The sequence below is a fragment of the Neltuma alba genome, unplaced genomic scaffold (genome assembly GCF_004799145.2).
Source record: "Neltuma alba isolate B1F8T4 unplaced genomic scaffold, ASM479914v2 tig00011576_pilon, whole genome shotgun sequence".
Taxonomy (NCBI): domain Eukaryota; kingdom Viridiplantae; phylum Streptophyta; class Magnoliopsida; order Fabales; family Fabaceae; genus Neltuma; species Neltuma alba.
Window position 1 is genome coordinate 62,152 of NW_021636230.1, and position 72,089 is coordinate 134,240.

General features: G+C 32.2%; 6 protein-coding genes and 1 pseudogene across 8 annotated transcripts in view; 3 read left to right on the top strand and 4 right to left on the bottom strand.

The window, feature by feature from the left end:
* Positions 1 to 1,849, top strand: part of LOC114715158 (nodulin-26-like) — a 2,590-nt gene extending 741 nt beyond the window's left edge. The window contains exons 3-5 of the mRNA XM_028899952.1: positions 41 to 238; positions 509 to 570; positions 1,406 to 1,849. Coding sequence (XP_028755785.1) covers positions 41 to 238; positions 509 to 570; positions 1,406 to 1,628 — 483 coding nt within the window. The 3' untranslated portion in view covers positions 1,629 to 1,849. The remainder of the gene's footprint in view (positions 1 to 40; positions 239 to 508; positions 571 to 1,405) is intronic.
* A 2,840-nt stretch (positions 1,850 to 4,689) lies between these two features.
* LOC114715159 (nodulin-26-like) lies at positions 4,690 to 7,440 on the top strand. Its single transcript, XM_028899953.1, has 5 exons — positions 4,690 to 4,797; positions 4,899 to 5,123; positions 5,218 to 5,415; positions 5,678 to 5,739; positions 7,051 to 7,440. Exons 1-5 carry the CDS (start codon positions 4,690 to 4,692, stop codon positions 7,271 to 7,273), a joined length of 816 nt encoding a protein of 271 aa, XP_028755786.1. The 3' UTR covers positions 7,274 to 7,440.
* A 2,555-nt stretch (positions 7,441 to 9,995) lies between these two features.
* Positions 9,996 to 14,021, bottom strand: LOC114715128 (seipin-2-like). Of its 3 annotated transcripts, none has more exons than XM_028899920.1 (3): positions 12,737 to 14,021; positions 10,740 to 11,231; positions 9,996 to 10,072 (listed from the first exon to the last, which is right to left on the bottom strand). In XM_028899920.1, exons 1-2 carry the CDS (start codon positions 13,961 to 13,963, stop codon positions 10,740 to 10,742), a joined length of 1,719 nt encoding a protein of 572 aa, XP_028755753.1. In that variant the 5' UTR covers positions 13,964 to 14,021; the 3' UTR covers positions 9,996 to 10,072. The 3 variants fall into 3 exon arrangements, with proteins under 3 accessions (XP_028755753.1, XP_028755751.1, XP_028755750.1); XM_028899918.1 differs by lacking the exon at positions 9,996 to 10,072 and adding an exon at positions 10,223 to 10,345; XM_028899917.1 differs by lacking the exon at positions 9,996 to 10,072 and adding an exon at positions 10,408 to 10,667.
* A 13,813-nt stretch (positions 14,022 to 27,834) lies between these two features.
* On the top strand, positions 27,835 to 38,513 carry LOC114715127 (probable LRR receptor-like serine/threonine-protein kinase RFK1). Its single transcript, XM_028899916.1, is given in 24 exon segments — positions 27,835 to 28,005; positions 28,192 to 28,263; positions 28,434 to 28,502; positions 28,589 to 28,660; positions 28,932 to 29,003; positions 29,116 to 29,187; positions 29,277 to 29,348; positions 29,469 to 29,540; positions 29,652 to 29,723; positions 29,809 to 29,880; positions 30,525 to 30,593; positions 31,885 to 31,950; positions 33,425 to 33,484; positions 33,583 to 33,630; positions 33,739 to 33,782; positions 34,615 to 35,003; positions 35,078 to 35,276; positions 35,691 to 35,843; positions 36,268 to 36,386; positions 36,479 to 36,689; positions 36,860 to 37,057; positions 37,060 to 37,093; positions 37,185 to 37,335; positions 37,819 to 38,513. Coding segments are annotated over 24 exon segments (2,901 nt in total). The 5' UTR covers positions 27,835 to 27,859; the 3' UTR covers positions 38,188 to 38,513.
* A 1,675-nt stretch (positions 38,514 to 40,188) lies between these two features.
* LOC114715129 (dynamin-related protein 4C-like) lies at positions 40,189 to 42,231 on the bottom strand (annotated as a pseudogene).
* A 3,883-nt stretch (positions 42,232 to 46,114) lies between these two features.
* Positions 46,115 to 48,372, bottom strand: LOC114715153 (dynamin-related protein 4C-like). Its single transcript, XM_028899947.1, has one exon. The coding sequence runs from the start codon at positions 48,257 to 48,259 to the stop codon at positions 46,238 to 46,240; it is 2,022 nt and encodes a 673-aa protein (XP_028755780.1). The 5' UTR covers positions 48,260 to 48,372; the 3' UTR covers positions 46,115 to 46,237.
* Positions 48,373 to 58,072: 9,700 nt separating this feature from the next.
* On the bottom strand, positions 58,073 to 60,308 carry LOC114715152 (dynamin-related protein 4C-like). Its single transcript, XM_028899946.1, has one exon. It carries the CDS (start codon positions 60,279 to 60,281, stop codon positions 58,173 to 58,175), a length of 2,109 nt encoding a protein of 702 aa, XP_028755779.1. The 5' UTR covers positions 60,282 to 60,308; the 3' UTR covers positions 58,073 to 58,172.
* Between the last annotated feature and the right edge of the window lie 11,781 nt (positions 60,309 to 72,089).

Below are 72,089 nucleotides of genomic sequence, written 5' to 3' on the forward strand. Positions count from 1 at the left end.
TTGTCTGATTCATGTAGTACATATGATTTTGATGTTGCAGGTGCCAGCTTATGTATCAGTTCAGGTTCTGGCAGCGACCCTTGCGAGTGGGACTCTGAGACTTATATTTGAAGGAAGCCGCGACCACTTCGCAGGAACATTGGTTTCTGGGACGTATCTTCAAGGTTTTGTGGTCGAGTTCATCATCACCTTCTACCTCATGTTTGTCATATCTGGTGTGGCCACAGATAACAGAGCGGTAATCTCCGAATTCTTGTTTCTTTTTCTGGTTCGTTAACTTCCCTGATAAAAGAGGTTGGCAATCTGCTTTGTCTTTGATGAAATATTAAAGAATGGAACCGAAGTTGACTAAATGTGGTTAAGTATAACGTTGCTGCTTTGAAGTAATCGCTTGGTGGTATGCTTGAAGGTTACATCAGAAGCGTATCAAATATGTTTTTGAATAATGTTCTATTTTCTTTTTAAAGGTTTTTTTATATGTTCTGTTCTGTGATTATGAATTGTGCAGATTGGTGAGCTGGCTGGTCTCGCGGTGGGGGCAACCGTGTTGCTTAATGTCATGTTTGCTGGGTATTATAATCTTACCCCCTTTCTTTTTTCCTTATAATCCACACAATCATCTTTTTTATTTATTTTCTTCAAATAATTGAGATCTCATTGCAATAGTTGAACGCAGAGAGATTCATGAAAAAGCCTCCTTTTTCTTTTTAGCGACCACCTATCTATTAAAACAAGATGTGGGGTAGCTATTTGAAAAAGCTCGCATAGCATTTATGATATGATTTATGGAAGGTTTTGAATATCTGTTGCAATGCTCTGAAATGAAATGAGAAACTACGAGTGAGGCGGTGGGTGATGAGTCCTACTGCATAGTGGGTACTACCAGACCTTCTAGGTTTTTGTCTCTCTCGCAATACAAATTATCTTCGATTTTTAATATAAAACTTATAATGTAAATTATATTATAAAATAAGTTATCTGGAGAATATATATGGAGTGATTTACCCTTCATCTTTGGAGAAAAAAATATTACTTTTATTTAAGTTTTATAAGTGTGATCAAAGTCAGACGTTTGACCAGACATAAAAGGTCTATTTTTTCTTGAACTTTCATTTCTCAACTTTTGTTTATTTATAAGTGTGCTCTAACTTCTGACCCCCCCCCAAAATCATACCTAATTATATATTTAATTTGATTTTAGATATAAAATCTCAATCACTTTATCTCTTATAACTATTTATTTTTTCTCAAAATAGTCCATAGTCATCACATATGTTAAGTGTTTCTATTTTAGTGCACATGAATAATTAGATTATTTTATTACAAATACAACCCATGGTTAAAATTGCACTAATTCTCTGTTTCGTCATGTTGATCCTAGTACGTGTATTTTCTTGTGTGATAGGCCGGTGACCGGAGCGTCAATGAACCCCGCCAGGAGCTTGGGGCCGGCAATAGTGTGGCACGAATACAAAGGAATATGGGTGTACATGATAGCGCCGGTGACTGGAGCAATTTCAGGGGCATGGATTTATAACATCATAAGATACACAGACAAGCCAATAAGGGAGATCACAAAGAGTGCTTCTTTCCTCAAAGCTTCCAACCGTTGTGTTTCCTCCAAGTGATTCTGGTTATTCTGATGACAATAAATCTCTAAATCACTGTCTTTGTTGTTTTAATTTCTTAGGTTTCAAGGGGAAATACTGTAGTCTTCTAATGTTCCTGTAGTTTTAAAAGGAGAGGAAAGGAAGGGAAAGGAGATGATGAGTCACATGTGGACTCGTTAGAGCATGTAATGTATACAAAATTATTGGACAATAATTAAGAAACTTTTTGGAAAATCTTATCCTTCCTGATTAGCATATTAAAAAATTGATAAATGCATGAACACCTTGTGACGAATAATTCTTACATTTTAGTCAAAGGTATTGATGAATATAATCATCTTGTTTTATTCATTTTCTTCTCCGTGGAATTAAAGTTCGCAACTTCACGTGTGATTTAATAATTAATAGATTGATATTCAATAAAGACTAAAAATTAAAAATTAATTATATTCATTTTCTCATAAATAAGATGGAAGTCACATGGAATTTTTTAAAAAATTAAGAAACGTTCTCCTCTTTAGTGAAGTGTTCAATTTTTTAAGTCTTTTTGTTAAATTTAATTTAATAAAAATGAAACTAGAATCGAAAACCAGGGGAAACCAATGAAAAAAGTAATGGAGCATAATCCATTAAAAACAATCAAGTTCCGATCTCTGTCTTTTTAAGTGAAGTTTAGAGATAGCATGTGCATCCATTTGCTTCATTCTATTACAAAAAGACGATACATTAAAATTTTACATGTTGATACAAATTTTGACAAAATTAAGTTTAATTAAGATTGAGTTTAATTTTTAAAAATAAGACACAAAAATAATCACTTTGAGACTAATGAAATTAAGAGATGAAATTGTATTTTATTTATAATCTTTTCGTGTGTGTAATTTCCTGTAGCAAATAACTTTTAAATCCATGCATTGGTGTGAAAAGAGTTACGTTGAATGTGAATGCATTTAAATTGGAAATGGATAGGCTTTTTCGCCCATTTGCTTTTCACGTAAAAAGAGGAATTGAACATTAAAAAAAGAGGAATAGGCAGCTCGAACGGGATAAGATCATATAAATCAAAATTTGATGATATGTAATTAGTTTGATCAAATACCACTTTGAATATTATTATAACTTACCTTCAACTAATTCTCACAATTTAAGGAGTTGAAGTTAAGTCTGTTGAAAAAAAATAGGAGTGACAAGTCATTATATATATGGTTAAATTTTTTTGTCGAAATATATATGTTTAAATTGATAAAATTTTCAAACTTGCCCTTATTAAAAACTATGCATTAAAAATTATGCTATACATTTTTTTTGCTGTTTCTTTTAATGTGAGTAAAATTAAAAATTAGTCATTAATAACTCCTTAAATGATTTATTCTTGAGACCAAATTTTTTTTCTATAAACAATTTATAATAAAAACTAGAGAGATAAGTTGGAGAGAATAATTTTGGATCCAACTATGACTACGCAATAATGTTAATAAAAATGATATTAATCAAACGTGCCCTTGAATCAATCAAGTCAAAGTATCAACAAACCAAAAACATAGAATGATAAAAAGAATTCTGATCCTCTTAAGTCTTCATCATAAAAGTACTTAATCATGAGAAATAAAAAAGAAAAAGAAGGACATGAATATAGTATTGGATCTCACTTCTAAACACATAAATATTACTCCATCCGTTCCTTATTATAAGAGACATTTGATGCTTATGGCATGTTCCCATATATAAGAGACACTTAAAAGTTGTCTCTATTTTTTTGTATTGATTTCCTATTTTACCTCTATTTATTTTGTGTCCAACTTATACTCTCTCTCCCTTCCACTTCTCTTTCTTTTAATAATTTAATTATTTTCTCTCATACTCTCTCTCCTTATTAATGGGGGCATTGTTGAAAAAAATATTATACTTTTTACACATTAATTGTCCTCAACTAACTTTAACTGTTTTTTTATCAACGTAATTTAGTTATTTGTCTCTTATAATAAGGAACGGAGGGAGTATGCTCGAGGAGCTAATTGGAAAGTTAGTTTTAAACTTAAATGTAAAAATCTTAATTCATTTTATCATTTCATATTTATAATGTTTTCAAACTTTCTAATTTATAGATTAATATAATATATATAATTTAATATTACATGAATATATTTTGAGGAGATCATGCTAATTTTTTTAAAAATTGAGGACTAGAGGAGTATTAAAGTGAGATTTATTAATTTTTTTTATCTCTCTACTTATATTAGTAAGTATTTTACGGTTACCCATTGATGACGAGAGGATTTAAATCCACGAAAAGCTTGCAAAAAATCTCATTAAAAAAGTGCATTAATAGTTTGTTTGGATGAGGACAAAATTGAGAAAAAATAATGAAATAAACTGAATGGATAATGTTATCAATCCTCATATTTGAATCGAGGAGAGGAAAGAAGAAAAATATGGAGAATAAAAGTGGTCAAACGTGACAATGATAAATTGAAAGGGAAAAAAAAAAGCAAATGATATATGTTTAAAATTATTTTCCCATATTCGTATATGTTTAAAAATAAATTGAAAAAAAAATATTTTTCATACTTGTAAAACTGACTCGGTAGGATTGGCCGATTGGGTGGGGGGTGAATCGCTCCCTTAAAAAACGGCGAGGTGTAGGGGTAAAAGTGGAAGAAGAATTCCCCCGGCCCCCAACCCAAAAAAGAATTAAAAAAAAAAATCTCTCTACATTTGTGTAGAAAAGTTCGGAGAAAGGTTATGGGTTTGAGCCCCCATTTTCCCGCTCTTCTTCCTTCTTTTTACTTTTCTTTCCTCGTCCAAACATCGGATTCTCACATCTTTTCCCCTTCTTTTAATTTCTTTTCAATTTACACGGTAAATGGAGTGATCGTTCAGGTGTTATTTGGAACAGTCAGAGTGAAAAACATTCAAACGCTGGAGTCAGTCATCTCCATCTCCATAGCCTTTGGGATTCCTCCCTCCCTATAAATTGGCCTCTCGTCCTCCCTCCTTTCTCTCACACTCATACCCACCACCCCAAAACCCCCCCTCTCTCTCTGGAAGTTATCTTCGTCGTCGTCTGTAATAGTCGGTGATGGCGGAGGCGTCCGCAGCCAATGGGACCCACGACGTTGTTCTGAACGTCAATGACAAGTCCAATGAAGACTCCGGCATCTCCATCTCGGTCCCTTTCTTGCAGAAGGTCCATACTCCTTCTCTCTCTCTCTCTCAAAAGTCTTAAACGTGAATCTCCCCAAAACGCTGGCTACCCTATCTGAGGTTGTGGGATTTGATTATTTACAGTTGGTGGCGGAATTCGCGGGGACATACTTTCTGATATTTGCCGGCCAAGCAGCGGTGATGGTGAACAAGGGCTACGACAACCAAATAACGCAACCGGGGATTTCCATAGTTTGGGGTCTTGTTGTTATGGTTCTTGTCTATTCCCTTGGTCACATTTCCGGTGCTCATTTCAATTCTTCTGTCACTATCGCTTTTGCTTCCACCAAACGTTTTCCCCTCAAACAGGTTAATCATCGTACCTCACCTTAATTCATCGATTTCCTCTGTGAAATGAAGTTGAGTTGTTGTCTGATTCATATATATGATTTTGATGTTGCAGGTACCAGCCTATGTATCAGTTCATGTTCTGGCATCGACCCTTGCGAGTGGGACTCTAAGACTTATATTTGAAGGAAGCCGCGACCACTTCCCAGGAACATCAGTTTCTGGGACGTATCTTCAAGGTTTTGTGGTCGAGTTCATCATCACCTTCTACCTCATGTTTATCATATCTGGTGTGGCCACAGATAACAGAGCGGTAATCTCAGAGTTCTTTGTCTGATATATAGATGCCTAGCAAATGAGGTTGAGAATCTGCTTTGTCTGTGATGAAATATTAAAGAATGGAACTGAAATTGACTAAATATGGTTTAATATACTGTTTGCTTTGAATCACTTGGCGGCATGCTTGATGAAGCTTACATCAGAAACGTATTAAAAATTGCTTTTGAATGATATTCTGTTTTGCATTCTATTTAGAGATTTTAATATGTTTTGTGTGGTGATTCTGAATTGTCCAGATTGGTGAGCTGGCTGGTATCGCCATAGGGGCAACCGTGTTGCTGAATGTTATGTTTGCCGGGTATTATATTCTTATCCCATTCCCTAATATTCCAAGCAATCATGTTTTTTCCTTCAAATTGATATCGCATTACGTATTTGACCACAAAGAGATTCATGAGAAAAAGCTTCGTTTTTTCTGATGATGATTCATGAAAGGTTTTGGATTATCTGTTGCAATCCTTTGATGCAACAAGAAAAGACGAGGGAGACCCCCCGGGGGGGCGGGGGCCTGTGGGTCCCACCCACCCTTGTCGCTCTCTCTCTCTCTCGAGTCTTGACTACAAATTTGTATGTGCGTGCGTAAGGACTGATTTGCCCTTGCTCAGTTTTTTTACCTTGTGTCCTATAAATAGCCTTTAAATTTGTTAATTTTATAAGCTTTATTTTGGATTTTTCTAGCCATTTAATGTATTTTTTAAAAATTTGTCCCTAATTAATTTATTCTCCCTTCTCTGCTACTCTTATTAATTTTTTTTTCATACATTCTTTTTCATCTTTTTTCTTATTTGTTACGAGGATTGTTTAAAAATAAAAGTATATTTGTTCCTTATTTATTGTTTTTAACTGATTTCTTATCATACACAAATTGTTTATTTAAAGTTTATAATAGGGACAGAAGGAAGTAAGGTTTCTTAGTTTGACCAGAGTCATACATTTGGCCACAAATTATTTGTTTAGGGTCTAAAATCATGCCACCTCGATATTTAATATAAAAGTTAGTTTGATATTTAATTAAATCCTAAATATAAGATCTCAATTCATGTTGTCTATCATATTTATATATTTTTAAAATAGTTGCACATATTAAATGTTTTATCGAATGGTAGTTCTAGCTAATATACATGATTAGTAAGGATATTCTATAAAGGATAATACATATTTGTTACAAATAACTAACTTAACAAACTTTCTTAATATATTCAAATTAGTGAATTAGATTTTATATTAAGAACATAAATTAGTACTCCTCCGGTCCTTAATATAGGACTCAATTGGTGAGTTGGTTTTGGTCCTAAATATAAGACCTATTTCTCATATTTATCAATTTTCTCTAAATTACCCTTATGGATACTCCTTCAACTATAATCAAGTATAAGAAGAAGATGAGGTATTAAGAAAGATGATTATGGTATTTTAGGAAAAACGTGTCACATTTTTTATAATTAACTAACTTACCTAACTCCCTTAATCTAATCAAATTAGTTAAATGGGTCTTATATTAAGGACCGGAGGAGTATAATGTAGATTTATAAATTCTTAACACGCACATCGAACGATCCTCTATGTAATGGGCATGGTATTCATTTTACTATGTCTTTTTGATTGACAGGCCGGTGACCGGAGCATCAATGAACCCGGCAAGAAGCTTAGGGCCGGCGATAGTGTGGCACCAATACAAAGGAATATGGGTGTACATGACGGCGCCGGTGGCCGGAGCAGTGGCGGGTGCATGGGTGTACAACATGATAAGGTACACCGACAAGCCAATAGGAGAGATCACAAAGATGGCCTCTTTTGTCAAAGCCTCAAACCGTTGTGGTTCCTCAAAGTGATCTTAATCATTCGGTTCATGACAGATCCTCAAATCACTGTCTTATTGTTAGTAGTCTTGTAATTAAAAGTTGTACGTAGATGCTAGATTATTAGAAAATAATTAGGAAACTTTTGGAGAAAATCTTATCCTTCCTTATTTTACTCTCCTCCGTTCTATTTATAAGACAAAAAAAAGTTTTTGGTCCTATTTATACAATAGAGAAATAAATTTTTTATATAAATATATAATTTCATCCTTCATGTTGACATTATTCTTATAGGATATAATGTATTATATATATTATATGGAAATAAAGTTAAAAAAATTATTGAATTTTAAAAGAGAATTAAGTTGAGTGCATTTTAAAGGAGGCGTGGATAAGCTTGTTTGCCCATTCGTTTTTCACGTAAAAAGAGGAATTGAACACCCAAAAAGTGGAATTGGTAGCTCAAAATGAATAAGATCATATAATAATGCGCAGTGGATAAAATTTTTTTTCCCGTTTTTACTTTTTGTCTAAATTAAAATTTAATGATCTGTTAGTTTGATCAATTAACTTGAGATGGAATGTTTGATCCAACGAGGGCTCTACAATGTTAATGAAAATTATACTTATCAATCAAACATTCAAACCTTCCCTTGAATCAATCAAATCAAAGAATCAACAGACTTGAAAAAAAAAAAAAAGATAGAATGATAAAAATAAGGGAAAATCCCAGAAAAAACCCTTGAAATATACCAAATCTCAGATTGGGTTAAATTTCAAAAATGACAGAATGGGTCATTGACCCAATCTGTCAGTTGTGAAATTCAGGCGAATTGACATTTTTGCCCCTGAGTAAAAGTGAGTAGTTATTCTCTAAACAAATCTAGGTAACGCTTACACTGTTCTAGTGATTACAAGATTCGTTGTAGTTAATAATAAGGTACCTCACAATAATAAGATACCTGACTATGAAAAAATGAATAGTTATTCTCTACACAAATATAGGTAATGCTTACATTGTTCTAGTGATTACAGAATTAGTTGTAGTTAATAACAAGACACCTGACTATAAAAAAAAATGAGTAGTTATTCGCTACATGAATCTAGATAACACCTAAATTCTTATAGTGATTCCTTGAATCATTGTAGTGAATGAATAAATGAGGGGAAAATTGTCAATTCGTCTGAATTTCACAAATGACAGATTGGGTCAATGACCCATTCTGTCATTTTCGAAATTTAAGGACCTAATCTAGCATTTTCCATATTCCAAGGACCTTTTTTGGGATTTTCCCTAAAAATAACTTAGATCCTCTAATGCTTTCATCATAGAAGTACTTAATCATGATGAAATAAATAAGAAAAATAAGGGATAGACATTGTCATCCTCTAATGCTTTCATCATAGAAATACTTAGTCATGATGAAATAAATAAGAAAAAGAAGGGATAGGAATTATCATTGTGTTGAAAATAAAACCGGACTGATAAAGTAGAATAAGAAACCAAGCTGGTCCAATCAAATACTTGTGAACTGAGAAATTTTAACCTAGGTTGATCTGGAGTAACCCGCAATATTTCAAGAGCAACCTAGTTAACCTGACTAGTTTGATTTGTTAAGCTTGTTGCTGTTCTTTGTTATTATTATTATTTTAAAAAAAAGATGTTTTGGTGGAAAAGAAATAACTTCATTCTCAATGTTTTTTTTTAAGCTATTGATAATTATTAGTTTAATAATTAAGTGATTGTGAATAGGAATATTTGTTATCATATATTTATTTTGATATTTCGTTAGGATAAATATTTCGTGATTTTGGTAATATAATACATTAATACTATGACATCAATTTGTTAAAAAAATTGTAAGGTAGAAAGAAATTATAAGTATATGATTACTTTTTAATGAATTGATATTTAGTCATTGGATAGCATGATAAAAATTTAAATTATTTTTAAAATTTTTTATTTATCATCAGGTTGACTCTCAAACTAACTCTAACCTGATCCACTAACCCTTATTCTATTACCGTGACCACCAGGTGAGAGGTGGGTCTGGCTTTTGCATTTTAGTACATTGCAAATAATAAAAGTCATATTTATTAAGTTTTCTATCTCTCTGTTGGTTAATATTAGGAAGTACTAGTATTCATGGATACGAATTAGTGATGAGAGGATTCAAGTCTTGCAAAAAAATCACTGAAGGCTGTGCACTAAATGCATAACCGTGAGAGTAAAATTCAAACACGGCGTGAGTCATGTGAATTTGTGGGGATGGACGAACTTGTATTAAATGATGAATACTATTTTGCTTTTAACAATTGATGAGTTGAGAGTTGACTAATTCAAGTCAGAGTTTAACCCCGTAACTTTAGATGATGAAAAGGGAAGGATCCGTGTCATAGACGAAAAGGATGTTGATGGCGGCAGCTTAATTAAAACGCGTCAGCTTCAAATAAAGCACATAAAGTAGGAAAAGATACACGTCACGGGCTGCAGTTCTATGTTTGTGCCGTTTCACTTTGTCTCTGATATTTACTCATTTTTTTTCAAAGTAGTCCTTATAATAGTAATAGTAATTCTAATCAATACACATGATTAACAAAGATATTTTAGGAAAAACAACACATATTTATTCCAAATAATTAACATAACTAATTTTCTTAATCTACTCAAATTAATCAACTAGTTTTTATATTAAAGACCAGAGGTAGTATACTAGTCAGGTCAAATTTTAACATTTCAGATTTATTTATGTTATAATAGCTTCATACTGTTTTCTGGGGATTACATTCAGCAAGTAGAATTGCTTTATGCAAGCCTCAGAAACTAACAATCTGCAACAAAAGAGAGAGAACAAGTGAACCCATATCATTCAAAATAATTGCTTTATACTTTGCCGTTCAGTTTTTGATTCAAAAGCAAGGACAAGATGAGGAGTTAAAATGAAAGGAAGGAGTGAGGAAAGAATTCAAATACATTGGAAACAAACGAAAATCATTTGTATCAGCAAGGAACTATGTTTGCTATACGCCAGTAACTTAAGAAAGTGATCCAAAAATATCTAACACCAAAAACGTCTTCAGTAACACACCACTCGTTTCCAAACGCTACACGGTACATAACATGCAAACATTTTTCATCAAAATATACTTTTCAAGTAAAAATTTTGTAATTGATCAATTTTTATGTCTAAACAGCTTTATTAGCACATGACCGCATAAGTTAAAAATTCCATAATAGTTTCTACACGACATTAAAGAATGAAAAGAAGGTTCCATTTCTGACATTTATACATTACATGACCAAAAAATTCTTGTGTGGTGTGGTGTACATACATGCATATGTCTAGATTTGATTTGAACGTGCGACTCGTGGATAGATCATATTGAAACTTGTCATGTATGTACACTAGAATTTATTATACATAACCTGCAGTACACATGTACAGATTGATTGGAAAAGAATTTAATGAAAAAATGGGCAAGAGAAAGCAGGTAGTACCTATCCACTTCCTGCCGGAGGATTGTTTTGGGCAGTTGTTCTAGGAGGAGAACCACCCCTTCGTCTTATTCTGGGAAAAATTATAGGCCTACAGCACAATAAAAGCAAGACTACCTCAAAAATGAATGCTACCATTGTGATCCATATGAATATGCTCATCTTCCACTGCCACATAATCCTCTTCAGAAAGGGAAGTTCTGACTCCAGAATTAGATATGCATCATATAGTTCAGGAATGCCGGCACCAGGTCGATATTCTGCTCGATGCTCCAGAGTCACTTTTAAGCAAGAAGTAGGCAAATCATTCTTTTCAATGAAACCTCTTATCTTCACATTCAGACTCTGAGTTTCTGATATGCGCCCAGTAAGAACAGGAGCCATCTTGAGAAAAGTCAACACTAGGCGGACAGGCTCACTTTTGAATCTTAACATGGCTGGCTGGCTTGAGCTAGAAATGGTTTTCCCATTCAAAGATAGAAAATCTACCCTCACCTTTAAAAGAACAGAAATCAAATAAGACAGTTAAAAGCAAGCACAATGAAGCAACGAACTATAATCATCCAACTATGATATAAATTATGAATAAACAGCAAGCTTTTAGTCAGCACAAAGTTACTGCAGAAAAAATAAATTTATTTCTAAGAGATTTGAACAGTAGCACAAAGTCAAAATTGGAAACATATAGATTCTGACAAAAGTCGATTCAGGTGTTGTTCGTTTGATAAATACACCAATCACCAACACCTCACCAACATAGAGTCAACCATAGGAGACAAAACAGACAGGGTGAAACATCCAAGAGCTTGAAAGGATGTAAACAAACGCCCATATGAACTGTTGTAATCTATAACTAGCACAATCTTCATGGAAGAGTATAAAGCTTCGAACATGGAAGAGATATCCTATGAAGAACCCACCTCTCTATTTGAATTTAATAACTAGACAAGGGCACTTCAAATTGCCTCTAAACCACTTAACTCCTTTCAAATGAGTTCAATGGCTATACTGAGCCGTGATTATATGGAAACTTTGAGCTCCATACAAATTAAAGTATAGGACTCAGTCAAAAAATATTTTAAGACCATATAAAATTTGTCTATTAACAACACGGAATCATGGATAGAGATCGAAATAATTCAGAGTTAAAATCCAGAATGCAGACCAGAATCCCTTGGAGCTTCCACACAAGTGGCTACAAATAGCATATGAGCCACATCATAGCTCCCCATTACTCCACATCACTGTAAAATGTCTCTTTGAAATTAATCATCATTTTCGGTAGTTATTTACCAACTATAAAGCCATTCATTCCCTATCAAATAAGATGTCTTTCCAAAGGTTATCCTCATTGCTTATGATCACCAATTATGCGATTTTCAATGTTGAGCATGTCGCCACCCCGGTTCTCCCTTCTCACCCCCCATCCTCAACTAGAATATGCCTTTTCTAGAACAGGAGGACTTTGCTATCATTTTACTAAACCAAAGACTTTCCTTGAATTAGCCTATAGATCCAAAAGGAGAAGCAAACTCATTATCTGCTATTAAAAAAGACACACACACATTGTCCAATAATATACAGCCTGAAGACATGATCAGAATTGAAACCCTAGCACCCCTTGTCCAGCAATGCTATTTGTAACTTCAGTGATGAACGCACAGGCTATAAGGACAAACAGACACATTACTTACTGTTTTAGCTTAGCACAATAACACTGCTGTTCCCCTTCCACAACAAATTTTCCCCTTCGGTTCTTAACTATGTTCCATAATAAATTAACTAGTTTACTACGGGTAAGAAGCCGAACATTATCACTATTTAAAAAAAAAAAAAGGTTTTTCAAAAGAAGTCTAAGTAGAAATTAGCCCCTTTCTCCGTCCCTCCTCCAGATTAGAACCAGTAAATCTTAAGAATGGCGAGGTAAAATTATGGGGAAAATTGCAGAAAAGTTCAGCGTGAACCACATTTTGTTATACTGAATTAAATAAGACAGTTACCTGGAATATCCCAAGATTTCTGTTGTATTCAGACTCTGGCACTACTAATGAAACAGTGACCTGTACTTTGTGTCTAGGAGGTATAACTCGTGCCTCCATCCGGTTACCAGCTTCAACGTTATTCTCAGAGTCTACACCACTGCCAATGCCGGTGCATGACATTAATGGCACATAAGCAACAGGAGTCTGCTTTGTATAGTCGAAATTCAAAATTTCTTTCTTATGAATTGGCTTCTCCAAAAAGAACTTCATCATAAACCCACTAGTTACAAGAGATGAAACCAGCAGACTGACCAAAACGATACAAACATAGATTGACCACAAGAGGCCCCACCCATACCGTAAGGCAAGGTTCCCAATTGGCTTGCCATTCCCAATAACTCCATGAATTGGTGGAGCAACCCAACCCCTAAAACCATCCGACGCTCTGGTCAAAATCCTCATTAAAAGTCCCTTGGCCATTCTTATTGTTCGGAATGGATTGATAAAAAGCATACAAGAATGATATAGAAACAACAAAGGATAAGTTGTAAACATAACGAACAAATGGATTTGAAACCCAACAGCCTTAATCACTAATCCTGCTAAAAATTCGAGAAAATTCGGTGACGAGATACCCGCTTCATCGTCCGACTCATCTGTATCATCAACTGCATGACAAACCGGTGACGATATGCTCGCTTCCGCCCCCAAGGCAGTGTCATCACCGACTGGACAACAATTCGGTGACGAGATGCCCGCTTCTGCACCTGAGCCAGCTGTAGCATTAACTGTATCATCATTTTCAGGAGCAGCTGTTAGGGTTGATTCTTTATCCTTCTCTTCCCTCGGCTCATTTGTAGCTGTAGAGGACTCGGCTTGTTCTTGGATTGGATCGCACTTCTCAACCACACTCTCATTCACAGTTTCATCCAAATTTGCAGGATTTTTAAAACTTTGCTGCTTAATGAAGCTCAACCTGGCCTTATTGATCGCATCGCTCTCGCAGCCGATGGAAGAATTTCTCCGACCAAATGACCCCCGGCGACTTGGACGGCGTCGTATTTTGTCCGCCAAAGAAGGTTGCCAATGTCGAGAATCGTCCGAAATGGATTGGGGGTCAGAGATAGCGGAAGCGGAGACGGAAGTAGATGATTCCGGCGAGTCCTGGCCCGAGGGCCACTCATCGAGGGCGTCGAAGAATACGACGTCGCGGTCGTCCTCATGGATCGGGTCTGGAGGGTCCATTGAATTGAAGATGGCAATCAGAATCGGAGATTTGGCTAGGGTATGTCAAGTTCCCAACTGTTTCTATTGTGAGCATCAATCAAATTCGTTGGAAAAAGGAATCAAAAATGTTTTGTTCGTCAGCCGATGAATTGAGGGCAGGGCAATCGTTTCATGAGTGCTCTGGATCATCAAAAGATTGCATTTAAAGACAAGAATCATATTTGTTAAAAAAAAAATTGCAAATATATAATCATCAATATATTGCTCTTTCCATGCTTAACATAGAAACCACTTAATTAACTTAAATAGATTAAAAAGTTGAAAAGTTATTAATTATTAATATATGTGATATATTTTTCTTAAAATATTCATATATAACATTATATTATATATTAGATAAAATAAATTGAGATATTATCAAATCTAACACTTAACTAACTTAGAAGGAGTAATATATGAATATGTCAATATTCATTCAAAACATTTTTTTAATCAGGATCATATAAATGCAATTTTTTTATTATTCTTATTAAAAGCAATCATATTTAAAGTACTATCAAACACTAAATATGAATATCTTTCTTAAGTAAAAGTTGATTCATCACATTTTGAGAGAGTAGTTTTTTCTATTAGGCTTAATCCTGTTAGTGCTTTCTTGGGATTATTATGTCTCATGTCCTTGTCTCCTTTTTTTTTCTCCTCTAATCTATAAAATTCTTTAATGTAAGACGATGCTTGTAAATGCACATGGAATTTTGGGGGTGGTTCTATCTCTTTGTGCAAGTTATGAGCCACCGTCACTCTCATGCTTCTAAGTTTCAATCTTGGATCAAATTGTACTGGTGTCTTCAAATCATACAACGACATCATAATTTCTTTGTTTTTCTTTAGAAATGTCTAGGATCGATTTTTCATCTTAAGCAGTGGATTTTGGTTACTTCAAGGGTCTCATGGTTGCTGTGTTTGAATGGGAATCAGACCCGCCAATTTGAATTGGTTTGGACCATACTAAAATACTTTTTTAAAAATAATTTTAATAATTTTTCTTCTTTTAAGCATAAAACAATATAATATTTATTTATTTTAATTGTAAATGTTTATTTTTAATTTATTATACTTTAGTTCTTTTGCCAACCATTATACTTGCCATTAACAATTTTTTCATTTTATGTATTACATATTCAAAAGCAAAAGAAATTAAATCTATATTGTTTAGATTTTTATTGAAGAACTGAAAAATTGGATAGTTAAACAAGTAAAAATAAAAATTTAAATATTATGACATTATATATATGTGGATAAACGTTCAACCATTCAAGAACCAAGCAAAGGCATGAAGAGGTTTTTTTTTTTTGGATAGATACAAGTATTATCTTATTAGAGGTAATTATATTTGAGGTGTTATTGGATACTAAATTTAAACACTTTTTTAAGTAGATATTAAAACCAACGTGACCTTGTGAAGCATCAACTAATTTTGCTAAATCCAACTTCCATTGGCTAATCATTTTCAGTTTTTTTATACACACAAGTATATCTTTCTACTGAAAGCAATTCAGTTTGAGGTACTGTGAAGTTTTAAAGGGAAAAAGAAAGAAAAATGCACTCTTAATTTCAGAAGCCCAAAAACGTCCGCTGAATTCAAGAAATCCCATTTTGGTACTATGAGACCAAATTGGATTATTATGTGAAAGGAAAGACCAAATTACCCTTCATTTTAAATATTACTTTTAAAATATCACAGCCCCTACTGGCCGGCCGGCCACCGGAGCTCCGGCGGCGGCGGTCACTGGAGCTCCGGTGACCAGCCGACAATTGGTCACCAGCGCTCCGTCGGTCGGAATTTTTTTTTTTTGAAAATTTTCACAACTTCAATATAACGGTTAACAATTTTTGTAATGCTATTAATAATTTCAATATAGCAATTAACAACAGCTTTTCTGGGAAATTCAACAAACTCCGGCGACCGGAAACAATTTTTTTGAAAATTTTTACAACTTCAATATAACCGTTAACAACTTTTGTAATGTCATTAACAACTTCAGTATAGCAAGTAACAACAGGTTTCTGGGAAATTCAATAAAACTCCAGCAACCGGAAACAATTGTTTTGAAAATTTTTATAACTTCAATATAACGGTTAACAGCTTTTGTAACCCTATTAACAACTTCAATATAGCAATTAACAACAGCTTTTCTGGGAAATTCAACAAACTCCGGCGACCGGAAACAATTTTTTGAAAATTTTTACAACTTCAATATAACCGTTAACAACTTTTGTAATGCTATTAACAACTTCAGTATAGCAATTAACAACAGGTTTTCTGGGAAATTCAATAAACTCCGGCGACCGGAAACAATTGTTTTGAAAATTTTTACAACTTCAATATAACGGTTAACAACTTTTGTAACCCTATTAACAATTTCACTATAGCAATTAACAACAGCTTTTCTGGGAAATTCAACAAACTCCGGCGACCGGAAACAATTTTTTTGAGAATTTTTACAACTTCAATATAACGGTTAACAACTTTTGTAACCCTATTAACAACTTCAGTATAGCGGTTAACAACAGGTTTTTGAGTTTGTTAAATGCATTACTGAAATTATAAAAAAGCCACTTTTTGAATTTTTCAAAAAACTTGTTATTAACTGCTATATCAAAGTTGTTAACCGTTATATTGGAGTTGTAAAAATTTTCAAAAAAACATAATTGTTAACGTTGTACTGAAGTTAAAATTTTTTACAACTTCAATATAACGGTTAACAACTTTTATAATGCTATTAACAATTTCAATATAGCAATTAACAATTTTCCTAGGAAATTCAACAAACTCCGGTGATCAGAAATAATTTTTTTGAAAATTTTTACAACTTCAATATAGCGGTTAACAACTTTTGTAACCCTATTAACAACTTCAGTATAACGGTTAACAACAGGTTTTTGAGTTTGTTAAAAACATTACTGAAGTTATAAAAATGCCACTTTTTAAATTTAAAAACTTGTTGTTAACTGCTATATCAAAGTTGTTAACCGTTATATTGAGGTTGTAAAAATTTTCAAAAAAACGTAATTGTTAATGTTATACTGAAGTTGAAAATTTTTACAATTTCAATATAACGATTAACAACTTTTATAATGCTATTAACAACTTCAATATAGTAATTAATAACAAGTTTTCTGGGAAATTCAACAAACTCTGGCGACCGGAAATAATTTTTTTGAAAATTTTTACAACTTCAATATAGCAGTTAATAACTTTTGTAACCCTATTAACAACTTCAGTATAGCGGTTAACAACAAATTTTTTTTGAAAAATTATATAACTCAAAAACCTGTTGTTAACTGCTATACTGAAATTGTTAATAGGTTACAAAAGTTGTTAACCGTTATACTGAAGTTGTAAAAATTTTCAAAAAAATTGTTTTCGGTCGCCGGAGTTTATTGAATTTCCCAGAAAAGATGTTGTTAATTGCTATACTGAAGTTGTTAATAGCATTATAAAAGTTGTTAACCGTTATATTGAAGTTGTAAAAATTTTCAAAAAATTGTTCCGGTCGCCGGAGTTTGTTGAATTTCACAGAAAACCTGTTGTTAATTGCTATATTGAAGTTGTTAATGGCGTTACAAAAGTTGTTAACGGTTATATTGAAGTTGTAAAAATTTTTAAAAAAATTGTTTCCGGTCGCCGGACTTTGTTGAATTTTCCAGAAAAGCTGTTGTTAATTGCTATATTGAAGTTGTTAATAGCATTACAAAAGTTGTTAACCGTTATATTGAAGTTGTGAAAATTTTCAAAAAAAAAAAAATTCCGATCGACGGAGCTCCGGTGACCAATTGTCGGCTGGTTGCCAGAGCTCCAGCGACCACCGCCGCCGGAGGTCCGGTGGCCGGCCGACCAGTAGGGGCTGTGATATTTTAAAAGTAATATTTAAAATGAAGGGCAATTTGGTCTTTTCCTTTCACATAATAATCCCAATTTGGTCTCATGGTACCAAAATGAGATTTCTTGAATTCAGCGGACGTTTTTAGGCTTCTGAAGTTAAAAGTGCATTTTTCTGTCTTTTTTTTCAGTTTTAAATATTAGCATCTCTCCCAACAAAACTTTATCTTCATTTTTTTTGTACTAATTTTATCTTCATTTGTACGTTATAAGACTCTTTTTCTTTTGGTTAGGCCCAACTCAGTTGTACTTGTTTCGTTCTCAAAGCTATTACCTTGTCGGTGGGGATAACGAAAGACTGAGAGTTGGATTTCCCGGAGAGTATAATGGATTAATCGCCCTACTCCTATAATTGGGCTTAAAATATCAACTTCCTTGGGCCATACCCCTTTTCGAATTTTTTTTTTCCAATTTAAAACACAAAACAACTCTAAGCATTTCAAGGGAGGACTTTGAATCTTGTTCGGCTCTTCGAAGGGAAAGAGTTGCAAAGAAAACAAGGGAATGTTAAGATGATAAAATAATAATAGTAGTATAAAAAGATTAATTTGTGGAACAATGATAAAGGATATGCTTTCAACGATTAAGAATTGGACAATGCTCTTTAAATTCTAGTCTAGTGACATGAAAGCTTTTTTTTTTTTTTTATAAAGAGGAGGTTACGGATTTCATCGTACTAATAATCTCAGACAGCTAATTAAGAACTTAAACAAAGAGAAGAGAATGTTACTGTGCACCATTTGGTTGGCGGCCAGCAGAAAAGTGGAACAGCGATATAAAAACTTTAATGCGAAAAATATATATTGCCTCTAATACTTAACATAAAAGTTAATTTGATTTTTAATTTGATCCTAAATATAAGACTTCAATATACTATATTTTTTATATTTATCCATTTTTTTAGAGTAGTCCTCGTGCTCTTATAATAGTTGCGTATATTAAGAATTTTATTAAGTCGTAGTTATAGTTATAGGTAATACACATGATTAGTAAGAGCATTTTAGAGAAGACAACACCTATTTATTATAAATAAATACCTCAACAAATTTTTTTAATCTACTCAAATTATTTAATTAGCTCCTATATTAATAATAAGAGATCGTGTATATATATATTTTTGGCAAATGGAAAAAATATATGTGAAAAAATATATTGTTAGTGACTAGGAACTGAACACTTTGGCAAAGTGTGTTGAAACTTAAAAGTGGAAGCACGCCACCTACGGACAAGAAGATCACGTACGTTTTCTGGTCACATAACAATAAGGAGTTTGGGTTTGGTACAACATATGTTTACTTTTAGAAGCATTTATCTTTTCATGCTTCTTTCATTAGCAGCCTTCCATTGAGACTCGAACGGCTTTTAGTATTTATCGTTGTTACCGATTTGTTATTAATAACAAATAATTCGCAAATGTAATCTTCTACTCCTCCAGTCCTAATTATAAGACCCAATTGATTTATTTGAGGAGATTAAGGAAGTAAGTTAAGTTGGTTATTTATAATAAATAAGTGTTGTCATTCCTAAAATATCCTTGCTAATTAAGTATATTGGCTAAAACTATCATTATTAGAAGGATTATCTTGGAAAAAAATACATAAATATAAGAGACAAAATAGATTTGGGTCTTATAATTAGGACCAAATAAAAAGTCAAATGGGGTCTTATAATAAGGACCGGAGGAGTATTTCAATATACAGCCGTATATTTAATTAATATTACTTTGGATACGTGGAAAAGAAAAAGAAGATAAGAATATTACTTAAAAAACGAGTTATGAGTTAAATTGTACCCACAAAATATTCATAATTGTGCATATGATAATGTTCGTTTCCATGTTAAAGTGCTCAAAACAGAGGCCAACCATTAAAACTAACAGATATTTGTTCATCAAATAAATAGTTGTGATATTTTTGGGTTACTTTTAGAATTTTTAAGGGTACTTTTGCATTCAAGTAAATGTTATTGTACTAGATTCACTTTCGCAAATATTTCATTGATGGATTAGCACCTTAACTAAAAAATCATTAAACTAAATTTTATAACAAATAATAAAACATACACCTTTTCCCGTAAAAAAGGGGTGTCGAACGGCTTAAAAAAAGTGGAACAAAATTATGACCAAAGAATTAAATAAAACATATACATTTGGCGCCCTGGCGCCCTGAAAAAGAAGCCTTCGAGGATCCTTATGACGAAGACTCACAGATTCAACTCACTCAACCTGAAAGACTTTATCTTCCTCAGCCAAGCTTCCAGTCACAACTTTCATTCCTTGCAGGAGAATCCCAGGATCCTAACCAAGATGACCCTGAGCCAGAGCTCGAAGACTACTATTGCACAAGGAGACACTATGACTCAGATGATCCTGACCCAGAAGGCATCATGAACCTATCCTCTAGCCATGAGCCTATCTATAAAAACTAAGAAACATTATCATCAAGAAATCTCCTTTTTGGATCCTCTGAAGATAAAGCGGGACCCGTCAGATTCCCTCTTTATGTCGCCATCTACTTTTAAATAAAGTAGTTTGTTCTGTAGTCTGTTTTGTCTCATCGTGGCAGGTCATAATGACGTCTACCCGTCATAATGAGGTGTACTATTAGGCCTTTGTCATATAGTGGCCCCGAACTTCTATATAAGCCTCACTCTGCCTTCAGTTACGGGCAGAAGGGGTTGTATCGACTTTCTTGTATAATACAAGTGTGCTTTCCTTATGAGTTCTCTCTAAGCAAAAAAAGCTGGGCATAGTGATGATGAAATCTATTAGTGAATAATATAACTAAAGAATTAATTATTTATATAGCATATTAGTGTCATGTGATATAAATTCACAATAGGTTAAAAAAAAGTGACCCATAAAATAAGACACGTTGTTATGCTTTTGATATACTTGATTCCCTTTCTGAATTCACGTGATGTCTAGCAACCACCCTATGCATTCCATGTTGCTGAATTTGCCTTTTGCGCCCACTTGTTCTGTACTTAAGGAACAAGTCATTTGAAACGGACTAATTAGCTTATTAAATAAAAAGTGCTTGGCTATCATAAAAGATATTTTTTAAAAGTATTTTTTGACAAATCGAGATGAATTTTTTATATATATTTACTTTGTATGTCATAAAAATATTTTTAAAATTATAGTTTTGATTTCATCCAAACACTTCAAAATTAGTTAAATCAACGAATATTGAATATGGTGGAAAGATTAGCTTCTGGCAAATTAAGATTTGAATTCCTGTTGAGATAAATACTTATATTTAGTACTTAATAGTGCTTCGTATATATGTGTATAAAAAAAAAGTTGAAAACGTTACTTTTTTTAATTCTCCTAACAAATTTCTTATGCTTACCTTCATTAAAAAACTTTTCTTAATGCTTAAACAAATTTGTCCTTGGCTAATTCATAGTGGTTTGTTATTTCATTATCAACTTGGCCCCAAAAAAAACCATTCATTATTAAACTTTTTTCGCTAAATAAATCACCCTGACATTTATTCCCTAAAGCATAAATGACGTGTTTTCACCAAAAAAGAAAAGGAAAAAAGACAAAAAAATACTATCTTAACTTCATAATGACCATAACATCCACTAAATTTGTAAAATGCCATTTTGGTCACATGAGACCAAATTAGCATTATTATATCAAATGAAAAGACCAAATTGCCCTTTCTTTTAAATATTGTTTTTAAAGTATCACAGCTCTACTAGCCGACCGGTCCCAGAGCTCCGACAATGGCAGTCACCGGAGCTCTGTTCATCGGTTGACAATTGGTTGCCGGAGCTCCATCAGTCATAAATTTTTTTTTGAAAATTTTTATAACTTTGGTATAACGATTAACAACTTTTGTGACGCTATTAACAACTTCAGTATAACAGTTAAAAATATGTTTTATGAAAAATTCAACAAGTTTTGGCAGCTGAAAATAATTTTTTGAAAATTTTTACAACTTCAGTATAACAGTTAACAACTTTTGTAACATTATTAACAACTTCAGTATAGCGGTTAACAATAGGTTTTTTGGGAAATTCAATAATTGGACGCCAGAGTTTTGGCGGTTGGAAACAATTTTCTTGAAAATTTTTACAACTTCAATATAACGGTTAACAACTTTTGTAATGCTATTAACAACTTTAGTATAGCAGTTAACAATAGTTTTTTGGGAAATTCAACAAGCTCTGGTGTCCGGAAATAATTTTTTTAAAAATTTTTACAACTTCAGTGTAACAGTTAACAACTTTTGTAATACTATTAACAACTTCAGTATAGCGGTTAATAACAGGTTTTGGGGAAAAATTCAATAATTGGATGCTGGAGCTCCGGCGGTCGAAAACAATTTTCTTGAAAATTTTTACAACTTCACTATAACGATTAACAAATTTTGTAACGTTATTAACAACTTTAGTATAGCAGTTAACAACAAATTTTTTAGAAAATTCAACAAGCTCTATTGTCTGGAAATAATTTTTTTGAAAATTTTTACAACTTCAGTAACAACTTTTGTAACGTTATTAACAACTTAGTATAGTGGTTAACAACATGTTTTTCAGAATATTCAAAAAATAACATATTTACAACTTCAATAATGCTATTAACAAACTCAAAAACTTGTTATTGACTGTTATATCAAAGTTGTTAATAGATAAACAAAAGTTGTTAACCATTATACTAAAATTGTAAAAATTTTTTTTTAAAAAGTAGTTGTTAAAGTTATAAAAATGCCATTTTTTTTGAATTTTTAATAAAACTGTTGTTAAATGCTATACTAAAGTTGTAGATAAAATTACAGAACTTGTTAACGACATTATTGAAGTTATAAAAATGTTACTTTTTGAATTTTTTGAAAAACTTATAGTTAACTGCTATACTGAAATTGTTAATAACATTATAAAAATTGTTAACTGTTATATTGAAATTATAAAAATTTAAAAAAAAATTGTTTCCAGTCGCCGGAGCTTTGGCCACTAATTGTTGAATTTTCCTAAAAATTTGTTATTAACCGCTATATACTAAGTTGTTAATAGCGTTAAAAAGTTGTTAATCATTATATTGAAGTTGTAAAAATTTTCAAAAAAATTGTTTCTGGCTGTCAAAGCTCCGGCGACCAATTGTTGAATTTCTCCAAAAATCTGTTGTTAATCGCTATACTAAAGTTGTTAATAGCATTACAAAAGTTGTTAACTGTTATACTGAAATTGTAAAAAAATTTTAAAAAATGCTGGAGCTCCGGCGACTAATTGTTGAATTTCTCAAAAAACCTGTTGTTAATTGCTATACTGAAGTTGTTAATAACGTTACAAAAGTTGTTAATCGTTATACTGAAATTGTAAAATTTCAAAAAAATTATTTCCAAACACTGGAGCTTATTGAATTTCTCAGAAAACCTGTTATTAACTGCTATACTGAAGTTGTTAATAGCGTTACAAAAGTTGTTAATTGTTATACTGAAGTTGTAAAAATTTTCAAAAAATTGTTTCTGATCGCCGGAGTTCTGGCGTCCAATTATTGAATTTTTCGAAAAACCTTTGTTAACCACTATACTGAAGTTATTAATAGCGTTACAAAAGTTGTTAATTGTTATACTGAAATTGTAAAAATTTCCAAAAAATTTATTTTTGTCAGCCGGAACTTGTTGAATTTTTCAGAAAACCTGTTGTTAACTGTTATACTGAAATTGTTAATAACGTCACAAAAGTTGTTAACTGTTATACTAAAGTTTTACAAATTTTCAAAAAAAAATTTCCAACCGACGAAGCTTCGGTGACTGCCGTTGCTAGAGCTCCAGCGACCAGCCGGCCAGTGGGGGCTGTAATACTTTAAAAACAATATTTAAAAGGAAGGTTAATTTGGTCTTTTCATTTGATATAATAATGCCAATTTGGTCTCATGTGACCAAAATGACATTTTGCAAATTTAGCGGATGTTCTGGTCATTATAAAGTTAAGATAGTATTTTTCTGTCTTTTTCTCAAAAGAAAATATATATAACATGTGCAAAATCCTTTCTCACTTTTACGATTACTTTCTCCCCCCCCCCCAAAAAAGATAGTGGCCTCGAAATTTTGTTTATAAACTATTGGCAAAATGAGAGATAGATAAAAAAAATAAAAAAAGAAATCAAAGAATGAATTTTGTGCACATAATCAAAATAATGTTCAAGTTGAATGTGAAAATTAAGAAAGATAAGTGAGTTTATTAATAAATTATTATATACAATCTCTGTCGGCTTCCATCTTCCTTGTACAAATTGATTGTTGTGCTCAGTAGTCAAATCTTACAGCAAAAAGTATTTAAACAATAAAGCTTAATTAGTTAGGTTATAATACAATGCAAAATCGTCTTCCTACTTATAATAAATATCGATATTACAATTTGATGTCCCAATTTATATTACAATTATTACTTTGCTCCATTGAAAATATTATTTAAAAATATCCATGCAAGGATTTGATTCAAATTGTTTACATGAATTCGCAAAACATCAAATTGTTGACAGCTTCCTAATCTAAAGCCAGTTATTTAGTTAAACTTGTCTTCAATTTGTCAACTAATTGGGACAACCGCTAGAATTTTCAACATTAATACTGATCATAGTCAAATCAACAACCCCGTGGGTAAGACATGTTGACTGATTGGTAATTATCTATTTCTTAAATAATTTTATTATTTTTAGTGTGTGAGTTTTGACATTTAATTTTGTACAGATCAACTTATTAACCTTATATAAACAGGGAAAATTATATGCATTATTTTAAGGGGGAAAATAATATTCTGGACAATATGAAACATATTAAAAAGTCCTTATAATAAAGACTGAAGGGAATAAATTAATTTGCATAGTTTAAAACATTAATTAAGTTAATCATTTATAAAATGGATTGACGTTATTAATATGAATAAATTAGATATAAAATTATAAATTTGGCCGATAAAATGGATTGATGTATCAAATTAATTATTGTTGCTGGAGATATTTTTGTCAAATTAAAGAGGTGACAATAATGACATAAAATTTCCACAAAAAAAAAAAACTAATTACATAAAGTTGCTGACGAGATCAAAACTACGGCTTCCGATTTAATTCGAGAATATTCATATCACTAAATTACAAACCCATTGGCCAAGCTGGAGATATTGTTTTCTTTTTTGGATAATTGAGCACACCATTCGAGTATTACACATATAATAAAAAGTAATTCAATCAAAACACAGATGAAAAGCTTTTTACGTTTGAATGACCCATGCTCTTACGGCAACTCGAAAGCCTTCACGAAATCGGCCTAACGAATCGATTTGACCTATATATTAAAATTATAATCAAAATTAATTTGTGTTTTAAAATTTTGTTATTGCATTTTAGACAAAGGAAAATAGGAGGTTTGTTTAAATTATCAGAAGATAACTATATTTGGTATGTTCAATTCATAATCGTAATACATGTTTTGACTCCATAAAATTATTTTTAATTTTTGGTTCATTCTACTACTTTTAGTCTTTAATATAAAAGTTAGATAACTAATTTAGAGAAATTAAAGAAATTAGTTAAGTTAATTATCTATAACAAATATATATATTAATCTTTTTTAAATTATTATATTTAATCATATACTTTTGATGAAAATTCTTGTCAATCAATATGAATATTTTAAAAAAATATTATAAATTTGAGAAACAAATTATGACAGTAAATTTTTATTTTGAGTAAACTATACTACCTCTGGTCCTAAATATAAAAGCTAGTTGACTGATTTGAGTAGATTAGGGAAATAAGTTAAATTAGTTCTTTGTAATAAATAAGTATTGTCCTTCCTAAAATATCCCTGCAATCAAGTTTATTGGTTAGAACTACCATTATTATAAAGACTATCTTGAAAAAAATGAATAAACATGAGAAACGAAGTGGATTGAAATCTTATATTTAAGACAAAAATAAAAGTCCAATAAGATATTATATTAAGAACGGGTAGTATATCGCTCACCATGAACAAGTACAAAAGGATGTCCCCACCCGGATAGAAGATATTTACCAGAGTCACGATTACAAACATAACTAACAATTAAAGGTTGAAAATGAAATTTTATGTAACATTAAAAGATTAAATATACATTTTTTAGTAATACTAATACACATTTTTACTTTTAATAGTACTTTTTATTTGATTAATTTTAATAGTGAGATGAAAATAAATATTTGCGTCGTAAAAATGATTTTCTTTGCTTAACCCAGTTTTTACCAAACAAAATCTGAATATTAAATTTACACGTTGAGTCTCATTAGTATCAATTATATTTCTCATTCTATACCTTCATGAAGGTTTCTTAAATGCTGGAGAATTCGGATTGCATACGTCAAAGAAGGTGGCCGAAAAATAGTCAAAGAACAAGGGGCCCACGCCACAACCCTGAAGCCACACAGATACAGATTGCGCCAAATGCAATGGAAAACTCCATTTAGCTTCGCTATGGGCTTTGTCAGCAAATGTCACACTGTTTTGAGTTTTTCATTGAATTTTTAGCACTTCGAAAATTCTACTTGTAATAAAATCTTCAAATTCAGATTCCCATTGAATCCTGTTACACCATCATTTATATAGTATAGAAATGATATAATAAATAACAGTAGCGGTTTTTGCAAGCCAGCTTTGCTTTACATTCTCTCTACTGCGTACTCAATTTGACGTTTCCATGGTCAAGACTCGAAATTTCACTTTCTTCGATTGGCATCGATAAATTAAAAATCAATACGTGCATGTCTATTATCTTTCTCATCTGGGTTTTCACATTCTCTTAGCTCATAATCCAAAAGATACCAACTTTGCAGAAAACAACTAGCCTTTCATATATGGTGTTTGCTGCTTGTAACTGCACGAAGCAATATTCTGTAGGCTGAGTATTTCAGCATGCTGGCAAGGAACTTCTTTGCTTTCCTAATTATTGCGTTGAGTTCTTTCAGATGGCTTAGATATGCAGAATCAAAGCTGCCCATGAAGAAGGTAAGCCTTAGTTGTTGAGAAAGTGTGGTAGAAGAGGAAAATTTTGAAACGTTGTAGTTTCGGTTCCATCTGGTTAATGTTGAATGTTGGGACTCGCTATTTGGTATATTGAGCTGAGATTTCACTTTGGTTCCTTTCTGCCTTTGTCTCCAACATCTTACTAAGCTTTATGTTACCCTTAAAAGTTTGATCTTGTTCTTGTATTGTAAATACTTGCTCGTAATCTCATATTTAGGCATACCTTAAAATCTTGGTTCTGAAGCTGATTGCTCTCCAGAGTTATTAGTCTGGGTTTTGCATAATATTGAGAGTTGTTTGTTCTGTTTAAATTATATTAATAAATGACTTACCGATTTTTTTATATTTTAGATTTTGCTTGCATTGTTCTGTGTGTCGCGTAAATTTTTGGGCTGAAGCATCCTCTTTGAGAGTTACGGTATCTTGTAGGTCATCATCTGGGTAGTGATATTCTGGTCTTCTCTTTACCTTCAGGGTTAGGTTGAAAGCTTACTATGTCATATCACCTCATTTTTTGTTGCAACATACTTCTTCCTTAATTCAAAATTGTTTACCAGCCTAGAAATGTGACTCTAAACTTTTCAATGTGCAGTAAAATTGCAGACTTGGTTCCTATTTTTCTATTAATTTACTTTGTTTGACTACTTCATGTTTATGTATCTTAAATACATTAAGCTTGATCTGTATTAATGTGCCAATGTTGAAACTGGTGAGTCTTTCGAATTTATTGTATATGTGAAGTGGGACTGATATTGAATATGTGAAAATATAGCTCTATCTGGTAATATTAGCTGTAAATCTAATGCCTGAGGCTGATTTCATAATTTGGGTATGTCAATTTTGATTTAATCCTCACGTTACCTGTAATTGTTTTATTTTCTCGTGCCATAGAACTTTATGTCATGCTTATACCACCTTAAATGTCATCCAGTTGATGCTCTTCAAGAAATTATTAGTACAATGGGTGCAACCTACTGGAAGTTTGATGGAAACTCTTGTCAAATTGAAATGGTGGGGTTGACACCAGTGTCACCCAGTGGATCACAGAGCAGCATTGGTTGTAAATGTTTTTCGGAAAATGGCACTAACTGTCATGTTGTGAGCATGTAAAGTTCCTTTATCTTGTCCTCAGCTTTTCTAACTTCTAAGTACTTGATTCATTGTTTTATGCGTTTCTGATTGATCATTTAAATAATTAATTACCGTATTGATTTTTGTGGCAATATTATGGACCTTGAATTTTGAAGATTTGTCTGGTGATAATATTTTTTGTTTGATTTTTCATATTTTAGTTCGCTCAAGGGGTACAGCCTTCCTGGTGTGCTTCCACCTCAATTGGTCAAGCTTCCTTACCTTAAAGAAGTGTATGAGCTCCATGAAAAATGCTTAACTGCTTGCTTACTATTCAAATTTACTTCCTATACTTTTTCCACTAAGAATTATTTTAGTTTTGATTTGAATGGCTGGATATCTGGTAGTGTCAATACTTTATTATAGCCCCTTTTTTGAGACATGTATTTTTCTGTCATTGTAGTGATTTTGCTCTCAATTACCTAAATGGTACAATCCCTAAGGAATGGACTTCAATGAATTTATCTTCAATGTAGGTTCTTATCTACTGTTGTAAATTTTACTCAGTTGCTTTTCTTTTCTTTTAACCGAACTTCATGTCTGTGACATATCATGCAGCTCTCTTCTTGTGAATCGTTTATCTGGGGAAATTCCTAAGGAGCTGGGAAAGATGACGTCTCTAACATACCTGTGCGTTACTGAGCTTGAGATTTTCTCATTTATTTATTTTCTTAACTCATGTTGATCAAAGTTCAGTTTATGAAACTTTCTGACTGTACCATTATTTTGTTCTTATAACTGAAAGCTTTAATTGTCTAGGTCTCAGAGTTTTGTGCATTATTTCCCCTTTCAGCTAGCTAGATAACGAAGAAAACTGCAATGCATTAATGTGTTTATCCTACTTTATTATCATGAATTTCTGAATTTTATACTTTGTAATTGCTCTCGCATTTCTCATCAGGTGCCTTGAATCAAACCAATTTTCCGGTCTTGTTCCCTCTGAGCTTGGAAATCTTGTTAACCTGCAGACATTGTAAGGCATCACTTTTGACTTCTTTTTTCTGGAATTCTCATGTTTTATTGTTGGAATACCTTCGAAGATTAAACACTCTATTCTGATGGATTATATTGGCAACTTGCTTCAGGATTCTGTCATCCAATAAACTTTCAGGACATTTACCAGTAACATTTGCTCAATTAAAGAACTTGACAGATTTGTATGCTCTTGTTTATTGTTTTCAGTGTGTTTCTTAGGAAATAAATAATGATAGTTTTCTGATGAATATAATATTGTGGTGCATTGCAGTAGGATAAATGATAACAATTTCAGAGGAACAATTCCTAATTTCATCCAGAATTGGAAACTACTTCAACGACTGTGAGTTTGAATTTCTTTTTCCTTGATTATTTTTGTGTGGTTTAATTCTTGACAAATAGATAATCCAGCACTAGGCTTATTTCCTCCTTTATTTTCTTATCCCATTTTACCTCATTCAAGAGAAATGCACGGAAGTGGACTGGAAGGACCTATCCCATCAACCATATCTCTTCTAAGTAATTTACTTCAACTGTGAGTAAAGAGCCTCCTTTTGTTTCCCCCCCCCCCCCCCCAACGTTTTTCTTTATTTCTAGTTCATTATATTGCTAATTTGCTCATGATGGCACATTTTAATTTGCACAGGAGAATTAGTGATATAGGTGGTCCAAGTCAGGAGTTTCCTTCCCTAAGCAACACGACAGCACTGATAAAATTGTATGTTTTGGGCAAAGCTTTTGAGATCATAGATTTTTTGCTTTTAACAATGTTCAATTTAAAGTGATTCAGATTTTTAATTTAGGGTTTTAAGAAATTGCAATATTACTGGGGAGCTGCCTGCCTACATCTGGACGATGCAGGACTTGGAAATGCTGTGAGTAAAGCGTCTGAATCTTATGTACCTAAGGTTTCAAAGTTCTGGTCAATGGAGCAAATACTAATGCAAAAACACCATTCCTTTCATCCTATGTTTGTGTTGAAAATTTAACCAAGCAATCAATTTGATTCCATGATTTTACTAGGCATATCATCAGAGTTGAAACAGAAATATGGAATTTGGTTGGGCTAAATGTAGTGACTAGTGATTTCAAGACTGTCAGACTGTCATATGGAGTACTTTATATTTTCAAGTTAATTGTAATGTATAAAGGGAGGGGCACATGAATGCATAAATAAATAGGTTATATTTTTCAAAAAAATTAGAAAAAATAAGATACAGGAGAGAAATAAGGAATGTGAAAAGAGAACAAAGGCAACTGTCAAAAGATATTATTTAGCATCTTATTTCTTGTAAGACAAAGGAAGCAGAATCATGCAAATCTTAATCTAGTAAAAGAATTTTTTTTCTGTTTCTGTCATTTTTTAGACTTCTATTATTTGGTTCCAGAATGCCACACCAAATACTGCATGCATTAATGCCGATTCTCGATAGAAGAAAATTAGTAAAATATTCACATACCATTAATTCTGAATTTTTTCCATTATTGGAACTTTAATTTATCATTTCAACTCTTGCAGGGATCTCAGTTTTAATAAGTTAGTTGGGGAAATTGCAACAACTGTCAATGCAAAGCATCTTAAATTCGTGTAAGTATTTTGCCCGGAAGTCTATGTGCATGGCATTAAAGATTAGTGACTTCTCTCTCAATCGATATAATCACTTGCTTACATGTGGTGCTATGGATATACTGAAGGGTCTGAATCATTGCTCTAATAATACTCATGAGTAGAAATTTTGTCACCAAAGCTAAGATTTAAGTAAGGGCAGCTGCTCCTCGTCTCCCTGAAATTTTGAAGTTTTCACCGTATGAATGAGGATTGTTTTGTACCTGTTAAATTGCCATTGATCATTTTCACTGTCGGCCTGTTCTTTACTTAATTGGAGTTCCTCTGATCCATTGATGGGCCAATACCGAGTTTGAAAACTGTGCCAAACTTTTCATTTGAACCGGGCCTCTGATTTCTCTGATAACAAGAAAAGAAATTTGCATGTCTCCTGCTGCTTTTATGATTTCTTCTTACTGTTATGAAATATATGGTTGGTTTTCATAACAAGTACCCCGCCAAAGATAATGATGCGATAAATCTTCTGACCATGATGGGGAAACCTCCATTTTTTGGGAATCTAGCATTTATTCGAGGCCCTGCATGGAAATGAAATATTAACTAAAACAGTTTGTGTTGGAAATCTCAAATGCAATTTTAAGCAGTATTTTTTATTAATTGTTTTTGCCAACAGTATTTTTTATTGATTAGATCTAGTTTATTTAAAATAAATCAATCAAATTATCTAAAATTATGTGTCTATATTAGCATACTTTTTAATATATCTGTTCAAGTTGTCATTGACATTTTCTGTATTTAGACCATCCCAATATTTGTTGTTTAATGCTTTCTAACTAGTCCTTTGCAGCTTCCTATTTCGATAACTGTCTAGACTTTTTTAACAAACAACTTTGCCAAATTGCCTTACTAATCACTATGAAATTTGCCTGAGGAAGGCGATTTACATACAAGAGAGAGGAGGAATCTAGGCTTTAATGGCTCATAATGTCAGAAATATACCTTGTACCTATGATTATACTATAAATTACAATATCTGCACACTAATGAATAAATCTTCTAATATCCTAACAAATGCAATAGAAACGCAGTAAAAAGAGGTGGGTCAGAGGATCCCAACCCCTGAAATACTTGCTTTTTGTGAGTTTTTATTTGTTACTTGCACAGTTAGGTGGTATTTATATGTAACCCAAGAATTTTCTCAACACCATCTACTTCAGCATGCCCATTACAAAGTATGCCCTGATTGGCTGATTTCTTATTCAATGAACTGTTGAAAATACACATAGTTAACGTTTTGTACCTTTTTTATCAGCTTTCTGACGGGCAATATGCTAAGTGGAAATATACCAGACTCAATCTTGAAGGCTGGAAGCAACGTGTATGTATCTTATCTTGGAGTCGATTTATTTTATTTCATCTTTCTTTTACATATGTAATGGATCTTTCACTGTGCATTCAAGTATATTTAAGATGATATACTTTCCATCAGTTGGACATGGGAGATTACAGTTTAAATTCATTTGTACTTGATGATTATCTGCTTTTTCCTTTGCCATATTGGCAACCATGACGATTATTTGTTGACAATTTATTCGCACTGCTTATTGTCTATAAACCTTGAAATGATTGGTTCATCTCGTTTGGATATTCTTAAATAGGAAAGTGAAATAGGTAATCATCATTCACACCTATGATGGATACCTGTTCGGGAATATTAATTCCATTTACACCTGTTAATGATATCTTTGTTACCTTACTATACTTCTTTCTAATGTAAATGCAAGATGGCTCTCAAGTATTAAATTTTATTCAAGATGGTATTCTATGCTGCTTCCTGTTAAACAGTTTCAAAGTTTCAACATAGAAAGTATGGCAATGTTATTTGTGAGGATGAGATCAAGCACTTGAACCTCGTATAATTCACATCATATTCTGACATAGTAATTGGGTGTTTGTCACCTGCCATTACTCTGAAATTATACCTTACTCTCTTTGGATATCTTAACCACCAGGGTAGGGTGGTCAGCTAACCACGTAATATAAGATTTTTACAATTATTGTAATTATCTCATACTTATTATAACTGCTGACTGGAATTTCACAAATTCTTAATGTAACTTCTGGTCACGTGAAGAATAACACAAAATCCATCCTTGTACTTTTGTCAATACCTAATAACATTATGATTTATGAGTATGTCTCCTTTCATAGTTTAAATTCATTAATTATATATTTGCCAACTTCTGCTGTATGTATTATGAAAAGTTTACCTCTTAATTATATAGATAATGACTTGTCAAATGTATAATCTCCGGCCATTATTCCAGAAACAAAGTGACTAGATTGCACCATTTGACAATTCAAGAAACAAAATTTGTGCATGCATTTATTTAGAAGAGTAATATCTCTAAATCATTAAAGTTCTGTTCGATACATCAGTGGCTTTTAGAAAACTTTCTGATAACACACTCGACAAGGAGGAGCTTTTGGCAAAGAAATAAGTCATGTTTAGGTGTTTTATCTTCTAAACAATGTTTCCAGCTCATGAATATCACATGCTGTTTTCACATGGAACTCCTATAGGTGTGCTAGTTTCAAATTATTTAACATAATGTGTGATGGGTTTTACTAGCATGTTTGGTCTCAGTGGAGAGCCCTTCAAAGTGTGATATAGGGGTCCTGAGATCAAATGCTGGTATAAGAAGAAGAACCACCTAGAAAAGGAATTGAGGTACTCTAAAATGTGTCATGGATTTTACACAAATTGAACAGTATGATGATATCTCGGATGTTATACTTTTAGTATTAATATTGGAAGGCTGATGGCATTGCTTTTCAATTCTTGGCTGCAGTGATCTTTCTTACAACAATTTTACACCAAGTCCTGAGCAATCTGCTTGTCGAGATAACCTGTAAGAACGTGAAAGCCTTTGCATTAGTGGTTATATATATTTATATATATGTCCTCAAATTTGGTATTTTTGTAAACCTTTCTTGTTTTTATTGTTAGGAATTTAAACCTAAATTTGTTTCAGAGCTCCTCAGGGCCCAATGATTTGTAAGCATCTAACTTTTAATCTCCTTTTTGTTTTCGGAAGTTTACTTGTAAACTATGATGAAAAGATGGAGTTCCAGTGATTTTGTTCTCACTCATTGTTTATGACAGAAGGAGAGCTCTGCCATGCACGAAGAATTTCAGTTGCCCAAGATGTATGTAATAATCTTCCATATTTGAAATACTGATATGCTCTGGGTGACTATATAGGTCTCAGGGATTGAAGCTTCAAATATTAGGTTAATTTGCAAATGGGGTTGTCAGCGAACATTGAAATACTATGGCTTTGAATGCCATAAATTGGTCATGATTAAAAGTTTCTGCATATGTGTGTGTCTGCTTGTATCTATCTACATCTCATATCGTAGCTTACAGCAAGGTTTCCATGGTGTTCTTCTTCTTTTTTCTGAATCATTTATTTTCATTTCCTTCTCCCCTTTCTCATGTTGGTAGCACCTGTTTTACGATTTTGTTCCTTTTTTTTTTTTTTTTTGGATTACAGCAGGGTGGGATCGAACCCGCAACACACGCACCCAACACGCGGCCAAACGGCCAGTGGCATTTTGTTCCTTTTATCTATAACTTTTTTCCGAACAATGAAGTTAGAGTTTTCAATCAAAATTTTAATGATTTGGCATGTCTTGGTTTGATGTTTTGATGATACACCATAATGAATATGAAAAGTCGAACTCAGTGCAAATTGGTTATATGTAAAATTGACATGACTACAATGAGTTGATTTTTCTTTTTGGTAATAATGTAATGAGTTGAATTTATGCTATAAGACTTACTATAAAATTACATATATTTATTGGTAGAACAAAGGTAGGCTATACTATATGTGTCTTTGTGTCTGTATGAATTATTCCAAAACTCAAATGACAATGAATATGGCAAGTGATAATTATCTTTGAAGTTGCTTGTTGAGAGCACAACTGCTTATTTTTGTGATATTTTGGCTAACTTTATATTTTTCCTCTTTTCCAGATTCAACTTGTTTGCATGTTAATAGTGGGGGAAAGGATGTAACTGTGAAAGAAAATAAAGAACATTTTCTCTACGCGGGAGATGGAGATTTGTCAGGCGGTACAGCAAAATTTTATTATGATTCCAGCAGTTACTGGGGTTTCAGCAGCACTGGGGACTTCATGGATGACAATGACTTCCTGAATACACGTTACACTGTATTTCTGGAATCCTCAGATGTGCCTAATATATATGCAACAGCTCGTATCTGCCCAATTTCGCTAACTTATTTTCACTATTGCTTGGAAAATGGCAACTATACTGTAAACCTGCATTTTGCAGAGATACAATTTACAAATGATAAGACATATAATAGTCTTGGAAGGCGCATATTTGATATCTATGTTCAGGTATCGGTCAGTCAAACTAGAGAAATTATTTTGCGTTTGTTCATATCAGGAATTGAGATTGTTCTTTCATGCAGGGAAGATTAGTTCGTAAGGATTTCAATATTGAAGATGAAGCGCATATGGCTCGAAAGCCAATTAAGATACCAGTATATAATGTTCATGTAACAGATAATGTCTTGGATGTTCGATTCTATTGGGCTGGCAAAGGGACTACAAGAATTCCTAGCAGTGGAGTTTATGGTCCCCTGGTATCAGCTTTATCTATTGTTTCTGGTGAGTTATATGTTTCTACCCTTTTATTGTTATTCTCAAGGATGATTTTCAGCGTGCATTTGATACCAAGGCAGTATCAACTATTTAGACCATGCATCACACTTCCATATTGTTTTTTATCCAAGGGCTTTCGTTTTTTAATGTTGGCTTTCTGTTGAAAAGTAATCTCACAAGCTAATTGCTGCACTGAATGTTGACTTTTGTGCCTTGGAATGGAAGTGTTGTCTCATGATATGCCTTAGACTTACCAAGTGTTCCTTAATAATGTTACTAAGGGCCTAAAAATGGATTCTTCCCTCTTTCTAGAATTTTAAATAGTTGAAGTTGCATTTTGTTATAATTGTGTTTTGACAACATTCTCATTTATTGCTATGAAATTTAGAGGGAATGATCATCCGTTTTTTTCTTTGGCAGAGTCTAAACGTTGCTCAGATGTCCGAAAAAGTGGAAGTGCTAATATGACAATTGGAGTTGCAGTTGGAGTTGGGGCTTTCTTCTTAATACTATTTACAGTGGGACTCTTTTGGTGGAGAGGCCACTTCAGAGGAAAATCTGGGAGGAAAAAAGGTAAACACAATCATGTCATTCTGAAATCCATAATTCAAGTCGCTGTGAGTGAGGAAGAAAGGATAAAATATTTTGAAGAGTTTAAATTCCCGTTTGCTTGTAATTTTCAGTGGCTTGTGTAATCACTTTCAGACCAACGAGGAAGTATGATTGAGGGAAAATTATTAAAAAAAGAACAATCGGTACAAAGCATTGCTTATAAAGACCAAATAACTTTAAAAGGCGGTTAATTAGTAACTTTTAAGAGGTGGTTAATTAGTTCAATCTGATCCTAATTTTGAAATGAATATTTGCAGCCCTAGGTGCCAATGTTCTATATAATTAAGGGTACATGGTGAACCTTTCTTTTGAGATAAGCTAAGCTACTACTTAGGAAAGTAATTATTCCTTTGAGAACTTCTTTGACACTTGACTTATTAAACAGGTGCCGAAGGGCTAGATTCCCATATGGGAACATATAGCCTGAAACAGATAAGAGATGCCACTGACGACTTCAGTCCTGATAACAAGTTAGGGGAAGGCGGTTTTGGTCCTGTCTATAAGGTATTTATCCTAAAGCAAAAGAAAATTTCTCCAATTTCTTCAAAACATTGACATTTTTGTTGTAAATATAACACTTGGAAATCGGATTACAGGGGCAGTTATCTGATGGTACTTGGGTAGCAGTCAAACAACTTTCTTCCAAGTCCCGGCAAGGGAATCGTGAATTTTTAAATGAGATAGGCATGATATCTTGTTTTCAACACCCTAATCTTGTAAAGCTTCATGGGTGTTGTATTGAAGGGGATCAACTATTGTTGGTTTATGAGTACTTGGAAAATAATAACCTTGCCCGTGCTTTATTTAGTAAGCATTTCTAAGTATATTTCTCTTGACACTTTTTTAGCTTCTTTTTCTCTAACTAGTTATAAGTTGGATGCTATTTTTTCTGCTTCTTCAATATGTTTGACATATAATTAATTTGCAAAAATGGTTTATATTAAATCAACTCTAACTTCTTTATGCACATTTCATAGGCCGAAGAAATCAGCTTAAACTTGATTGGCCTACAAGGCTTAAAATCTGTATTGGCATAGCAAAAGGTCTTGCATTTCTCCATGAAGAATCAGTACTCAAGATTGTTCACCGAGACATCAAGGCCACTAATGTGTTATTGGATGGGAATTTAAATCCTAAGATATCTGACTTTGGATTGGCTAGGCTCAATGAAGAGGAAAGACCCATATTACTACCCGAGTGGCTGGGACTATGTTAGTCTTCTCGTTTGATGATAAAACTCCAATTCATGTTTTGTTGCCGTTGATAAATAACATTTATCTCTCTTTTTTGTTTCTTTTGCAGAGGATATATGGCACCAGAATATGCATTATGGGGTTACCTCACATACAAGGCGGATGTTTACAGTTTCGGAGTTGTGGTCTTGGAAATTATTAGTGGGAAAAGCAACAGCGATTATATGCCAAGTGATAATTGTGTTTGTCTTTTGGATTGGGTATGCTACTCAGCTGCAATCCTTATCCTTGTTAGCTAAGTGTATTTTAAACTTTGATTGAGAAGGGAAGAAAAAGTTTGGTTTGGGCCAGAAAGATGCAAATACACTTATGTCATTTGCAAACGCCTTCAACTTCAGATATCAGATTTTCATCCTTCAGCATTTAGGAAGTTTGTGATTGAGGCTTAGGACATTATATTTAGGCGCAAAGCATTTTCTTTTAAGAAGAAAAAATCTTTTAACCAATCTCACGTATGGTCAACCAATGAGAGCATGCCATGGGGATAAGGGAAGGGTGTGAAGTAGCATCTACATTAATGGGGAGTTTAGGTGACTAATATTCAGTGATTAAAGTTGGAGTATTTGCAAAGGGCTTAATCTTTCTTTCCTTTCCCTTCTTAATAATACAAACAATACCTGAAATGAACTTCTTATTGTTTTGGTTGTTATCTGATGCAAAAACCTGCCATTATCACATTGCAGGCATGCCATTTGCATAAAACTGAAAACATGATACCACTGGTTGATGAAAGGTTGGGATCTGAGGTGAACCCAAAAGAAGTTGAAGTCATGGTGAAAGTAGCTCTTCTCTGCACTAATGCATCACCATCGCTTAGGCCATCGATGTCTGAAGTTGTGAACATGCTCGAAGGAAGAATAAGCATTCCTGAGGTTAACCCAGAGCAAAGTGCTGGTGAAGATTTGAGGTTTAGAGCCTTAAGGGACATTCAAAAGCATAGAGAAAGTCAGAGTGCGAGCACAAGCCAAACAGAAAATTCAACTGATGCCATTGTAAATAGCTCTTCCTTAACATCCGACCATGATTTACACGGGATACGCTCAGAACCATGATACAACATGAGTGAGCCTTTATGATCTTGGAGGAAATGACCAAAATTCTTTTAACAGATAGCAGACAAATTCTAGTTCTATCCTGATAGTTCTCGAGTTTTGACAGTTTATTCACAGGACAAAGGTGAGTAATTCTTATTGAATGAAATTTCCCCATATACTGGGGAGGGTGTATGTAAGGAATTTTACACTTTTCATGGTCGCTCTTTAGTATTAACTATTCTGTATAGTTGTAAAGTGCTGTTCTAAGCATTTGATTCAATTGCATGTAATTAAAAACGCCAGTACAAATAATTTGCTTCAACACTACAGTGAGTCTTAATATCTGTCATTGTCTGTTGTCGACGATCTGTCAGATGAATACTTATCTATTGCAAACCCGCGCGATATGATCAAACACAAATTATCTTCATGGGAAGAATTCGTATAATAGAAACAGCCAGTCATATAAACGAAGGAGGTATCATACATATCACATAGTACGACGATACATGCGGATTTAATAGAAACAGCTTGCAGCAAGGGGTGAGAAAACTCGAATAACATCAGCTCCCACGGACACCTGGTACTGACACTGACCAAGACAACATCAGAAGTAGAAACGAAGGTTCAAGTAAGGGGATACTGTGTATCTAAAAAGGTATTTTTGAGATCAATAAAAACTTTTTAAAAATATAAAGGTTCCTTTCATGGTAAGGACTAAACAAGATCTAATCAAATGACTCTTCTGATCCTCCGGTTTTTAATATAAGACCTGATTTAAAAATTGATGTTGGTTCTATATATAAGGTCTATTTCACAAGTTTATCAATTTTTTTCTAAATTAACCTTATTGATATTTTCTCAACAATAATGAAAGGAAAGAGGAAGGGAGGAAATTAAGAAAGATGATTTAGGGTATTTTAGGAAAAAAAAATATCACATTAACTAATTTAACTAGTATTTTTAATCTGCTCAAATTAGTTAATTAGGTTCTAAATTAATTAAGTGTCGAAGGAGTACTGTCTATCTCCGGCAAGAAAAAAAATTCTATCAGTGATCACAAATGCGCGCGATATATAATCGGACACAAATCATCTTTGGTTTTTTTTTTTTGGGCCTGAATCGGACGCACATTGTCTTCAAAAGAATTCGGATAATATATTACTCCTCCGGTACTTAATATAAGATCCAATTGTTAAGTTGGTTTTAGTCCAAATATAAGGCGCATTTCTCATATTTGTCAGTTTTCTCTAAATTACCTCTATAAATACTTCCTCAACCATAATCAAGCAGAAAAGGAAAAGAGGGTATTGAGAAAAATAATTATGATATTTTAAAAAAAAACGTGTCACGTTTCTTATAATTAACTAACTTACCTAACTTTTTTAATTTAATTAAATTAGTTAAATGGGTCTTATATTAAGGATATGATGAGTATTAATATCCAGCCTGTCATATAAACGAAGGACAGGTCATACGCAGGATATACGCATGCAAAATCAATTCAGGTATAATGATGCTACAACTTGTGAGGAAAATGGATAAATTAAAATGCCTCACCTCTGCTAACGATTTAATATTCTACACAGTATTGTTTCGCTTTATTTCTCGGGGTATAATTTCATTTAAGTCTCTAATCTTAATTATGTGTTATTTCATATTCCGGATTCGTCATTGGATTCAGCTAATTTGACATGTTTCACCGGGACGAATCACTGCAAAATTTTGAAACTTGCGACATTTTTTTTCCTGGAAAAGTTGAGCGTTAGCTCTAAAACACAACAGTTAAACTGAGAAGTTAAACCAGGCAAGGTTTGCTTTCAGATGCATCTAAAGCGTAAACCATCAGTTTATTACGTTCAACGGAACTGGGAAAAAAAACGCTTGCAGAAAGGATCATGAATAACATCAGCTTTGGTTGACACTTAGTACCGACACTGACCGAGACAACATCAGAAACAGAAACAAGGATTCAAAAAGCAGAAAAAAAAACCAAAACAACCAATGTTCATATAAAATCTAATCTCCACAGCTGGAGATGCGGTCCATTATGTTTGCTACAACTTCCTTACTTTCCCTCAGAACCTGAACACTTCTGTTAAGCTTTGAACGCTTCCCGGCTATTGAGGGTGATTCCTTCAACAAGCTCTCAATTCCTCCAGTCGTAGACATCAACCCGAAAGTGATCTCCTTCTCCAACTCTCTGTTCAGTAAATTGTTTATACTGAGTTGCAGATGCAGGGCTATGGTATCAATCAGCCTCCTCAGCACAATCTTCCAATAAGCTACCATCCTCATCTTCAAGTCAAATGCATTCTGAAGAACATTTCTGCACTGTCTCAGATGACCAACCTCAACCTCTCCAAGGCCTTCTAGGATCACTGTAGATGGAACTAGATCATCGTCAAATACTTGTTTCATGAAGGAATCATGCTGAGCCATGAGCCTAGTGTATTCAGCCATGTACTCTGGATTACAAGTGTAATCTGTCAGCTTCTCCATTTCAATAGCCTCCATTACATGCTTCTTTGAATTCTCTCTCATTCTAGCAATCAGATTTTCTCCAGCTCTGGTTGTTGACTTCAGAAGCTGGTAGTAGTTTTCTGAATGGCGGGTTATGACGTCGATCAGCACCTTCTCCAGATAATCCCACACATCATCAACGAACTCAATAGGCCTCAGTGCAATTCCTTTCACTTTGCTCTGCAATAAAGCGAGAAAAGCTGTGCGGGGCATGAAATTTGGGAGGCCAATCCACTTGGCTTCCTCCAGTAGCCTTATTTCTTCCATGAGAAAATTCTTTGTGTGGTTGCTTTCAGAACATTCATAGAGATCTTTTGAGTAATCATTGAGCTTCTCGACCAAACGAGCAGTGCAATGCATGTTTTTGTCATCTGGGTACTCATCAAATTCTCCTCTGACAAGAATTTTCCTGAGTGACTCTTTCACCAGCCCAACTATATGCATGAAGGCAGTCATAGCATCAGCCACAGAAGTCAGGTTCTTTGGCAAGTTATCCAGCTCAGAAAGCTGAGAATTGAGCTTCACGTTGATCTTTCTAACAATCTCAGGCAGTGTTCTTGAAATAATTGAAGCTTGATGCTGAACAAGCTTCTGAGCCAGAACCGGAATACCGACAATCGATTTGTCTATCCTGGAGAGAAGTGGATGGTTCTCAAACAGCAAACCTTCCTCCATTCGAGCTTCTTCATATGTCTCGTCATTAATTCGATTTCTAACACAAACATAGCCAAGTCCTATGTTAACATCATCAGCAGTGACCTTTTCCAGAAGCCCTTCTGGTGCCTTGTCTGCCTTTGTCACAACAGCGAGAGTTCTTGATCCTGTTCTATCAACACTCTGTGACATACGAATGGATTCACATGTCGGAAAATCAACAGTAGCAGAGAGAACATTCAATATAATAGTCTCCTCAGGTCTGATATATTCCATGATTATATCTTTAATCTGGTCATAAATGTTCTCAGGTTGTCCATGAACAGGAACTCTAGTTATACCTGGAAGGTCCACCATGGTGAGATCAGGAACACCATACTTCTTCACCAATAAAGTCAAAGGTGTGTTAGAAATCCCCTTTGCAATTCCCGCAAGCTCATTAGTGGCCAAGTTTATAGCATCAGAGACGTTTTGTTCATCTGTTGAAATAGCTTTGCCATTAAACTCCAACACAAGCTCTGGTTTTGGTAGAGGATGGCTCTGGAGCCTCATGACCAAAGGTACCCTCGTGCAGATTCCCTGTCCCCGCGGCAAACTGATTCCTGCGAGAGATTCTAGGACACTGGACTTACCAGAGGACTGATCACCCACAACAACAATGGTCGGAAGCTGTATACCTTCCTTGGTGATGTTGAGGCGTCTCAGATTCTCAACTGCATCAAGAACTGGTCAAATCCTCTCATTGTAAGAGGAGATTATGGGTGGCACAATGACATTGAGAGGTTCAGGTTGGTCATCTACGACCAAGGAAAGGGAGTCTTGTCTTTGATTTACAGTGGTTCTGCTGATAGCAGTTGAAGTAGTTGATAACTTCCCTCTTCCCATTTGCATGCGCTATTTCAAATCAAACCAAAGTTCTCAGAAAAGAGGCACCAGGTTGAAGGCGACGATCTAGATGTGAGGAGAGATTCAGAATGTTGAAGTTTATATAGAGTCATTATTACAGTTTTAATTATTATAGTTTGGTGCGCATAGAATCATGGGTTGGAGTGAAGGAATGAAGAGACTTGCTGGGAAAAGAGCTTAGAAAACGGCACCCGAGGTGACCATCCATATGCTCAGGAAGTTGAAGAGATACTCCTCATTGGAAATATATCCGCAGCAATTAAATTCTCTGATGGGAAGATAGAGAAGATTTTTGAAGACGGAATGCAATTAATAATTTAGTTGTATTTAAGTTAATGAAGTTGTAATTGATACTGCCTCTGGTTCTATTTATAAAATAAAGAGAATATTTTTTTTATTCTATTTATAAATTATCTCATTGAAGTTTAAATATGAATGCCCTATTTTTATATAATGTAAATGATTTTTGTTTTTAAAAAAACATAAACAGAAATAAAGTTAAAAAGTTATCATATTTTAAAAAAATTATTACACTAAATTTTTTTTTTAACATTTAGAAGTGCAGAGGAGTAAATACCCTGCATGGAGATAGCAAAAAAAAAAAAAAAAAACTGCATGGCTGCGCAACGTTTGATTTGGCGCTTCGTATTCAAACAAATTCAACGTTCCTGTTGGTCCCAAAAAAAAAAACAAGAAGAAGATCGACGTTCATGAGTTGTGGGGCTGTCATAACTTTTTCTTTAGAAGAAGTTGGTAAAAATTGCAATAAAAGCTTTTATGACTTTTGAGCTGTCCAAGATACAAATATATAGATTACTATTTGTTTAGAAAATTTAATTCCCCACGTGGGAAGTAGTAGGATTTCACAAGTATGATTCTATGTAATATGGGTTGACTCGCGGGTCCAACCCGCAAAAAATAACGGGTAAGGATTGGCCAAGAACCAACCCGTCAGTAAACGAGCTTTTTGAACTCACACCGTCAAGCAGGCAACCTGTTAAGGGTTCACTTGCCAACCCGGGGGCTGACCCGCATCTTTTTAAAAAAAATTTTTTTTAACTGTTATAATTATATTATTATATATTATATTCTATCTAAAAAATTTTAAAAAATACTTATATAATTTATTTGGTACTTTTAATCAAATATTCCAAAGAAAAAGAAAAATTTTATTATTATTTTTAGCTATTGTATAAGAAAAAAATATTAAAAAGTAAGAAAATTTAAAAAAAAAAATAAATAAGTGTTTGCGGGTTGGCGGGCTAACCCACCAACCCACCTTAACAGGTTAGGGTTGGCTAAAAGCTAGCCCTCCTTCAGACAAGTCTTTTTAGCTTGACTCATATGGGTTCAACCCGTCACGAGCCAACCCGTAACCAGCAGATTGGCCCATATTACCAACCCTATTATTTTTATTTTGTTTTGATTGACAAGAAAAATGAGAATGCAACGAAGTTACGCTGTTTCCCTTAATTTTATCTCTGGACTAAGTGGTATGAGCCTCATAGCCTTGTTGCATTTGAAGAACAAAATCAATTAGAAATTTGTTAATCAACATCTTGCAAATTGCAATGGGGTAAAAAAAAAAATCAAAATCTTGCTAAAATATTTGAAAAGTGAGACCAAGATAAATAACAAGAGAAGAAATATGAAGCATCCCGCTTATTTAGAATTCGCTTGCACAATGATGGGGAAAAAAAAAGTCTCTTGTACAAAACTGAAACTATTCTCGTAGTGTTTTGACCAATTTTATTAGCATTGGAGTAGACATTCAACTAGCCAAGACATTGGTTCATTGGATTGTGAGGATTGTGATCAAACCAATCTTAATTAAAATAATATTACCTTAGGTTTAATGTAAGAGTTAGTTTAGTATTTAATTTGATTTTAAATATAAGATTCCAATCTATTTTGTCTTTCATATTTATCCATCATTTTCTCACAGTAGTTTTTATAGTACTTGTACATGTTAAAAGTGTTCATAAAAGAGTAATTCTAATACACATTATTAGTAAAGGTATTTTAGAAAAAAACAACACATATTTATTACAAATAACTAACTTAACTAACTTCTTTAATTTATCTAAATTAGTTAACAAGCTCTTATGTTAAGTACCTGATATAGTATTTTAAAATAAAACACATGAAAAACACTTAGGGAATATCTATCTATATTTTATCATACATGTCCAAGTATGTCATATAATATTTGTTCATATCAGTCTCATCCATGCTAGACTAACATAATCTCATGCATGTCCAACATATATCATTTAATCATGGAATACTATTTACTCTTATACTCCTATTTATAAGTTACTGTCAATATATTTTATTGAAACTAAGAAAAACTTAAATCTCATTAAATTTGTTTTAAAATTTAACAACTTTTCAATTCCGTCCCTACTTAATACATGCGCCTTCTACAAAAAGATAATAATCTACCACTTTGATCCTAGATACAAGCCACTTGTAGGAAGAAGTTTTGATTCTAAATATAATTCGCGTGTAATATATTTAAGGCTTAATATAAACTTTTGTCCCTCGAGTTCACCTTCAATTTAATTTTAGTCTCTCAAATTTTAAATCATAAGTTTTAGTCCGTCAAGTTTTTTTTCATTTAAAACATTAGTCCCTATAACTCGATAAAAACTTAGATCATTTTGCCCCCAGAAGGACCAAAACCTATAGTTTAAAATTTGATGGACCAAAACCAAAATGAGGACAAACTTGATAGACCAAAAATTATATTAACCATATATTTAATGTTTGTTTAACTTTAATAACGGTGGAATTGAAAAATTTTATTAATTTAATAAATTTTTTTATATGAGAAAATATATTGCAAGTAAGAACTAGATTGGTACACTGTAATAATTAAAAAAATAATACAATCATATTAAAATTTAATAAAATAGCATATAAATAATACAAATTTAGAAAGAATTGTCTGTTTCAAATTACCGAAATCCTTAGACATACTGGTTAATTGCCCAAAGCAATGAAACACGACCAAATTGAGATGGATTGGTATCTAACTAGCCCATGTAAATATCAGAATTTTTGAGCCGCTCCGTCTGCACCAACTAGGCCCAAAATTAAACAGTTGAGTTAAATCTTCTTAACCCCTTGCCATTATATTCGTATTCTTATCATCCACAAAATCACCAAACTAAAAATATCTCCAAGGTGGTCTAACTTTCTTCTTCCTGTGATTGAAGTTTTTGTTATGAAATCGTCGCTAAAACTAATATCTGACCATGATTTACGAGAATTAAAATCAATGCTTCAAAATAATTATGAATATTTGGATTGCTCTGCCCGTAAAATCAGAAGAAGAAGAGACGAAAAAGAGAAGGGGGGAAAAAAAAAATTTTAAACAAGAAGCAACTTTTTTTTATACTACCTCATTTTCTTAATATAAAAACTAGTTGACTAATTTGAGTAGATTAAAAAAACCAATTAACTTAGTTATTTGTAATAAATAAATATTATTTTTCTTAAAATATCTTTACTAATCAAATATATTTGTTAGAACTATTATTATTATAAAAATTCTTTTAAAAAAAATAAATAAAAGTAAAAGACAAAGTGGATCAAAATTTTACATTTAAGACTAAAATAAAAATCAAACAAGTTGTTATATTCAGAAGAACAGATAGTATTTTATGATGGTTTGTAACCAATCCCAGTATTAGGTCTCTCATATATCAAGAAATGATTCCACAACTTCATTATTTGAAACAATCCATGAACTCTTTTTATTTCAAAGTAGCGGCTTGTTTATTTGGTGCTGCATATACACACACACATATATAGCTGTGTGTGTCCATATGATTTTTGTTGCTTTTCTTGGACAGGGTGAGAAAACTAGAACCATACTATTACTTCATATTAAAAAAGAAAAATATTACAGAAGCACACTCAAACTGATACAGAGATAACATAAAAAAGATAGCCACACACATAAAACGGCAATTGAATCTCAGCAGCTAGAAATCCTATCCATAATGTTAGACACAACCTCCTTACTTTCTCTGAGAACTTCAACACTTCGACTGAGCGCGGCACGCTTGTTAGCCATGGAAGGTGACTCCTCTAGCAACCTTTCGATTCCTCCGAAACTGGGAGACGTAAAACAAGCAGTGATCTCCTTCTCTAACTCGTCAGTCACCAGCTTCTTGATACTGAACTGCAGATGCAGAGCCATGCTATCTATCAGCCTCCTTAACACAATCCTCCAATACGCAATCATTCTCATCTTCAGATCATAAGCTTGATCAAGAACATGTATGTACTCTCTCAGATGACCAATCTGTATGTTGTTTCCAAGACCACTAATACTTACAGATCCATAGCGATCACGCACATTTCCAACAAGCGAAGACCGAGAAGCCATCAGATTATTGTACTCAGTCATGTACTCTGGATTACAAGTGTAATCTGTCAGCTTCTCCATTTCAATGGTTTCCTTTACGTGTTTCTTTGAATTCTCTCTCATTCTTTCAATCAGATTATCTCCTGCTCTGCAAGCACATCTCTGAAGCTGGTAGTAGTGTTCTGAATGACGGTTTATGACTTGGATCACCACTTTTTGCAGATAGTCCCAGACATCATCAACGAAGTGAATCGGCCTAGATGAGATTCCTCTGACTTTGCTATGCAATAAAGTCAAAAAAGCTGTGCGAGGCGTGAAGTTTGGGAGGCCTATACACTTTGCTTCCTCCAGAATTGTTATTTCATCCACGAGGAAATCCTGTGTGTGGTTACTTTCTGCACATTCATGGAGATCTTTTGAGTAACCGTTGAGCTTCTCAACCAAGCGAGCAGTACAATGCATGTTTTTGTCTTCTGGGTCTGGGTACTCATCAAATTCGCCTGTGATTAGAATTTTCTTCAGTGACTCTTTCACTAATCCAATTATATGCATGAAGGCAGCCATAGCATCAGCAGCAGAAGTCAGGTTCTTTGGCAAGCTTTCTAACTCAGAAAGCTGAGAATTTAGCTTCTCGTTGATTTTTCTTAACATCTCAGGTAGTGTTTTCGAAATAATTGAAGCTTGAAGCCGAACTAGCCTCTGAGCCAAAACTGGTACACCCACCATGGATTTGCCTATCTTCGACAGAAGAGGATGATTTTGGAACAGCATAGCTTCCTCTTTTCGAGCATCTTCATAGGACTCATCATTAATTCGATTCCTGACACAGATATAACCAAGTCCAATGTTTACATCATCAGCAGTCACCTTCTCTAGTAATCCTTCAGGAGCCTTATCTGCCTTTGTTACTACAGCCAGAGTCCTCAAACCAGTTCTATCAACACTCTGTGACATCCTAATGGATTCACAGGTTGGAAAATCAACAGTAGCTGAGAGAACATTCAGAATGATAGTTTCTTCTGGTTTGATATACTCCATGATTATGTCTTTGATCTGGTCATAAATATTCTCAGGCTGTCCATGAACAGGAACTCTGGTTATGCCTGGAAGATCCACCATGGTGAGATCAGGAACACCATTCTTCTTAACCACCAAAGTCAATGGGGTGTTGCAAATCCCTTTGGACTTCCCTGCAAGTTCTTCAGTGGCTGTGTTTATACAATCAGAGACATTTTCTTCATCTGTTGATACAGTTGTGTTGTCATACTCCAACACAAGCTCTGGCTCTGGCAAAGGGTGGTTTTGGAGCCTCATAATTAAGGGCACCCTCGTGCAGATTCCCTGCCCACGTGGCAAACTGATTCCTGCGAGAGATTCCAAGACACTGGACTTGCCGGAAGACTGGTCACCGACGACGACAATGCTTGGAAGCTGAATGCCTTCTTTGGTGATGTTAAGGCGTCTGAGGTTTTCGACAGCATCAAGAATTGGTCGGATCTTTTCATTGTAGAAAGACTGCATGGGTGGAACAGCGTGACTATTGGAGCTCTGAGGTTGGTTATGGTCTGGGTCTATGGACAGAGAGTTTAGCTTCAGATTAACACAGTCGTCGACACAATACTTTCCCATTTGGCTGTGTGCTTCTATGAGTTCAAAGGTTACAGAAACGTGAAAAGAGGTTTAAGGAAGTAGAGAAGATGTGAGTTGCAGGGAGTGATTCGGAAGATTGGGGTTTATAACGTGAGAACAATGATTCAGATGAAGGCGTTTGGAATCTTCGTAGTGAAAGAGAGAGCCAGGAAACTTGGGGCACTTGGCGACTTGCTCAGGAAGGAGATTATAAAAGAACAGTGTGGAAACTTCATTGACACTGTGGAAACTTTATTGACTTGACCTCGATAGTGGGAAGTTAGTGAGAAGGTCCTTTATTTATTAAAATCCGTTTTTTTTTCAATACACAATACTATTATAGTATATGATATAAAATTCAAATATATTTAATAGAAATAAAAAATTAATAATGTTAGTTGGATTAAAAAAATTATATAATAATTATGAGATTGGGAATTTTCAAAGCAAACTAAATTTATAAAAAAATAATAAACTTAAAACATGATAGGCATAATATTAAAAAAATTCTTTTTCCTTTATTTGGAAATTTTATCATGGGTGGGAATAAAAGATATGATTACTAAGAATCACAAAATGCCAACAAAGATTGTTTAACGCATAGCTAATAAGGTCCTGGGTATTCATATTAGGATATCCATTCACGTGCAGAATCAAATTTGCGCGTGACAGAAACTTTGACAGGGATTGCTTTATTCCCATTTGTCTTATTCACAGAGTCCATTTCATCTTCCGTACACCAACTGGACATGGGCGGAAACTTAGCGGGGAGGTTTTGCTTTTTATAAAACAATTAAACTTTATATATTCAAGTACTTAAATAATCTTTTACCGTCTGGTAAAAAAAAAAAAAAAGCTTTTACCCTTTTTTTGACCAGCATGACTATCTTTTACTATTAATTCTTCTAACCTGCTTTCAAATTTGCAGGCTTGATTAGGCATGGTGACATAATTTGTAAGTTTAAATACCTAAGTTTTTTTTTAAAAAAAATTTAAGTGAGTTGAATCTCGAAAGCTCATCATGATTTAAACTTGCTTCCAAGTTTAAAGAGTATTTATATAAATATTTACAGATCGTCTACCAATACAATTCTTATATTGACAACGAGATTTAAACACTCGATTTTATGAGCTATGAATTGACTTCTAGATTAATTCTTATCAATTTTACCTAAGTTAATAGATAGAAAACTAATAACTGATTTTTATATAAATAAAACTAAAATTTCTTAAAACAATTCCAATCTTCGTAATTTTTTTTACTTTTTAAAAAATATGAATATAGTTAAAAAATGGGAAAATCACAAATAAAAACTCATGAATTACCAAAATTATAAGGAGGTCGCCTGAATAAGCCAAATTGCCATGAGAGACCATGTCTCATATTACAAATATGAAATCTTAGTGAAATGTCTAAAAGACTTTTCAGCCATGTTGTGATTTGATCTACTGAAATTGTCATTCGTTAAAGTGAACTTGTTATCTCCTGTAGTCAATTTGTCATTTAGTGTATCCTCAGCCAAGTTATAATTTGGTCTAGTGAAATTATCATTTGCTAAAGTGAATTTGTCATTTCCTATAGTTAACTTGTCATTTGGCTGAAGGGCATTTCAAACATTTAACTAAGATTTCATATTTGCAATATAAGACCGGGTCTTTATTTACCATTTTCCGAACTGAGAGTCCCAAATCACAATTTCACATATTGCGGGTCTTTATTTATCATTTTTTAAAAAAATAGATTTAATTATAAATGATTTAATAGCCAAGTCACCTTTTTTTTTGGGGTGGTCCATAAGTTGGCCATTTGTTCTCTTTCCTTTGTTTTCCCACTTTTGCTTTGATCGATATAAAATCCTTCTCAGTTCTCATATCTCTCTCTGCGATCCTTTTCATCGCTCTCCCTTTCAGCACCGCTTTCCCCCATCAAAGAATAACCGTACCTTATTTTTATTTATTCTATTGTATTTTTAACATATTATTTCTTTCCAGCATCACTTTGAGTATCACCCTTAACTTGGGCTGTCTTTTTATTGGCACCACTGTGTGTATTTTTAATTTTTTATACATTGGTGTACAATTATTTACATAATTCTAATGATTTTTTAAATTATACAATCATTTAAAAAAATGGGATGAATATTGCATAGTCCAAAAACTCAAATCAGTAATATCGTACTAGTATGTGTTCGTGTTTTATTAACTTTGGTCTCCGGAGAAGGACAGCGTGGGGCCGCGGTTGGTCTTCTGTGTCTAAAGTCACAGAGCCTAGGCCTTCCCACGGGAAAGTGACAATAAGTTGAAAGTAGTAAAATGACTCGGTTAATTATTAAGGTTAATGCGCGTGCCTAGAACAATGGGCAAAAGATTGAAGAGACATCCGGGGCTGTTCGGTATTTTCCCGGAAAATCTGGGCTTGGAAAGTGATGCATTCTGATGACGTGCTGGTGGCGTAGCGTGGGGTGGAATAAAAAGATGGGGGAACTGTTTTTCTATTTTTCTTTTTCTAAGCAACATCAGCATCAAAGTATTTTTTTAGATACATTCAGCATTTTAAAATCAGCATCAAAGTATTTTTTCAGATATATTTAGTATTTTAAAATATTTTGTATTAAATCTAACATGTTAAAGTATTTTTTTTAAATGCATCCAGCATTTTAAAATTTTTTTTATACATTCAGTATCAAGCCAAAAAAAATTTAGAGTGCTAGACGTATTTAAAAAATACTTTGAGTATTATACGAGTCACAAAATATTTTGAGGTGCTGGATATATTTGAGAAAATATTTGAGATGGTGGATGCATCTTAATCTTTTTTTAATGCATAAAGGAAGTTCAAGGCGCAACACCTATGCAACTGGATTAACAGGTAAAGGTCCGGAGTTAAGTAATTTTGATTGAAATGAAAATGCAAATGAAAATGAAAATGGAGATGATGTGAAAATGGAAATACATATGAGATTTAAAATTATGTTTGGAGATAACTGGTGAAGGCTGCCTATCAAAAATGGAAAACTGGTGAAGGCTTGAAGTTAAGTTTGATTAGCCCTTACCTGGCTTGACGTACTTAATTTAACTAAAATATTATGTTAAGGAATAACTAACTCTATTTAGGATATATTTGGGGTTATATAAAAATACTTTTTAAAAACACTTTTTCATAAAATGAAGTAAAGTCCTCCACATATTTATTTTTTATATTATAAAAATATTTTTAAAATTATAATTTAGTTCTAATCTAGACACTCCCTAGTTAAATAGGTCATGTTTAATTTTGTAAGGACTAGAGTCGAGTTTGATTAACTTTTTTCCCTTGACCGAAGTTTTAGGGGCTTAAATTATAACCCCTCGAAGTTGAATTTTATCGTACATTTTTGCATAACTGCAATCAGGCGGCGATGGTCACCACGGCGAATACCCTGTTCTCAATGGCGAATGCCAACCCAAGGTTCATTCACTGTGGTTGGCATCAGCCAACTCAATAATAGCTCGTTGAGAAATGTTATAGGCATATTTTAGTAAAAATTACGCACAGATTCTCAAAAAGAGACTTTATTTATTTAAGATCTTCAGAAACATCAAAATTACTAACAGGTTTTAAGTTATCTTAAAATATTATATTCTAATTATAAAATGATATTACTACTCTTCAAATTCCCAATTCATATTTTCTCTGTCACTGCGATAACAACCTCAGCAGCGACTATTGACAACCCAATGAGAAGGTGTTGACAACCTAAACAGTGTCTGCTGACAATTTACTTTATAGCATCACATAACCTCTACATAAAAGTAAATTATGACCAAATAATATAATATAATAACTTTAACACTGAAATAGGAAGCTTTTCAAAACCATTAAGAACTTTAACTAAACCTAATAAGATTATAGCAAAATTTTAATATGGAGATTCATTGACAACCTTAAAGATGAGTATTAATAACCCAATGAGAACTGTTAATAAGCTAGACAGTATCTATCAACAATTGATTTTATAGGATAATATAACATCTACCAACTATAACTAACTAAATTATAACTAAATAGTGTTAAAATTGATTTTATGTAGTTGTTATGTTATGCTATTTAATTATAACTAAATAGTGTTAATATTGATTTTATATAGTTGTTATGTTATACTATTTAATTATAATTTAATCTTATATAGAAGTTTTATTATATTATAAAATCAGTTGTCAACAGCTCTCCTTAAGTTATTAATATTCATATTTGAGGTTGTCAATAAATTTCCGCATTAAAATTTTATTATAATCTTATTGAATTTAGTTAAAATTCTTAATGATTTCGAAAAGCTTCCTATTTCAGTATTGAAATTGTTGTATTATACTATTTGGGTATAATTTACTTTTATGTGGAGGTTATATAATCCTATAAAACAAGTTGTCAACAGATATTATTTATGTTGTCAACACCTTCTTATTAGATTGTCAATAATCACTATTGAGAATGTTAATCGTAATGAAAAAAAAATGTAAATTGAGAATCTAATAGATAATAATATTATTTTATAATTAAAATATAATACTCTAAAACTTCTTAAGACCTCTTAATAATTTTGATATTTTATGTACCTGTGTATAATTTTCTTTATATTTGATGTGAGCTGAAAAGACTCTCATATTTATAGTATATTCCGTAAATTACGAAAGAAAGTATGATGATTTCGGTACTCAATAGATCTCTATGGAAGCCTAAAAGCAACCACATAAGATAGGTTCAGTAATGGGTCATAGGCATTAATGACTGTGCCAACTACTCCTTATCCCTTTCTCTCTCTCTCTCTTTTTCTTTTTTAACTTTAGTCTATCGTTATTAATATTATTACTGATATTTATTTATTTTATTCGTAAAAATCTTGAGTTACTGGCTTTATAAATATTCAAATTCTCTTTCATAGTCTTTCTATGATTTTATAATACTCTGATAAAATTTAAAGGCCGTAAAAAAATCCCGTAAGAGGGCGGCCACAAATCCATGTGTTTACATATTCGTAAAAATTTTATTACATTGAATTTATTTCCTTCCTCTTCTTCTAAATAAATTGACTTTTAAGTAAAAATAATACATATCAGGTGCTTATGTGTTTACTATATAGCATATCTGGGGTCAATTTTAACCTAAATCAAAAAAGTAACAGTTAAACATAACATTTCTGTTAGTCTCGGATATGAACACACCATTTTAATTAGTTTAGGACACTGAATGCACCTAAAATTATTTTAGGCCATTGGACACACCTGGATAAATAGTTCAGGGTGTTGGCCGCACTTAACCCTTTATAATACTCTCATAAAATTTAAAGGCCGTAAAAAAGTCCCATAAGAGAGCGGCCACAAATCCATATAGAGCCAAGAGAGGTTTTTCAAGTGCGAGTGATTGTCCTTTTCAGTTGTTGAGAGATTGCAAGAGAGCTGTGATATAAATTTTTAAATCCTAACCATACATCTCGCTTTTTCCATGGTGACTTGCAGGTTTGGTTTCGGTGGAATTCTAAAGCTAAGCCTGCCCTGTGCTAGATTCAAGAATGTAGCTTGGACAAGAATCTTCAGCGTGGGGTGTTGGTTGCTCTGGATGTGTAGGAGTAATTTTGTTTTCGAAGGAAAGAGTCTAATGACCCATGCTCTGTTCCATCGTTGTTCTTACAGTATCATGAACTGTGCAGTTAGTGAGGACCTTTGGGTTGATCATCTGCGACCAAGGAAAGAGAATCTTGTCTTTAATTAAGAGTCTTTCTGCTGGAAGCAGCTGAAGTATTTGATAACTTTCCTCTTCCCATTTGCATGTTTTATTTCAAATCAAAGTTTTCAGGAAAGAGGCAGCAGGCTGAAGGCGGGGATCGAGATGTGAAGAGTAATTCTGAAATCCGAATGCTGATGTTTATATTATATTATGGTTTTAGTGAAGGAATGAAGAGACATGCTGGGAAAAGATAGCTCAGAAAAATGGCCGGCCAGGTGACCTTTCATATGCTCAGGAAGTTGAAGAGATAGTTTTCCTCGGAATATATATATATATATGTATATGTATATGTATATCCCCGGTAACCCCTTGCTTGGATTGGATTGAGGGAAAATGAGATAGGAGAGAAAACAGGAGAAGAAAACACGAGAGGAAACAAGTTTTCGGTAGGTGAGAAAATGTGAAAGGAAAGAAAAAAAGGAAAACCATACTTATATTTTTTTTCAATTTTTAATTTGGTACCTATGTGTTTTTTCTCTTTAATTAAACATTTAATTTTATCTTTTTAGTAACATTAGTTTTTATAACTTTATTTTATTGATATTTTTAGTCTCTACATAAAAATTAATGATGTTAATAGAGGAAAAATAAAGATTTAGTTAAAAACAAAAAACATATAAGTACCAAATTGAAAATTAAAAAAAATATAAATACCTCCAATATGGTTTTCTAAAAAAAAAAAAGGTCCCATGTTTTATTTTTTTTTCCAAATTTTCTCTCCATGCATGGAGAGATTTGAAAAGTAAAACAAAATTTTCAAGACTACTACTCCTCTCTCTTTTTCTTTATATTTATTTTCTTTTATTATATTTAAAAAGCTATTTTTTTATTTTTTATCTTAAAAAAATATTTTTATTAAATAATTTGGTTTTAAAATATAATAATCTAAAAATATATATCAACAAAATAACTTGATTTTAATTATTTGATAATACTAATGTTAATATAATTTTTCTATTATAATATTTAATTTAATTTTAAATATGATATATCGTGATAAGGACATTTTAATCATTTAGATATTTATTTTTTTTCTTTCTATTTTTTCATCTATCCAAACAAAAAGGATAATAACATCTTCTCTTTAGTTTTTCTTTCTTTCTATTTTCTTTCTTTTTAATTTTTTTCATCCAAACAAAGTATAAATTCTCGGAAGATTTTTAATAACTTAAAAATAATCAGTTGGGGTGTAAAACTAATATGTACGTTGGTGAAAAACAAAAAGAAAGTAATTGATATGCGCATGGTCACATCATCATCCGCGCTGCATTTGGCTCTCCGAATTTTTGACCACGCCTCGCGTCTAGATTCTCGGGTTGAATGGTACTCCTGATCTATTTTTCATAAGACCCTGTTTACTAAATTATGCTCATCTAATTCTATTTATAAATTATTTTTAATATTTTTATATAGGTTAAGAAAAATCTTAAAATTTATTAAGTCTAATTTAAAATTCAATAACTTTTCAACTTTATTTCTATTTAATATATATTATACTTAACCTAAACAAGATCAATATAATAATAAACAAAAGGAAAAGTCATGCATTCATACAAAAAATTTTCTCAGTATCTTATAAATGGGATAAAAAATGTCTGTTCTTTCTATCCTATAAATAGGACAAGAAGAGTATAATTTAACAAATTAGTTGAAATTAATTAAAAATAATAAATATGTAAAATTTAAACTTCTTTTCTCTCAAATATATCCTTATTTAACGAGGAAGCAAATAATGTAGAGAAATACTAGTAATAAAATAAAAGATGAAAGAGAATAAAATATAAGAAAAAGATGAGAGAGGATAGAGAATTAATTATGGGCGGAATTGCTGAATTGGTAAAAAGACATTTAATATTCAGATAATTTTTAATAACATCTTATAAAAATGACCAAATCAATTCAAATTTTGAGATCTTATAGATAGAACCAGGGAATAGCAAGCAAATTCAACATTCATGAGTTACTGGAAAGGTTTTAAAATTTGTAACAAAAGATGTGTTGAGTTTTGAGCTGCCCAAGATGCAAAAATATAGTAACCATTTGTTGCAGAAAATTTAATCGTGGAAATATGGAATAGTATTTACTTCGCTATTCCTATTTATAAGTAATTTTTTAAACATGTTTTATTGAAATTAAAAAAACTTAAGATATCATTAACTCTATTTTAAAATTTAATAAAATTTTAATTTTATTTATATTTAATATATATACTTTTTAAGAAAATAAAAATCTCTATAATAAGTAAAGAGTAAAAAAAATACTTATATTAAATTTAATAAAGTGTTTCATAAATAAAATCGTGACAGTATTGTCTATTATCTCTCTGTTTTTTTTTTAGCCGAGGAGTACTGTGTATTCTAAGTTATTGAAATCCTCATAAATACAAGACCAATTGTCCAAAAAATATTGTCCAAAGCAATGAAGCATGCCCAAAGTGAGATGGATTGGTTATCTAACTTGCATATATAAATATCAAAACTTTTGGGCTGGTCCATTTTTATGGCCAAGTTAAAATTTGTTCAAGGGCTAACTTTTTCTTTCTGCTAGTTGAAGTTTTGGTTTTGACATCATAGTTAAAATATACTCTTTTTATCTTTAATATAAGACTTAATTATTAAGTTAATTTTAATCTTATATTCAAGATCTATTTTTTATATTTATTAATTTTTTTTAAATTACCTCTATGGATATTCTTTCAACTATAATCAAGTAAAAGAGTAAAGGAAAATATTAAAAAAGATGATTATGGTGTTTTAGAAAAAACATATCATATTTTTTATAATTAACTAACTTATCTAACTTTCTTAATCTAATCAAATTAGTTAAATAGGTCTTATATTAAGGACAGTAAGAGTATTAAAATATGAAAATTAATATTTTATGAAGTTGATATATTACCGACCTTATAGGTGTGAAAGGTTTTAGTTCCAGTAAAATGAACATATATATCCTGCATCTTAAGCATCATTGATACATGCACTAACTTAAATTCATTTAATTCTTGTGAATCTCAGATTATCAAATGTCAAATAAACAAAGATATAGTCTGTGATTAATAAAGTAGAACTCATCAAGTTGATTTATAAATATAATTAATTTGAAAGTTGGGTGTTTAAATAGATTTTTAAAGAAGTATAATCGAAAAGGGGGTAATAATAACTTATGGGATAATCCTGATTTGTCAAAAAACTATAATTTTAAGTTTGTAATTGGCTTTAATATATGTGTGTATATATATATATATATATATCAATATACTGATATCCAAAATTTAAAATATTTAGAAACACATAAAAGAGGATGAATGTCAAATATACCAACTTACATAAATATTATCAGCCACTAATTGTCTCAGCATCGATATCACCTATGATGTTTGGATGAGGTTATAGGTTTGAGCTTCACATTGACATGTTTGTGATTATGCGTGTATTTAGATGGTATTATACAAAAAAAAGTAAAGACATAGTCCGTGATTACATGTAGATTTTTTCCTTAAAAGATTACAAAGACAAATTGAACTCTATTTGGTCATACTATTTCTCTTGAAAAAGTAATATGGTCCTACTTGTAATAGGGACACTGCAAAACATAACATGCAATTTTTTGATTTTTTTTTTTTGGTTACGGGTATGGAAATATATATTCCTTAATGTCAACGATGATTTACATAAATTAAAATCACTGCTTCAAAATAATAATGAATATTTGAATCACTCTGTCTCGCAACCTAAAGAAAGAAAAGATTACAAAAAAAAAGAGTTTTTTTTTTCAAGAAACAAATGTTGTTTTATCTTGTAATGACCTATAACCAATCATAGGATTCAGTTTCTCATATCTGTCAAAAAACAAAATGATTCCGTAACATCTCTATTTGAAACAATCCATGAACTCTTTGTGATTTCAAAAATAGTGTTAGGAAAATAAGTTCATATTTATTTAGTATTCAAACGATTTCTTGCTCATTTAGTGTTTCATATCTATTTCCGTTGCCTTTCTAGGGCAGGGTGAGGAACCTGGGACGACATCATCACTTCATATTAAAAGAGAAAAATATGACGATAACACATTCAGACTGATAGATATTAAATAGATAAATATAAAACAGACACACACACACACACACACACACACAGAGGACAACACTTAATCTCAGTCACTGGAAATTCCGTCCATAATGTTTGACACGACCTCTTTGCTTTCTTTGAGAACCTCAACACTTCGACTGAGCATGGCACGCTTGGCAGCCATGGAAGGTGACTCCTCCAACAAGCTTTCAATTCCTCCGAAACTGGGAGACGTAAAACAAGCAGTGATCTCCTTCTCCAACTCATTATTCACCAGATTGTTGATACTGAACTGCAGATGCAGAGCTATGGTATCAATCAGCCTCCTCAGCACAATCTTCCAATAAGAAACCATTCTCATCTTCAAGTCATAAGCTTGATCAAGAACTTGTATGTATTCTCCCAGATGACGAATCTGTATTTTTTCTCCAACACAACTAATATTTATAGCTCCATAAATGCCTTCACTCACAGTTGCAACAAAATGAGCCTGATAAGCCATCAGATTATAGTATTCAGTCATGTACTCAGGCCTACACGTGTAATCCGTCAGCTTCTCCATTTCAATAGCCTCCTTTACATGCTTCTTTGAATTCTCTCTCATTCTGAAGATTAGATTTTCTCCCGCCCTGCATGTACATCTCTGAAGCTGGTAGTAGTGTTCTGAATGACGATTTATGACTCCGATCACCACTTTCCCCAGATAGTCCCACACATCATCAATGAATTGAATGGGTCTCGATGAGATTGCTCCGACTTTCCTCTTTAATAATGCCAGAAAAGCTGTGCGAGGCATAAAGTTTGGGAGGCCTATCCCCTTGGCTTCCTCCAAAAGCATTATTTCATCCATGAGGAAATTCTCTGTGTGGTTACTTCCTGGACATTCGTGGAGATCCTTTGAGTACTCGTTGAGCTTCTCAACCAAACGAGCAGTACAATGCATGCTTTTGTCTTCCGGGTACTCATCAAATTCTCCTCTGATTAGAATTTTCTTTAGCGACTCTTTCACTAATCCAATTATATGCATGAAGGCAGCCATAGCATCAGCAGCACAAGTCAGGTTCTTTGGCAAGCTTTCTAACTCAGAAAGCTGAGAATTGAGCTTCTCGTTGATTTTTCTTAACATCTCAGGTAGTGTTTTCGAAATAATTGAAGCTTGAAGCCGAACTAGCCTCTGAGCCAAAACTGGTACACCCACCATGGATTTGTCTATCTTTGACAGAAGAGGATGATTTTGGAACAGCATAGCTTCCTCTTTTCGAGCATCTTCATAGGACTCATCATTAATTCGATTCCTGACACAGATATAACCAAGTCCGATGTTTACATCATCAGCAGTAACCTTTTCTTTCAATCCTTCAGGGGCCTTGTCAGCTTTTGTTACTACGGCCAGAGTTCTCAAACCAGTTCTGTCAACACTCTGTGACATCCTAATGGATTCACAGGTTGGAAAGTCAACAGTAGCTGATAGAACATTCAAAATGATAGTTTCCTCTGGTTTGATGTACTCCATGATTATGTCTTTGATCTGGTCATAAATGTCCTCAGGCTGTCCATGAACAGGAACTCTGGTTATCCCTGGCAGATCCACCATGGTGAGATCAGGAACACCATCCTTCTTCACCACCAAAGTCAAAGGGCTGTTGCAAATCCCTTTGGACTTCCCTGCAAGCTCTTCAGTGGCTGTGTTTATGGCATCAGTCACATGTTCTTCATCTGTTAATACAGTTATGTTATTATACTCCAACACAAGTTCTGTCTCTGGAACAGAGTGGCTTTGGAGCCTCATAATTAAGGGCACCCTTGTGCAGATCCCTTGCCCACGGGGCAACCTGATTCCTGCCAGAGATTCCAAGACACTAGATTTGCCAGAAGACTGGTCACCAACGACAACAATGCTTGGAAGCTGGATACCTTCTTTGGTGATGTTCAGACGTCTGAGGTTTTCAACAGCGTCAAGAATTGGTCGGATCGTTTCATTGTAGAAAGAGACAATGGGTGGAACAGTGTCGCTATTGGAGCTCTGTGGTTGGTGATGATCTGTGTCTAAGGAGAAGGAGTTTAGCTTCTGATTAACCCAGTTGAAAGGATACTTTCTCATTTGGCCGGATGTTTTTTTGAGTTGAGAGTTTACAAAAAAGTAAGAAGAGAAGTAGAGAAGATGTGTGAGCTGAGAACAATTCATATAATTCATCGAATATTATCAAGAGAACGACTTGGAAGACTGTGGTTCATATTGAAACGTGTGAGCTGAGAACAATGAATCGTGTGAAGGCGTTTGGAATTTTTGAGGTGAAAGAGAGATAGAAAGTTGGGGCATTACGGTGACTTGCTCAAGAAGGAGGGGCGGAAAGAATATGTGCTATAGGAGCTTTATTTACTTGGTCCCAATATAAGGTCCGATTGGATCCGTAATTAAAAAGGTAGCTTATTGAAAAAGTAATCATTGAAAAAGTGAAGTTGAATAAAAGCTAAAATGAATAAGCTGAATTGTGTTTGGATTGGAGTTCAGAAAAATTAGTCTGCAAAAGTGAGATTGGTAAAAAGTTATTTGGATTATAGTTGAGTAAAAATAAGTTTAGTTGTAAAATGATCAAAATAGCTATGAGTTTTAATAAATAATGAAACATGATAAAAAAAAATGATTTCATATAATACAATAAAATTAAAATAATTTAATATGAAGAAGTCAAATTTAATAAGTGAATTAAATTTTAAAACTTTAGAGAAATCATAAAAAATATTTTAAATATAAAGTGAAACATGAAAAAATAAAAATATATTTCTAGGAGCAGATTTAAAAATAAAAGTATATTTCTAACTTATTTATTATTTTAAACTAATTTTAACTGATTTTTTGTTATTTACAAATTAGTTATTTGAGGCTTATAATAAGAACTAAAGGAGGTAATAAATTCTTAACTTTTTCTCTCTTCATGTTTTAAAAGCTATAAGTTATAAACTGTTTTTTTTTTTTGATGAAACATCAGGGTATCCACCGGCGAACCCAGTGACTAATCCCGTCGCTGGCTTGTAGGCACCTCGATGGATGGGACAGCTGGCCCGGAGTATAAACTGTTAATTTTAGCTTATAGCTTATTGTAGCTTTTCATATAAAAGCAAGATTGCTCAATCACTCAACCAAACAGCATCAAAATTTACGACCAAGCTTTTCAGGCTTATAAGCCGCTTATTGGCCCTGAAACGCTAAGCCGAACAGTCTCATTAAGTTCAAATATATTAATAATATTCGATGAATTACAAAATTATATGACAATTTAACTGAGAGTTTTCAAAGCAAACTCAATCTATGGAAAATAATAAACCTAAAATATGTAAGACATGATATTAAAAAAATTCTTTTGTTTCTTTTTTTTTTTGGGTATATTTTATCATGAGTTGGAATAAAATATAATCATTATTAAGAATCACAAGAATGCCAACAAAGGTTGTTTAACTTATACTCCTCCGGTCCTTAATATAGGACCCAATTCTTGAGTTGGTTTTGGTCCTAAATATAAGACCCATTTCCCATATTTATCAATTTTCTCTAAATTACCCCTATAGACACTCCCTCAACTATAATCAAATAGAAGAAGGAGACGAGGTATTAAAAAAGATGATTATGGTGTTTTAGGAAAAATGTGTCACTTTTTTTATAATTAACTAACTTACCTAACTTCCTTAATCTAATCAAATTAGTTAAATGGGTCTTATATTAAGGACCGGAGGAGTAATTCATAAGGTTATACGTTTAAATCTCATCATGAATTCAAACAAATTTTTTGTTTTCAAAACTTATTTAAAATGTTATTCTACAAAATCGTTTTTAGAACATAAAGACAGAGAATATAATCAAACGAATCCATAGCCATCTTTTGATATTATTGGGCTACGAATAACTATGCGCAGATCCCATTTGTGTAGTATGAAAGGAATATTTTTGTAAAAGCATGTAATTCTCAATTAAAAACATGAATAGTGAAATAATTCTCCTTGTGTATGTTGGGATCGAACCCTATTCTCCTTAACTAGAAGTGGGGCTTAGAAATTGAGTTTGGGTGTTCATTACTTAAGTAATAAGCATCAAATTTAGACTCCTCCGGTCCTTAATATAGGATAATTATTGAGTTGATTTTGATTCTAAATATAAGACCTATTTCTTATATTTATCATTTTTTCCTAAATTATCCATATAGATACTCCTTCAATCATAATCAAGTAGAAGAAGGAAGAATGATATTAAGAAAGATGATTATGGTATTTTATGAAAAGCATATCACATTTCTTAGAATTAACTAACTTACCTAACTTTCTTAATCTAATCAAATTAGTTAAATAGGACTTATATTAAGAACCGGAGGAATACTGCTCATATTAAAATTGGACAGTTGAGATTTAATAAAATTTGATTTTTTTATATATTTAACAATTTAATATTGACAAAATCTAGGGTAGAGATTATTTATTAACTATGAGTTTTTCAAAAATGACTTTTTATTTAAGAACTATTAGTTGAAAATTTTAATTATGGACTGTTTAAATTATATGTGCATGATGCACATCTCACCAAAATGGTTTTTTTTTTTTTTTGGGTCCCGCCCCGGGGGGCCAACCTGACCAAAATGTTCTAATACCTTGCAAACTAAATTGTATATAATATCTGAACTTTAGGAAAGTTAGTTACATATAATTATCTTAACGTTTCAATATTTAAATTTAACTTCTCTTATCTTTTATTATTTTTATTATGAACCCCCTCACCGTTAACCTGTTATTATCTTTTTAATAGAAATTGCCATATTAGATTAAGAAAAGACACATTGCATCCTATATTATATCTTACATGACATCTATGTAATTTAATAATTTTATAGTAATTAATATTATTTTTATATAAGGATTAAAATGTCATTTAATCATTAAAAAAAAAACCTAATTCTCGTCTTGTATCTTGCCCGCTTCACGCCCTTTCAATTCTTGAAAACACCCCCATGCCACAGATTATGACCTGGTTTTAGTAGACTCAGATTATATATACAATATGAAATCAAAGTGTGCCACTCTGATCTTTATTACTTCTCCGATCCTTAATATAAGATCTATTTAACTAATTTGATTAGATTAAAAAAGTTAGGTAAGTTAGTTAATTATAAGAAATGTGATACGGTTTTTCTAAAATCTTAGTCTTGTATCATGTTTTAGGTTTATTATTTTTCATCTAGACTTACTTTTCATTAATTACCCAAATATGTTTTAGTTGTCAAACTAATTTTGTTATAGAAGTCAATCCAAGTATAAATAGCTAAACACCACCTTCATCCACTTGACCCACCTGGTGGTAACTTTGCCAGAGGGTCCTTTATTTACTAAAGCTATTTCATTTTTCGTTCTTCTTTGTCTAATGCAGCCAATTATTTATTCTTTTTTTAAATAAAAAATGCAGCATCGCACGCATGGACATGAAAAATTATTTTCATATAAACATGTTATATATAATATAAACTTAAAATATATTCAATAAAAATACAAAATTTTTGGGAAAATTAATAATATTAGATGAATTACAAAATTATATAATAATTTATGAGATTGAGAATTTTCAAAGCAAATCTATGAAAAATAATAAACCAAAAACATGATAGGCATAATATTAAAAAGATTCATTTTCCTTCTTTTTTTTGTAAATTTTATCATAGGAGCGAATAAAATATAATGATTGTTAAGAATCACAAAATGCCAACAAAGATTGTTTAATGCATAACTAATAAGGTCCTAGGCACTGTTGTTAAACTTGCGAGTTGACTCTCCGAGTTTAACGTTTTTAGTTAATAAAATCGTGTCAATTTGCTCTTAAAATCTTGATTATTATAAACTCGGTTAAACTTACGAGTTCATTTACCGAGTTTATCATTTTTACACTTACAAAATCGAGTTAATTTGTTCTTAAACTTGTGATAAATTTTTGGATTTGATTATGTTCAGTGACTTATATATGAATTTTATAAAAATTTCTTTATTAAATGTGATAAATTATGAGTATTGATGAATATAATTTTAATTATTTAAATTTAAAATATATTTAAATGAAATTGTTCTCATTTTTTATATATTAATTATTTAATTATATACTTTTAATACTATTTTATTAATAAAAGTAAACTCTTACGAATTTACGATTCGAATTTCTATCATTATCACGAGTTTGTTTAAATTCGTGAGTTTGACAACCTTAGGGCTTGTTTGGATTGACTTATAAGTAGCTTTTTAAACGTGATTTACGGAATACGAGGTAAGTATGTGAGGAGAGTTTTGTCTCGGCTTACGTGAACTTGCTTAAAAGCCCGTTTTGAACGGAACTCCAAACAAGCCCTTAGTCGTCGGTATTCATATTAGAATATCCATTCATATGCAGAATCAAATTTGTGCGTGACAGAAACTTTGACAAAGTTTGCTTTACTCCCGCTGTCTTATTCACTGAGCCCATTTCATCTTCCGTACACCAACTTGCCATGGGCGGAAACTTAGCGTGGTGGTCTTCTTTTTACAAAGCAGTTAACTTTATATATTCAAATACTTAAAAATCCTTTTGAGAAAATTGCAATAAGCGGAAACTTAGCGGGGTGGCTTTCTTTTTATAAAACAGTTAACTTCATAAATTCAAATACTCAAAAAACTTTTTGAGAAAATTGCAATAAGGCCTGACAGAAGAGAATTAAATACAAAAAAGTTTTTTGAAATCATCAAATCATTGTGAAGTCCTGAGGGAAAGATTTTATTTATTTAAAATTTGTTTAATTATCAAATTACTCTCATATTTTTTTAAGTATTCATTGACAACTAAATGTGCAGTCATTAGCAATTTAAAGCGCAATAATTAATAGCTATCATGGCAGATATTGATAACTCATATATTATATTTTTGTAGTGTGCTGACAAAATATTTTGTTAATACTTGTTACAATAATTATTAATCGTTACACTTTAAGTTTGTTAACGATTGTTCTTTCAATTGTTAAGATATACCTAAAAAAGTAATAAGGATAATTTGGTAATTAAACAAATAAAATCTCTTACAATAAGGTCTCTTAGAACTTTAAAATAATTTGATGATTTTAAAAAGAGAAAAGTAATTTGGAGGTCTTTATAGTTTTCTTCCATTTTGAATCAGGTCCTTGGACATTTTTTTTTCTTTTTATGAAGTCCTTTAACTTTCAACTATGATATGTGTTAGCCCTACAACTAAATAGAAGTCAACGCTGTTAAAATTTTCTGTTAGAAATCATTGCAGAACATCCGAAACATCTTCTCCCTAAGAAACATCTTCATTGTCTATCTCTTCCCCCATACCTAAGCTCTCAGGCCAAGCTTTCCTCCCTCCTTAGCTCGTTTCTCAACATCTTCTCTTTCTCACCATGTCCTTACCTCACCATTCCTTCACCTATAACACTTTCTCACTTCAAAATTGGGGTAACTGCATCTTTGAAATTCACTCATTACATTCCTAACTCTAAAAATAATAGTCAAAGCACATGATTTCTCTACTTTGGGAGCATCAAAGGAAGCTATGCAATTCTCGATTTCCCTGAGTTGATTAACATCCTTCCTCGTCCGAGGTCACTCGCTCCTCGAGACATGCAAGTGGTGGTGCTAATTCTTGAAGGCTACTTGGATAAGTTCAGCCTATCGATAGGGTGTCCTTGTTGTGGCTGGTTTCAACAATGGACCTGGGTACTAAGTTGGAGAAACTAAGCGAGATAATAATATTGGAATTGGCGAAGGAGGTTGTGTACATGGACTCAGAAGAGAGATGGAAGTGCGAGCCACTGTGGTTATGGAACATAGACGATTGCGATGGGCATGTTGCAGATGAACTGTGGAGTTACTAAAAGTGCATTCTTCTTGTTCTTGCTAACATATGTGATGATCTATTCTCCATTTTGAATTTTGTGCGTTAAGGAGGGGAAGGAGAATATGTTGATGGAGTAAGTGAATGATGGAGGAAAGCTTGGTCTAGGAACTTGGGTACAGGGGTAGACAGACGGTGAAGATATTTCAATGGAGAAGATGTTTCAGACATGGTGCTATGTTTTCCAACAAAAAATTTTAATGGTGTTTGATCTTATCTAATAGCAAGGATTATTATGTGTAATAGCTGAAAGTTAAAGGACCCCATAAAAAGGGGGGGAAAAAAGTTGAGGACCTGATTCAAAATAGAAGAAAACTATAAAGACCTCCAAATTACTTTTCCCTTTTAAAAAATTTTGTATTTAATTTTTTTGAGTGGGATTTTATTACAATTTTTCCTAACTTTTTTCCCTTGAATCGAATTAAAATAAGTAAATCTCTTTACACATTAGATATTATATAACTGTATTTTACTATTAATACTTTTAACTTGCTTTTAAATTTGAATCACTTGATTAGAAATAATGACATAATTTGTAAGTTTAAATACCAAAGTTTATTTATTAAGGTCAAATTCTCCTTCATTCTTCCATTTATATTATATAATTTACAATAGATAGAAAACTAATAAATGTTTTTATTTATAAATAAAATACTTCTCCAATTCTTAATATAAGACTTAATTGTTAAGTTTATTTTGGTTTTAAATATAATAACTATTTATCATATTTATCAATTTTTTCTAAATTACCCCTATGAATGCTCCCTCAACCATAATCAAATAGAAAAGGGAGATAGAGGATATTAAGAAAGATGATTAGGGTGTTTTTGAAAAAATATTCATATTTCTTATAATTAACTAACTTATTTAAATTTTTTAATTTAATTAAATTAATTAAATAGGTCTTATATTAATGACAGGATGAGTAAAAAAATTTCTAGAACAATACCAATCTTTGCAAATGTTTTTTACTTTTTAAAATATGTGAATATAGTTAAAAAAGTTAGATTGAATGATAAACGATTTAACACCTCTTAGGCAAGTCGCCTTCTATTTTATTTTGGCCATGCATAAATATTTTTTTCTTAAATATAATTCTATTTAAGATATTATCAGACATTAAATACAAACATTTATATGAAAAGAGAATTTGAATCTGTTAGCTTTTTTGTACGTAAGTTGGGAATTTGTTCTCCTTCCTTCCACCATTTGTTTCCCCACTTTCGCCTTTGTCTGTGTAGGTTGGGAATTTGTTCTCTTTCCTTCCGCCATTTGTTATTGGATTAAAACGCAAATTTGCAGTGAAAATTTTCACTCAAGAGTATTGGGTATTTGTAAGTTTTCTATAAACAAGTTTATTTTAAAAGTTTAAAATCATATCAATATTATCCAATACCATTAAAAATATTAATAGCCAGTGTTACTATTTTAATAATCAATGTTAGTATTTTGACGGTATAGGGTAATATTGTTAAGATTTTAAATTTTTAGGACAAATTTGCTCTTAAAAAAAACTTTTGGATACCCACAACGTTTGAATAAAAACTTTCAGAGTAAATTTACATCTTAACCTTTTATTATTTTGATTTGTTTCCTCTTTCCTCAGTTTTTTAGATTCCAGACCCCTCTTTATAAAAATTAATTGCCTTTCTTTTATATTTTTTTTTGGATACAGGGGGAAAATAATTCTGTGACTGCCTTTTATTCTTTCATAGAAATAATAAAATAAATATTTTACATCATTCTTTCTCTCTCAGCACCGCTTTTCCTTTTCGTTATTTTAAATATGCGCTTGCCTGCGGCATCCCTTCGAGCATCACCCTTATCTTGGGTTTTTATTTTCTTTATTTTTAATAAACGCACAATTTTACCTCTGATTGTATTTTTTATGTCCACCTAATATTTTAATTTTTTTAGTGGTGAAAGTCTATCATAATTTTTTGTGTAATTTTAGTCATGATCTTTTTATTTTCATGTAATCTTACCCACTACTAAACATATATATAAACACATGACTGCACAAAAAAAAAAAGATTATGAGTAAAATTGTAAAAAAAAAAAGGAAGAAGAAAAGATCATAGATAAAATTATACATATGAAAAAATTGGGTGCTGGATGCACCTAAAATCAAGAGTAAAATTGCGCTTTTACCTTTTTTTTTTTTTTATTGTCATCGCTTTGCAAATTTTTTATTTTTATATATTAGTGTATTAATTATAACATAGTTAATTCTCACCTAATGATTCTTTAAATTATAAAATTATTTCAGAAATAAAAAATTATTGACAATTTAAAATTCAAAATCAGTTTCATTAGAAATTAATATTGTATTAAAATAATTGTAAAAATAAATAAAACATTATAAAGTACATACTAACACAAATATTCAAAAATGATTTTTTCATAAAAAAGTTAAAATTAAAATTATCATATAATTTATTTTTAGTTTTTAGTAATATATATGTGTATAGATAATTATTTGGATAAAAGAATATTACAATATACTCCTTCGGTGTTAAATATAAGACCCTTATACACACTTGTATGAGGGTCTTATATTTAGAATCGAAGGAGTATATAATTTTGCATAAAATTTCAGCATGTTCGTTACAGCTCAATTGATGAAGACCCCTTACGCACGCACAAAGTTCTTTATTCAGGTCATGGAGAAGTCACTTTGAAAAGAAATTATGTGATAACGACATGTAACAGCAAGATCGCATGTGAAATAGTGACATGTGAGAGGTAGGTGGAGTTTGAGGTGGCAACAACACATAAAGGTGAAATGGTGATAGGTGGGGATGGACGTGAGGTGGCTGGTAGTCATCATCGGTGATGAGGCGCTGGCTAAAAGAAACGTCACGTGACATTTTAAGTTTTTTTTTTAAAAAAATTGCATTAATGATGAAAAATTTGCATCCCTAAATTAGTAACAACATTTTTCTCTTCTGTTACTAATTAGCGATTGAAACTTTTTTTCGGTAATTCATGTTGAAAAATTTTATCGCTAACTTAATTAGTGACAGAAGAATTAACGATAGGTGTTCCGTTGCCAATTCCGTTACTAAATTTTGTTACTAATCACATATTTTTTTATGATGATATTTATCAATACAATTTTCGATTTACCTTATTTTTTAAAACCATAGCGAAATGTAGATCACAAAATTTCATGATGTAATCGTCAAACAAGAAATATTCAAAAAATTCATGAGGCACACTGACGCATATTTTAAAGCAATTATCAACCACTATAAAAAAGTTAAATAAGTAGGGCTCATTTTGTTGCAATTATTTTAGGTCTGACATGATTTGTTTTTTTTTTTTTTGGCTTTTTTTTGGTTGTAGATCTTTTGAAGTTTGTCCACATTAGACGCGGATAATTCAAATACAATAAGTTCTTGTCTATAATTTTATACGTTCTTTCTTTACTTCTCTTAGTACTAATTAAGCAAGTTGTTGCATTTAGTTTTTTTAACATCTTGACTATAGTTAAAAAGTCGATAAGAGTATAATACTAATTTGTTATATATTATTTAATTTAATATTGAAAGTTGTAATCGTGCCGTTAGCTGTTATTTATTGTTGTAATTATATTAGAGAGACAAATTTATTAGTTGTTATAGTAATAAGTTAATTCTGATGTTGTTTGGTATACTAATTGTCTGTGAATATTTTTTGAATTTTATTGGTGATGGGAAAAATTTGTCAGAATTGAAAAAATATTTTTGTATTATGTTTTTTTTTTTGAAAAAAAAGACATGCTATTGCGTTATAGAAAGTATATCTTTTTGAAGCGCTTTATATATCTTTCCATCTCAATCTTTTTAGAACTCTTTTTCAAGGGAGAGCTGAAACATATTATTAATTTTTTTTTGGAAAAAAATTATATGCTTCAAAACACCACAACTTAGTTTTCTCGTCTTTCATAGCAGATTCATATATAACGTTTTGAAAATGCTACAAAATTAAAAAAAAAAAGTGTTACGGGTTACCCCCCCCCCCCAATGACATTAAAATCAATGTCATTGCTCCAAAAATTTATTCCTCTCATCAGATAATTCTCCTATTTTTTTCAGGTCAAAATTTGACCCCCAACTAATTTTTTCTTAATTTTTCGTGAATTACCCCTTTTAAGATAAAAAATAATTCTAAGCTTAAATGTTTCATTTTCTTAGGAAATAACGTTATCCATTAATTCAATCGAATTCTCACATATTTATTCTCCACATTTTTCTAATTACTTGGGTATTTTGCATAATTTTAAATTATGGAATGTTGGCTAAATATTAATTAATTAGTCAAAACTAAGCCTTTTAATCCAATATGTTTTTGTCGAAGCTAGTATTTTTCTTTAACACCTCTTCTTAGCCTTAACGATTTATTAGAAACATTTTTTCTATTTTTTTAAATTTACCAAAATTATTTTGCATTTTTGAGTTAATTTTTGATGAAAAGATCTGAAATTTTTTGAAATTACTCTCTTGCTCTAACTTGACTTTTCCTTGACACTTTCACTTGCTTCGAATACCGGAATCCCATTTAACGCTTATATGTATAATTCTTATTTTTCTTTCATATACATTTGGTCTTATTTATAAGTCACTTTCAACATGTCTTACACAAATAAAAAAAACTTTAAAATTCATTAACTCTCATTTAAAATTTAACAACTTTTCAGCTTTATCCCTATTTAATATATATTATACCTCGTGTAACCAAAATCAACACAATAATAAATCAAGTGTAAAATTGTATGTCCATACGAAAAATTTCTTTCAGTACCTTATAAATAGGATCAAAAAATATCTTCTCTTTCTATCCTACAAGTAGGATTAGAGAAGTATTTGAATTACTAGATATGAAAATTTACATAAAATAATTGCTTTAAATAATACTCCCTCTCATCTAACATCTCTTAGGGGTGTTCCTATATATAAGTAATCATTTGATTTTGTGTAAGAATTTAAAGTATTTTTCTATTTTTATTCCCAATTAATTACATGTCTCTCTTATTTCTTTTTCCCACTCATTGTCTCTCATCTTTTTTACCATTGATTTTGTCTCACACTCCTTTTCATAAATAAGGGTATACTTAAAAGAAAAACTAATTTTAACTAATAGCTTGATTTGCATGATTTGGGTAGATGTTATTTATAAAAAGTACCGAAGAAAGTAATGAATATTTGGATCACTTTGAGCCTGTTTGGTATGCTGAAAATATATTGAAGGAAAAGGAAAATCATAATTTTGCATGGGCAGAGCGCGTTTTGCTGGCAAATCTTCCGAGAACCAATTTTCTGGTGGCGCTGGATTTTCCTTTATATATGGGAAGATGATTTCCGCCCATTTTGGCGGGAATTGATTTTCCGACGGGGTGAGAAAATTTCAAAGACGAGTTTACCCCTTTGTCTTAGGTTCTGGTTCTTTTTTTCGTTTAGGAATCTGGTTCTTCTTGTTTAAGAAGATGGTTGGGGAAGTAAAGAGGAGCACTACAGTTGAGATGAAAGTGGGTACGACTCATTTTGACGCCTAACAATATCACTATAGTGAAATTTGAATGACAAGTTTGTTTTCAAGATTTTGCGATTAGCTTTTTTTATGAGATACTCTAAATCTTGAAAACCCATCAATATATCAGAAAATAAGCATGAACGTTTCTAAAGGTGCGACCTCAAAGCGAAAAAAAAAAAAATCAATGAAACTAGCCTGAAAAAGTGAAAGAAACTAGAGAAGTAATGGAGGCCACTTAGTACCAGCACAAGTACATATGGAGGGGAAGGGTGTTTCTGTAAATAACACTACCTCTGGTCTTAATATAAGAGCCATTTGATTTTTATGTTGGTCCTAAATATAAGACCCCAATCCATTTTTTCTCTCATATTTACTCAATTTTTTCCAAGATGGAATTTCTAATAATTATAGTTTTAACCAACATACTTGATTAGTAGGATATTTTAGGAAAGACAACACCTATTTATTACAAAAACTAACTTAACTTCTTTTCTTAATTTTCTTAGATTAATCAACTGACTCTTATAATTAGGACTAAAGGTAGTATATGGTCTGTCTAATGCTTAAAAGCCAATTTGT

Bases quoted from the DNA above. Each gene is read 5' to 3' on its own strand.
- LOC114715159 (XM_028899953.1), top strand. From the start codon at position 4,690: ATGGCGGAGGCGTCCGCAGCCAATGGGACCCACGACGTTGTTCTGAAC. The intron at 5,124-5,217 runs GTTAATCATCGT...TTGATGTTGCAG, and splicing joins AACGTTTTCCCCTCAAACAG to GTACCAGCCTATGTATCAGT. The intron at 5,740-7,050 runs GTATTATATTCT...TTTGATTGACAG, and splicing joins CTGAATGTTATGTTTGCCGG to GCCGGTGACCGGAGCATCAA.
- LOC114715152 (XM_028899946.1), bottom strand. From the start codon at position 60,281: ATGAATTATATGAATTGTTCTCAGCTCACACATCTTCTCTACTTCTCT.
- LOC114715128 (XM_028899920.1), bottom strand. From the start codon at position 13,963: ATGGACCCTCCAGACCCGATCCATGAGGACGACCGCGACGTCGTATTC. The intron at 11,232-12,736 runs GTAACTGTCTTA...GTTCTTTTAAAG, and splicing joins GAAATCTTGGGATATTCCAG to GTGAGGGTAGATTTTCTATC.
- LOC114715153 (XM_028899947.1), bottom strand. From the start codon at position 48,259: ATGGGAAAGTATTGTGTCGACGACTGTGTTAATCTGAAGCTAAACTCT.